General features: G+C 41.5%; 1 protein-coding gene across 3 annotated transcripts; it reads left to right on the top strand.

Moving 5' to 3' along the window:
- Positions 1-11,880: 11,880 nt before the first annotated feature.
- RASSF9 (Ras association domain family member 9) lies at positions 11,881-47,497 on the top strand. Of its 3 annotated transcripts, none has more exons than XM_034772327.1 (3): positions 11,881-12,484; positions 13,004-13,201; positions 42,075-47,497. In XM_034772327.1, exon 3 carries the CDS (start codon positions 42,091-42,093, stop codon positions 43,348-43,350), a length of 1,260 nt encoding a protein of 419 aa, XP_034628218.1. In that variant the 5' UTR covers positions 11,881-12,484; positions 13,004-13,201; positions 42,075-42,090; the 3' UTR covers positions 43,351-47,497. The 3 variants fall into 3 exon arrangements, with proteins under 3 accessions (XP_034628218.1, XP_034628225.1, XP_034628207.1); XM_034772334.1 differs by having other exon boundaries at positions 12,984-13,201; XM_034772316.1 differs by lacking the exon at positions 13,004-13,201.
- Positions 47,498-59,148: the final 11,651 nt, after the last annotated feature.

Raw genomic sequence — 59,148 nt, 5'->3', positions numbered from 1 at the left:
CATATATTACAGTGCAGCATATTTTGATCTGGGGATTTATTTAAGGACTGGTACACGAAGTCCACATGCCAGCAACACACTCATTGAATGATTGCTTCTCAAACGATGATTGCGCAGCACTGAAGAGGAAATAGTTTCCTTTAAAAGCAAAAGCAATGACAGTGATCAATTATATCCTTCTCTCACGTGCTACACACTTTTACATACTGTTGAAATGTATTCCTTGTAGTTAAAAAATACACCATATTTAAAACATCCTGCCACCCAAGGCAGCCTTAGGTCAGACTTCTTGTGTATGGATTCCCGTTTTGCACCAGTGTAAAGTTTTTTGTACTGTTGTCTCACATGGATAAATATGAAGAAACATACCCCAAGTTAGTTCTTGGATTATTGTTGGCACTTTAACCCAAACCTATTATTGAAAGCTTTTTCTTTCCTGTAATTCTGGCTTACTAAGCAAGGATGGTTTTTTGAAATAAAGCTTTCCTATTTTCTCATTCATATTATGGTTACTGAGGATCACAACTACACACAGTATAAAGACCAATCGTTAACTAATTTTACTCCCTGGGTGTGCTGTTTCTTTTCAGAAAGTTCTGTGAATAGGAATCATATCTAGTGTCTACTCTCTGCATGGGTTTCTCCAACAGTGTAATTTCCATATTCTTACATAACTGAAATGTACAGTGATGGGGGGGGGGAAGGGCGGGGTTCCCCCAGTGAGTCAGTGAGTATCAGTTTTACTGCCACTAAAAGATGTGATCATCTAGTTTTTATCCTGGTTCTCTCTGGATTGTAAATCTGCAGGGAATAATTTAGGGTTCTGTTATGCTATAACCTTTTTGAGTCCTGCCTCTGTTTTTATCCCACTACTAGCAAATAATCAGGCATAAAGTAGTTCAAAATCTCTTTTGCTTCTACATTCCCTCTTCAGTACTCATCTGTACCTTCTAGACATATCATTTTCAAATGTACTGGGGTCAGGAACCATTGATCCAGCACCCTGGAGTAGTTTTCTTTTGTTCTAAATGAGATTGAACAGTCTGTTCTTTTCCCGTTGCTCCTTTGTTTCCTTTCCTCCAGCTTCTTGCTATGTCTGCAGCTTTCCCCTACTGTTGCATTAAAATGTGGTATAGTGGGAATAGTAAGCATTTTAATAACTGAATCTCAAAATCAGTTATTTTCATTCCTAGGTCTTTCCTGTTTGGAAGCGTTTCTTTCATTTGCAGAAGAAATTGCCCTGGGAAGGCTTTCTAGGAGGTAATTGTTTCTCTTTCTGTAAGGTTCACTTCATTTGTGGAGGTCTCTTTTAAAAAAAATATCTCTGACCCACATAACCTAGGGAAAATACGTACAGCCCCTCAAACATGTCAGCTAGGGTGGGGATGTTGTCATATCAGACAACATTCAGACTGTGGTCTGCACAGCACTCTCGGGCCCACACACCACCTTCTCTCACAGTGGCAAAAAGCAGCTGCAGGTAATCAAACAGTGGTGCTTCCTATTAGATGTAGTCCAATAAAAGAACAAACAAACTAACCTCTATGCACCCTGTGTATCTGCTTTGTCTTTTGTATCTGTAAATACAGCTGCAATCAGTTCTGAGGATGACACCAAATATGAAGGAGTTAGTAGCTATAGAGAAGAGAACCAAACTGCTAAATGTGCTGGAGTGAGAGGAGCAGAAGCTGCAGGTAAATGAGAGGAGAATAAGTATCAAATAATTGGTAAAGTCTTCCACCCAGGGAGCAGAAATAATTAGACAGATGCAAAATGGGGAGAAATGCACCCAGCTGCACTCATCTCATTAAAGCAGGTTTATTTTCATATTATCTGTTTGACAGTGTCCTATGACATTGTTTGGAACCAAGCTCTGCAGGTGCTACAAGGAAAGTGTGGAATCCTGAATTTCATAGAGGAATTACCCCTCCCCCTGCAGAAGCGGGAGCAAGGCCTCCCCTCAAACTTGGGGGCATTGTGACTTCAATGGAATCACATCTGTGTAACCTTCTCTGGTTATGGTCCATGGGTCTGAACAGAAGATGATGGCTGTTCCCTTCCAACCAGCCCCTTCCATGCCACGGCTCTGCTCAGTGTCCTGCCCCCAGGGCCGGCTCCAGCATTTCTGCCGCCCCAAGCAAAAAAAAAAGCTGCGATCGCGATCGGCGGTGGCAATTGGAAAAAAAAAAAAAAAAAAAAGCCGCGATCAGCGGTGGCAGTTCAGCAGCAGGTCCTTCGCTCCTAGAGGGAGTGAGGGACCTGCCACCCCTGAATTGCCGCAGGTGCCGCCCCTCTCCCTTGGCCGCCCCAAGCACCTGCTTGTTAAGTTGGTGCCTGGAGCCGGCCATGCCTGCCCCTCTCCCATTGTGGACCCTGGTCTGTACTGAGAAAGCTCCACCAGGTCTAGAGGAAGAGAGAATGGTCTCACTGAGGCAGCAGAGCCCCTTTCTGGATAGAAGGGGTGAGATCTCCACATGGAGGTGTCCTTCACTCAGAGATCAAATGAACATTGTAAAATTTGAGTTCAGAGTGCCAGTAAAGGACAATTAAATGTTTTCAAGGGTTTTGGGGTGATCTTTTTTTGGAGGGGGGATAGTGATGGAGGGGAAGGTTGGCATCCTTGATTCACTGGTTGGAAAAATTCACCTATTTTCTTTAGCTTCCATCTCAGAGTTTCCTAGAGAACTGTCCATTCAGGACTGTATTTCTTCCACCCCCATAATTACATATTTTCCAAAATAACCTCAGTGAATTTACCTTTCAATTGACTCCAGTATCCATGATATAGCCACTAAAACATGCACTGTTTTTTTTATTTAAATGTAATTAGATGATATCAGTACAGAATATATGTATATATGTGTGTGTGGAGGAGTGGATAATATCTTTGCCGTATACCACCGTATATACATACATTCCCCTGTCCTCCCCAACCCCAGCCGGTCATGCTTTGATATTGTTTGGTAAACTGAAACAGTTTCAGAGTGAAAAACTGTTACTTTAACAGAACTCTTAAATTGTTGTTGGATTGAACAGATGAGAATGATCATCTACAGTTCTTGAGAAGGAGAAATTAAATCTGCCTGAATTCAGTCATGTGAATTCCACTCTTTCCCAGGGTATTCAGACATGCATGTAGATATGCCTCAGTTTCCCCTCACATATGATAATCGTAGGTAACATGCGCTGTCTAATATGGCATTGGTTAAATTGTATCACTTCAGGAGGAACTGGAGGGCACATTGCGAAAGTTTTGAATACACTATACTTTGTCTCTCCTGCTACCTTCATAAGTATCTCAGATAATTGTGCTGTTATTTTCTTTGTATCTGAGAGACAATTTCACTTCAGCTAGTTATTTAAACATCAGAGAGCTGTGGAAAGATTTTTGAGCTAAAAATACTAAGGAATATTTCATCTGTGCACAATAGAAATGCAGCATGTCTTTATTGCTGGAAAGAAATGTTCTCAGACCAGTAAGATTATGCTGAGATCTTCAGCTTGGACAGACCAATATGTTCTCAACCAGGGATAGCCATCATGTTTCAGGGGCCTCAATCATGCCCCTTTCTTTATGCTAGCTATATAGAGAGTCCCAAAACTTATGGAAGGGGGCTCCCAAATTTTTTTATTATAACTATGGGTCACAGTATGGATAAAATTGGGAACCACTGATTTGATTTAGTTAAGCTTTTTCCTTTACTTAATTTAATAGCTCTTTTTTTCATGCCCATTCTTCTTTCTACTCCTTTGCCATAGCAGGCAGAAGTACTAACACCCATGGATTCAGCACCTATGCATGAATGAATGTATAGCATTCAAGAAAATCTTTAGGGATTAAAAAGCAAACATTACAGTACAGACAATTTTCTAATAAGAAAATGTCACAACATAAAATATGAGAAAACAAATCATTTGCAACATAGATAACTTAAGTAGAAACCCAATGGATACAGAAATGAAAGCATCACTCTTGAAAATAGAATATTGCTTTGCATAATAATAATCATCATATTTTGCATTTACATAGAACCTTTCAATGAAAGAGTTCAATGCTTTACATACATCCATTAATCAAGGCCACATCTACTTGAGGAGCACTTTACCAGCATAGGAATACCAGTATACTATACTGGCAATGCAGTCCTAGTGTGGACAGAGCTTATATCAACAAACCTTTTACCTGGATAGTTTATTCCACCCCTATCCACCTGAGTGAAACAAGCTATACCGGTAAAAGAAATTGATTGACCATGGTGGGTGCAGGATCAGACCGCAAGTGAATTGCCCAAAGTAATGTGGCAAGTCAGTGGCAGAGTTTGAAATAGAGTGAAGGAGTGCTCCTGACTCCCACATTCCCGTGTTCTAATCACTGCACAATATTGCCCCAGTCCTGAAAACATTTGCACACAGTCTTAATTCTAAACACAGGCGTAGTCCTGTGCATTTCAATAGCAGTACTCAAGTGCTTAAAATGAAGAGTAGATATATGTGTTTGCAGAACTAGAGCAAACTTTAAAATAGGAAATGACAGTATTCAAATAAATGACACTTATGAGTGTGATGATGATGATGATATTGTCCAGATAAGCATTGGCTGAATTATTTATTATGAGCACTTTCTATGAAGAATTCTGGCCTTTCTTCTGTTTGTGAACCATTTGCAAATTGATCTGGATTTCTCTGAATTTGTTATTCATATATACAGTGTTGTAGCCATGTGGCCCCAGGATATTAGAACAACAAGGTGCGTGAGGTAATAGCTTTTATTGGACCAACTTCTGTTGGTGAGTGAGAAGAAAAAGAGCTCTCTGTAAGCTCGAAAGCTTGTCTTTCTCATCAAAAGAAACCGGTCCAATAAAAGATTACATCACTCACCCTGTCTCTTTGTTATTTATAAGTATTCACTAAATAGCTTCTGTGAACAAGTGTTCACACACTATTAACTTTCAGTATTCATGGTAGGTGACTAGTCACCTAATTTATATAGCATTTTCTACTCCTGACTAAGATAAAAGTTTTCTTTTTTGTTAAGTATCAGAGGGGTAGCTGTGTTAGTCTGAATCTGTAAAAAGCAACAGAGGGTCCTGTGGCACCTTTAAGACAAACAGAAGTATTGGGAGCAAAAGCTTTCGTGGGTAAGAACCTCACTTCTTCAGATGCAAGTAATGGAAATCTCCAGAGGCAGGTATAAATCAGTATGGAGATAACGAGATTAGTTCAATCAGGGAGGGTGAGGTGCTCTGCTAGCAGTTGAGGTGTGAACACCAAGGGAGGAGAAACTGCTTCTGTAGTTGGATAGCCATTCACAATCTTTGTTTAATCCTGATCTGATGGTGTCAAATTTGCAAATGAACTGGAGCTCAGCAGTTTCTCTTTGGAGTCTGGTCCTGAAGTTTTTTTGCTGTAAGATGGCTACCTTTACATCTGCTATTGTGTGGCCAGGGAGGTTGAAGTGTTCTCCTACAGGTTTTTGTATATTGCCATTCCTGATATCTGATTTGTGTCCATTTATCCTCTTGCATAGTGACTGTCCAGTTTGGCCAATGTACATAGCAGAGGGGCATTGCTGGCATATATAACATTGGTGGATGTGCAGGTGAATGAGCCGGTGATGTTGTAGCTGATCTGGTTAGGTCCTGTGATGGTGTTGCTGGTGTAGATATGTGGGCAGAGTTGGCATCAAGGGTTGTTGCATGGGTTGGTTCCTGAGTTAGAGTTGTTATGGTGCGGTGCGTGGTTGCTGGTAAGAATATGCTTAAGGTTGGCAGGTTGTTTGTGGGCGAGGACTGGCCTGCCTCCCAAGGTCTGTGAAAGTGAGGGATCACTGTCCAGGATGGGTTGTAGATCACTGATGATGCGTTGGAGAGGTTTAAGCTGAGGACTGTAGGTGATGGCCAGTTCTGTTGGTTTCTTTTTTGGGCCTGTCTTGTAGCAGGAGGCTTCTGGGTACATGTCTGGCTCTGTTGATTTGTTTCTTTATTTCCTTGTGTGGGTATCGTAGTTTTGAGAATGCTTGGTGAAGATCTTGTAGATGTTGGTCTCTGTCTGAGGGGTTGGAGCAGATGCGATTGTACCTCAGTGCTTGGCTGTAGATGATGGATCGTGTGGTGTGACCGGTGTGGAAGCTGGAGGCATGAAGATAGGCATAGCAGTCGGTGGGTTTTCGGTATAGGGTGGTGTTAATGTGGCCATCGCTTATTTGTACGGTGGTGTCTAGGAAGTGGACCTCCCGTGTAGATTGGTCCAGGCTGAGGTTGATGGTGGGGTGGAAGCTGTTGAAAGCATGGTGGAATTCTTCCAGGGTCTCCTTCCCATGGGTCCAGATGATGAAGATGTCATCAATATAGCGTAGGTAGAGAAGGGGCATGAGTGGATGAGAGCTGAGGAAGTGTTGTTCCAGGTCAGCCATAAAAATGTTGGCATATTGTGGGGCCATGCGGGTGCCCATCACAGGACCTAACCAGATCAGCTACAACATCACTGGCTCATTCACCTGCACATCCACCAATGTTATATATGCCATCATATGCCAGCAATGCCCCTCTGCTATGTACATTGGCCAAACTGGACAGTCACTATGCAAGAGGATAAATGGACACAAGTCAGATATCAGGAATGGCAATATACAAAAACCTGTAGGAGAACACTTCAACCTCCCTGACCACACAATAGCAGATGTAAAGGTAGCCATCTTACAGAAAAAAAACTTCAGGACCAGACTCCAAAGAGAAACTGCTGAGCTCCAGTTCATTTGCAAATTTGACACCATCAGATCAGGATTGAACAAAGACTGTGAATGGCTATCCAACTACAGAAGCAGTTTCTCCTTCCTTGGTGTTCACACCTCAACTGCTAGCAGAGCACCTCACCCTCCCTGATTGAACTAACCTCGTTATCTCCATACTGATTTATACCTACCTCTGGAGATTTCCATTACTTGCATCTGAAGAAGTGAGGTTCTTACCCATGAAAGCTTATGCTCCCAATACTTCTGTTAGTCTTAAAGGTGCCACAGGACCCTCTGTTGCTTTCTTTTTTGTTATATTTTAAATTCACCTTTGGTACCAATTTTTAGACAATACATTATTCTTGCCAAATCTGTGAAGATGATGTGATTTTTAAACATTTTCCTAAATAAACTGGTGGCTGTCCACATGCTTTCTAATGATTTGATGAATAATTGCTGCTGCCAGTACATTTTTTTTAGCTGAAAGAGAAAATAACAACTTTTTAAAATCTTTTCAACCAGTTCTATTGAATGAATAATATGTCCCAATGAATAACAGCAAATTGGATTATATCCAGTCCTATATAGGTTCTTTTACCACACTAATCACTGTAATATCTGAGCTCCTTCTAATCCTGTACTAAGCAGAATGATTGACATTCATCTTACTGTGAAACTATTTACATGGTTTTGTCCTATTAGATCAGCTATAGACCAGATGAAAGTTGCATAAGATTTTCGATACATCTTGAGGAAATGGACAATTACGTCAACAAATTAGAAAAGCTTTATAAAGTGAACTGTTGAATTAAACAATTAGGGCTGAGTTGTAGCTGTTGATTGCATCAAGACACTTTTGTAGTAAGATGACGCCTGAACTGACAATGCATTAAAATTCAGTGTAGTGAAGTGCACCTAAAAGTATCTCAGGCAGAGGCTCATATTTCCGTTGTCAAGTATCAGAGGGGTAGCCGTGTTAGTCTGAATCTGTAAAAAGCAACAGAGGGTCCTGTGGCACCTTTGAGACTAACAGAAGTATTGGGAGCATAAGCTTTCGTGGGTAAGAACCTCACTTCTTCAGATGCAAGTCTTACCCACGAAAGCTTATGCTCCCAATACTTCTGTTAGTCTCAAAGGTGCCACAGGACCCTCTGTTGCATATTTCCGTTGTGTTATAATTGTAACTATTCAATTTAAATTCCATATGACTCTACTGATTTCAGGTTGTGCATAGCCTTCCACTTGATCAGTACCATCTCACAAACAGAATTTCTTTATAAACAGGAAATTAATGCATCATAAAATACATTAAATCCTTAGCCTCTTTATATGCACAAAGCAAGACAATCCTACATTGAAACAGTTACTATATCCTTCTTTCACTTCACTTTACATAAAATTAAAGGAGATTCCTCAACAGGAATCTCCATATGATATAATACCTGGACAGAAATAAATTCATATGCAGAGTGTATTCATGCATCCTTTTCATTGAAGCTAATAGGGGTGTTGCCTGAGCAAGGAGTGAAGGATCAGGGCCTTAAAATACAAGTGAATGACTGTAAATAATTTAGAAAATCTGACCTCCAATGCAGTGAAACAGACAGAAGTGTTTTGACTCTACTGTTCTAAAAGTTTCGAGGTCAGTTGATAACAGCACAGCCAAGGGCATTTCTGTCTCTCATAATACCCGGCAAGTGGATTTCTCAAATGGAACAGCTGGCCCTAAGAAGAGCATAAAGCAAATTATGTAGCACCACATACAACTCAGACACAGAAATTAGAGATTGACAAGACTGAATAGGTCATATTTAGTTCATCTTCTTGTCAGTGAAGGATTGATCCCTGCAGCATATTTTCTAGTGATTTGTCTAGTCTAGTTAGGCTCTGGTAACTTAGACACTTTTGAAAATATACCCTAAAACTAAGGGCAGGTCTGTACTTAAAACACTGCAGTGGTGCAGCTGTGCTGCTATAGTGCTTCAATGAAGACACCACTAAACCAACAGGGGAGCTTCTTCCATAGGTGTAATTTAATCCACGTCTGCTAGAGTTGGTAGCTATGTCAAAGGGAGAAGCTCTTCCATTGGCATAGCACTGTCTACACTGAGGGTTAGGTTGGTATAACTCCGTTGCACACGGGTGTGGATTTTTCACACTCTGAGCAACATAGTTATACCGATGTATGTTTGTAATGTAGAGCAGGCCTAAGTTCCATTAATGTTCCATGAGAGGCTCCTAAGTGATGTGGGTGCTTTTGAATTTTTTTTTTCTTTAATGTCCTAAGCCAGTGATGGCAGGGTAATCCACTGACGGGCTGTGAGACAGTTTGTTTACACTGACCATCTTCAGGCACAGCCGCCCGCAGCTCCCAGTGGCCGCGATTCGCCATTCCCAGCCAATGGGAGCTCCGGGAAGCGCTGGCCAGCACGTCCCTGGCCCACTGGGAGCAGGGCTTCAGACTCCAGCCCCAGGATCACCTCTCCCCATGCTGCTCCTGGCCCCTGCTGCCTCCTCCAGCCCCCATCTGTACAGCCGGACCCCAGGCTCCAGTTCCTCACTCCCACATTCCCCCATCATCCGACCACCACTGCCTCCTCCAGTCCCTTTTAAGCCCTGGGTCTCCTGCCTCCTAACCCACCTCCCCATCCAGAGTTTTATTTGTCCCCCAGCTTGCCGGGGATGAGTAACTCTGCTGTGAAAAGTAATATGTACAAATATCACTTTTCATAGCAGCTACCAAGTCTAAAAAAAAATAACAACAACAAAAAAAGTAAAACATACAAAGTACCTTATTTGTGTTTCTATTCTGTTTAGGTCCAGTAAAGAATAGAGACACCAGAACATTATTTTTATTACTAAGTCTGCAAAAAACCCTACATAAATAAATTACAATGATTTGGACATGTATATGTGCATATTTATTTGTTTTTCCTAAAGTTAATTAAGTATTTTAAGAAAAACTGTCAGAGTGGCCACCAGCAAGAGTTGGTGGCTGTACTCTGAGGCCACCAAAAAATTCCTTGTGAGAACCCCTGATAGACCTTTATATCAACAAAATAATACCTATATATATATATATAAATAAAATAAAATCCTGCTAAGTTTTTTGTCTTCAGTGATATCTTGTGACAATGAGTTCCATGGGTTAATTGTACATTGTGTGAAAAAACTATTTCTTTTTATCACTTTGAAATTTGTGTCCTTTCAGTTTCATTGTATTTTTCCTCTTCTTGCATTTTAGAAAGAGTCTATTGAAACTCCCATCTCATTTAGTACTTTGTATACCTATCATGACCCCTCTTACTTGCCTCCTCTCTAAAGTAAACTATACGGATATTTTCAGTCTCATTTCAGAAAGAGTGCAAAGGGTAAGTATGCTATTTCAACCTTGGATAGAAATGTACAGTTGTTATTGCAGGAGTCTTTCCTAAAATTCATGCCATTAAAATGAAAATGGAAACTTTAGAGGTTTGCACAATGAAGTGTGTGTATATAAAATTTACCCTGAAGATTTATTTTTAAATCTGCTTTGTGTTTCCTGAGGCCCATCCATATGATTAAGTTTATCTGGCAATTGCAGGTGAATAAAGGAACAAGTAGGCCACTACATCACACCGTACTTTAATAGTTACAATCAATTAATACTGTGAGATGATAGCTGATTAATTTGGAAGTGTAAGAACAGCTGTAGATGTTGTCCAATTCCCATTTATCTTTGTAATGAGGAGAAAAGTAAGTGAGCAATATTAGAATGCTTCACATTGTAATATGCAGCAGATAAATCTATTTAATGTTACCTTTGCCAACAAGGGAGAGGGAAGGAAAAATCCCTTTATTTTAATACCTATTTTACTCTGAGAAATTCTCAGCAGCTAAATAGCAATTCTGTACCAAGACTGTCTTGCAAACATCTCAGGGGGTTTGGAAAATATTTGCCACCATTTAAAGGTGAGGAAATCCCCACCTACAGCATATAAACCCTGACCCAAAAGGATTCCCATTGATTTCAGCGGGTTTTGGATCAGGCATATAATACCCAAAGCAGATCCTGCTTCATGAAACCTCCCTTGGCAGCAGCCTCAGGAATCTGAGAGATTTGTGTGTGTGTGTGTTAATTTAACCCACCCAAACAAGCTGGGACTCCAGTTCCTCTCTTTGTAGTCACAGCTCAGGGAGTTTACAGACATGGGATTGAACTGAAAGTATGTGGGGCTGCCAGTAATAAGTAACCCATGGAATGGGCTCTAGCTTTGTTTATTGCAGGCTGATGTGACCATCTCTGCTTACGGAAAGGGGGTATTTTATTCCAATGTCAAAAACGACAAAGCTCCTTCTAGATAAACCCATCACTCTACCTGATTACTCCTCTTGTTTAATACAAACACCAGCAGAGGTGGGACAAGGCTAAATTCAGGATGCCTGATTAACTATTACACCTACAGCTTGGTATAGCCATTTGCAGCAGTATAAAGTGAGTGTAAAATGCAATGAACTCAGAATGGAAACATTTTACACCTACTCTGTAAAGGTGCAAATAACTGTACAAGCTACAGGGCAAAGGTTCATTCTCCCCTGCCCCCAGTACCCTCCACCATCAGTTCCCTATTTATACGCCTTTCCGCTTTAATGGGTCTGCCTTTCTGCACTGTAATTCCCAGCCAAAGCCCATTGAAGTTAATGGGATCCATGTTTTCCCTTTCAAAAGCTTTATTACTAATCCTCTTTATGCATTAGTGCCCGGGATTTTGGAGCAAACAACAACTTTAGCACATGCTCACTTCTTTAACAAAGCCGGCCAAAAAATACACCATGTTGGAGTGTGCAATGAGGTATTGCATTGTCCCTTTCTGTTCTTCTAGCCACTCTCCCTTCCTAAAAGCCCCATTTTATGGCCCGATTTTCAAAGGTGCTGAGGACCTACAGTTCTCACTGGTTTCAGCTAGAATTGGGGGTTCTCAGCACTTTTGCAAATCAGGCCCTCTTGGGAAGTGTTATGAAGCCACACGTGGCTGCTGAGTGAGGTTTGCAGACTAAAGTCTCTAAAGGTTTATATGCACCTAGCAAAGTATCAAATGTTTACCTAAAAGTACAGAGGGGCCAGAGAGGTAGTAGCTGTGACCTACTTTGTCACTTCATCTCCCGACTGTTGCTACACCCTGTAATGAGAAGCAGCTACAGATTGATCTGTAAGGAAAGTTATTGTTATGCACTGGAACTGGTGGAACAACTGTTGTCTGCCCTTCATTAAGGCTTGTGTTTAGCTGCTCGACTTGACTTTAAGTGGCTGGAACTTGGCGGAGAAAGTTTGAATCCTTCTGTTGTGTGTTCTTGCCTAGTTCCCTCCTGGAGTCAAATCCCCTTTTTCCTTTTGTTGATCCGTGCCTTGGCGGCTGGCAAGGCTGAAAGTTTAGCAAGTTCTGCAAATAACTTCACATCACAATAGAAAGTGTTTTTTTTTTTTTTTTTTTCCTTTTTCCTGCTCATAAACGCCTCCTTGAAGATTGCAGCTGGGCAGGACTCCAAAGGTGCAGCAGCAACAACAAACCAGTAGTTCAGAGTTAGCAAATTGCACAACTTCCAGCTCATCGCTACGCTGGGTGACTACTAACAAGCTGAAGGAGGTGAGGGGAAAGAGGGGGAGGAAAGAACACCCCAGCCTTGGGTTTGGACGCGTTGATGTGGTGGTTCGGCCGCTGGAGTGGCTATGGCTCCCTTTGGAAGGAATCTCTTAAAGACCCGGCACAAAAGCAGGTAAAGTGTGCGTGTGCGCGCGGGGGGGCACTTGATGTGTTGTTTTGCAATTAGGTGACTTCTGGGGGGAGGGGGAGGAATGTTGCTGGGAAAAGTTGAACCCCTCTGAAACTGACTTAGAAACTTACCTACCGGCTCGTGAGTCAGTTTAGCGTGTTGGAGGGATATTGATCCGCGTGTGCAAGTGATGCGTCTCCTTACTCCAATCTGTGCATATTTCGCCCCTTAAAATCCCGGGCAACACTTTTAGTAGGAAGGGCAAGCTCTAATTTAACAGATTCCCTAGCCTTGAGTGCCCTCCGTGCTCCCAGCCCAGCCAGGTTGTTTAAAGTCTCGGGCACCTCGTTTGTAGCAGGCTGCAGATTAATAGGAGTGCAAAGGAATGATTGAAATCCGGATGTTAATGCTGCCATGCGTGGTGGTAACTAATTGCAGCCAAGGTTATAGCGCCCCTTATCAAGGCTGGAAAAAAAAGTATCCGGACCCTCTCTCACACCAGGGCGTTCTTCTTGCTACTAGAACTTCAGAACCAGTGGGAACTGAGTTGGTTAACTGAAAACGGTGTGTTGCTGCATCGACTTTGAGACTCTACTCTGGGGAGATCTGTCTCCCTTCTCTCCCCCCGCACCAACTTTTTCCGAAGTTTGTCTGGATGTAGGAACTGGGTCCTGAAAACTTCCAAGAATCCCTCCCGTTTCTTACCACATCCCTTTAATTGTAAGTTTGGGGTGAGGACGGGGGGAAGGGGGAGAGGGTAGCATGGTGAATCGAATGTGTTATGTATGGAATTGAGAGGCTTTTAGTGTCCCTATCCCGCGCTCGGAATTTGGGAGTCTCTTTTTGCTAAGAAAACTGTTGCCGATAAACTGTGATAGCCCAGGTTCGCTGCTGCGAGTTCTAATCCTACAGGTTGATTTTGGCGGCTCCCCCTAATCAGACTTGCTTCTACATGCCAGCTGCATAGACTGGAAAGGGAACTAAATTTCCGCGGTATGAGATTATGTAATTATTTTGAAGTGCTAATATGGCACTAAAGTTTTAAGTGCAAGTTTTCATGGAGAGAACATGCTATTTCAGTCTCAAGTTTCTAATGACTCAACAAGTCTAGCTCATGCTATGCATAACTCGGTCACTAAAAAGCTGGCTGTAAAAGCCTCTGTTGTTATCTTTATTTCATGTTATCCTGCATTTGGAATTTCGTTCATAGTGATCCCGATCCCCTTCCTAGTGGGCAGGATTGGGCATAAATTTGAGGGTATTTGTAGTTCCATAAACTTACTTCAGAGAAAGTTAGGATTGTTTTTCTTTTTTGTTCATTGTTTCCATGCTCAGTTATGCCAAAGATTTATACTGAGATTGTGCATACATTTTAGTGAATTATTAATTCAACAAATTAATGAAAGCAAATCACTCCATCAGTTAGGGCCTTCATGAACAATATTATGTTATTTTAGAATCACTAATAGCATGGGATACTGCCCACAAAAGTGCATGGGAACAGGACTGTAATTAATATTTTTCATAAAGGCATTCCACCTTTCAACCTTTTGGAAAGGTTGATATACTATTTAAGACCAAACCAAATATATATAAAAATTTCCTGTATTTTCCTGATACTTTTTTAAAAAGTATTGTATTATATTGACATCAGTTAGCTGAATAAATACATACATACACCCAGAAATATTCATCCCGTTCATTCAGCTGTGAATCTCTTTCTGATTTAAAATACACCCCTCATGGTAATTATGCAGAATGAAGGTCAATTTACAAAGCTTTTTTAGTGTGAATTACAGTGAAAAGCTGAGGGGAATCTCCAAAAAGTTGAGACAAACTTCTTCTTCTTCTTCCAGTTTCTCTCTGAAAATGGCATATCTATTCTGACTGGCACAGAAGTGGTGTTTTAATGGGCAATTCGGGGGCAGGGGAGAGGGGATGTAGAAGTCCTGTGCATGTATAATAAGGATGGTGGGAAGGGGAAAGTGATTCTTTCCAAAAATTTCCTAACTACATTTTCAAACAGTGGAACCTAAGTGTATATGTCTAAACTTCTCTCTTAGAACAGATTTGTATTTGAGAATTCAGGGTTTGCTTGCAGGGATGGTAAATGTTTTTTTTTTTTTTTTTTTTAACCCCAATATGATGTAATGACCTAGAAAGAGTTACTCTCTTGCTACAGTTGCCATCTTTGCCAGCTTATTTCAAACCTTGCACTGAACGGAAAGTGCCATTCAAGCTTGACATTGGGAGGCAGTGTCATCCGGTGGTTAGAACAACAGACGGCATCAAGAATTTTGGGTTGTGATCCAGCTGTGCCCAGTTTGCCTATCTATTAAAAGGCTGTATTGTATTTTCCTTCCTCACAGCAGTGTTTCTGAGGCTTAATGTTTGTATGGCTCTTGGAGAAACTCAGATCAAAGGTGTTATATGTGCAAATAATTAATAAAAATTAGCATTTTCCCCATGTTGTATGCAGTGTGGTTGTAGTTGTGTCAGCCCCAAAGGTATTGGAGAGACAAAGTGGGTGAGATAATATCTTTTATTGGACCAACTTCTGTTGCTAACAGAGTGGCTCGAAAGCTTCTCTCTCTCACCAGTAGAAATTGGTCCAACAAAACATATCACCTCACCCACTTTTCCCGTCCATTTTTCCATTTAGCTTTTTTTATCTTCAAAGTATTTCATGATCATTAACTTAACTTTCATATATTCCCCAGAGATGAGCAATTGTGGAGTATTATCCATATTTTCCAGATGGAGTAAGTGAAGCAGAGATGTAAATGACTTAGCCAAGGCCAGGAAGGCAGTCAGGACAAACACCAGAATTAGAATGAATGAGTTATAGCTGTGTGCTCAGACACAGGACTACATGTCTGTGGTTATTATCGTTGTTACTTTTATTTCGTATTCCTCTTCAGATATTAGCAGCTTCTTCAAAGAGTAGGATATACAGTGCATATGGGCAGAGCTAGTGTAGGCTACAATTTCCAAAAGGATCTACATGACTTAGAAATCTTAGCCCAATTGACTTTCAAGTGCCTATGGGCCACATTTTAAAAGATGAAAATAGGTACGTAGGAGGATTTTCAACAGCATCTAGATGTTTGTCACCTTGAATTCATTAGGCACCTAAATACCTTTTAAAATCTGGCCTTAAAAGACTTTTGAAAATGAGTCTTAGGCTTGTAAGTCACGTAAGTACTTTTCAAAATTGCTGTCTCTGTCACTACCACATTCATCATTCCAAAATTCCTTGCTCACCTTATGCCAAGAAAGATTCAATCACATTTTCTCATTCATTGAGGCCGGTCCCCTTGATTTTTCAGAACAAACCTCAACTACCACATTGATCTAGCATTCTATCTAATTTCACAAATTGTTTATTTTTAGGCCAGGCATGGAGGTGAAGGGAGATGGTGCTCAGGGGTCCCTCTCCCTCATGCAGATCTCCTGCAAGTGCCAATCTATATTGCCAGGCGCAAACAGCCAGAGCAATATCTTTGGAGTTGTCAGCATAACTCGGCCATAATGACCTTAAGTTTGGTACAACCATCTGTGTGTTCTATTTACATACACACAATGTTGTTTGCTGATTGGGCATTACTATTACAAATCTGTTATTTATATTTATTGCTTTTGCTCTTGCTTCATGAACATTTCCACTTCTATCTCTCATTTCTTAGTCCTGCACCGGTAGCCACTGAGTTCATGCAGGCAAAGGAAGCCCGCTGATTAGACTTAACCTGTTCTCTTTGCCCTGAGTGATGATTGACTGTTCGGCATTGGGCTCTGATGTGGGAATGGAGGGAAGGCAAGCATGTGGACCCTATAGAGTGGCCCTTCCCAATTAATACCCATCTAGCCCTGAGGACTCACTAGGGGGCAGGATAGCCAGTTAGGTCAAACCCTTGGTTTAAGCAATACCCATTTGGCACTGACTCTAGATCCCCACCACCTCTTGCTCTACTGGCTGCCCACTGAACCTGTTCAGATCCTGATAGCAATTGCTTATATTTTCCCCAGGTCTACAAGTCAGTGTAATGCAGTACATATTAAGCCTTGGTGAAGGGACACTCGAAATGCTCAGCATTTGGGTTTGGATTGGCTAGGAACTCAGTTTCAATACTTATCTGAATTATCATAACCTCATATAAAGTGGGCTGGAAGTCTCATGAGAACATATACACAATGTCTGACACTTCCCTTCTTGGATGCGGGTTACCATGAGAGCAGACTATCTTGTGCCATTTTGGCACTTCTTGTTCCAATCCCATCTGGAGTGTGTGCTCGGTGGGTTGGGGAAGACTTATTCAGAGCCTAAGATTGAATTCAGGTTCAGTTTTAGAAATGGGAAGATATTCAGGTTGGTGACATTATATATTTTCCAAATTATTGCTGTCCATGCCTACATGCAAGTACTTTGAGTTAGGGGTCTTTTTGTTTTGTGTTTGTACAGTGTCTAGCACAACAGGGTCCTGTTCCATGACACGGGCTCATAGGCATTATGGTAATACAAATTAATATTAATGATGTTGCTCCGCCATCAGAGAAAGGATCTTCTTTTTGGCCCCAAGCTCATATATTATAATTTATTTTCTGGTCCAACTTGTCTGCTTTGTTGCAAGAACCAATCTGCTTGCTTCACTTTCAGGAAGAGCTATATGTCTGGCAAAACATTAGCTTTATTTCTAAAGAGTTAATTATCTAGGAAAGTAGACTGCAATTTCATTGCAGTGGAGTAAATGGAATGACTAATAGACTTGTGTGTAATACTACACCATCTGGAGAAAGAACAATACTTAAGCAAAGTTGAAGTGAATATGAAACACCAATATAATGTTCAGTGGGGCTGAGAAAATACTGCAGATGAAGAAAAATGTTTTCAATGGAACAAAAGACAAATCTTATTGATAAATGACTTCTTATTGCAGTGGTGAGAAATTAATATTTCATGTATATGAATGGGAAAAGGGGATCAACTGTGCTGCTGAACATGGAATGACTTCAGGATAGAGAAGTAGATTTTCAGTGGCAGGATAGATTTTAACTCTGTATCCTCCATAAAAGTCACATTAGTGACAGGGCTAAATCTCATAGGATGGTCTGAAAACGTGTCCTCAGACCCTTTTTCTCTAGCTCAGACATTCTTAGTTTGTTTTCTTTGGATTTATATGTTGAATAATAATAAAATATACAAAACAGATGGAAGTACTTTACAAACATTATTATTTTAAAACAATCTGCAAACATTAAAATAATCCTGTACAAACATTTATTTATACACAGCAAGTTAGTATCAATATTGGAGTGTAGGACTTTCTGGTTCCCAGTCACATGTTCAAATGGCTGGACTGTTGTCACTACTGTTGTTGTTGTTAATTCCTAGGAATTAATCAATGAATGAATGATCAGGGCCCCATAGTGCTAGATACTGAATAGACACATAATAAAGAAGACCATCCTTGCCACAGAAATTTTACAGTCTAGGGGCCTTTGTTGAAGTCAATCACTATCAGAATGCAACAGGTGGACAAAACAGACAAGTCTTTTGTATTGGAGTACATATAGTTTAAAAAAAAAACATGTAAGTCTTAAGTGGGTAAGCAGCCGCAATACAGACAAATGCTGTACAGCATTCTTGTGAATCCATGTCAGCCCACCTCCTTCCTGACCTTGTTTGTCCCTGCTATTCTAGTCCTAGGTCTCTGATGAGCAAAGACTATCACAGGTTGGGCAAAATACTTGCCTCAAAAATGCTGCTGATGACATCTGCCTTTCATCTTCTGGAAAGCTGCAGAATTCCTGCACTTGTAAAGCACTGGGGAATTTTCACTCAATACTTTCTACTTTTGTGTTCATGAGATGTAGAAGTTAAGGCCAAGAAATATTCAGAAATGGCTAGTGACTTTGGCAGCTCAACTTTTTGGGCACCCAATCTGAGACTGTTTAAAGGGGACTGATTTTCAGAAAATGCTGCACAACTTTTGAAAACTAACCCCCATTAGAGTGTCTCCAGTTGGGTGCCCACAATCACCAGTCACTTTTGAATATCTTTGGCTTGACTTGCCTACTGGGCATTGCTACCTAGACAATGGGACATGGAATCAGGAGACTGGAGTTGTACTCCTGGTAATGTCACTGACTTGCTTTGTGACCTTCAGCAGCTGATAATCTCCCTGAGCTTCACGGTCCCTCCCTGTAAATTGGTGGTGGTGCCATGTGTCTGCCTCAGAGGGACATAACTAAACCATGTGTCGCCTATAGAAGTGCAAAGAGTAAAAGCCACCCAGGAGGAGAGAGGGAATGTAGCATTAAATCGCACCAAATGAGGGTCAATCCATCCTCATCATCATATCCACTCATTATACTCCACACCCGAACACAACCTCTCTATGAACTTCATACCCTCATATCTCAATGTCTGTACTTTGACCCATCAACCTTTTACCCCCAATTGGGGATATTGCAGATTATGTATTCCTCATGCCACCTGATCTTAAACCAAACTTTGCACCCTTGATAATCTGTATGTTATTCCCTGATAACCAGAAACTTCTATGCTCAAACTCTGTTCACTATTTTTTTTAACATCATCTTAATAAAATGTTTAAATCTCAGCGTTCCTTGTACTGAATCATGTGCTCAGTGTACCATGCTGCCCAGAGAACATCCCAAAACACACACGTGAGAATTCGCAGCTGGCTGTTTTGATTTTTCATCTTCTTCACTGAGAAGTTTTCAGCCTTCTGAAGTTCCACAAAGCATTAAAACTGGGGGTGGGGAAAAAGCTGTGAAATCGCTCAAAAGGAAATCATAAAAATTACCACATGGCTCGAATAGATTGGATGGCAGTTGTCTGAGGTGAATGTACAGAGGAAAGATGAGCTCAGGGCCAGCTGTGTTCAAATAAACATGTAAGGCCTTAATTTTCAATCACAAATCTCTGCATTAATGACTTCCTGAGATAAAAAAACTAAAACCCTTATATCCTGGGGGCACAGAGAAAGCACCCCAGCTGTTGGACTGAAAGGTGCTTTTTCCACTACACTCTTTGATATACCTCTCAAATGCCCCTCATTTCCAGAGATTACTTACATTTTCTTTCTAGTTACTTATGCACTACACAAATTCAGGGTCAACTCATTTTGTTGAAAGCCAGAAGTCAAGAATCATTTAACTGGGATTACAGACAGTATTACTTGCACTCAGGGGATAAACCCTACTGCATTTGAATGTGGCTGCATGGATACATTTTTTATGCCCCTCATTTGGAGTCTTGGGGTAAGTCTACGTGGCAGCTGGAAGTGTAAATCACAGCTCAAGGTGACATACATGTGCTAGCTGTGATTGAGTTAACATGCTAAAAATAGCCCACACCACCACCTGCACTGCTATCTACTAGAGCTACTTACAGAAAGTGTCAGACTGTACTGTACTCAGGGGCTAGCCCAAGGTGCCATCTGTGCCACCATAGCTGCACTGCTGCTGTTAGCAGGCTAGTTCAATCAAAGCTACATCTACCTGAGCTGGAAATTGCACCTCCAGCTGTCGTGTAGACATACTCTTTGTCACACATGTGGGCTTTGGATTGATGGGAGGCATTATCTTTGGAGCTTACTTATCTTGGGTAGGAAGGTGAGACTACCAACATATGTTTGTTCTTGTAACCTTAGGAAGGATTGATATCCATACCATCATGGTCTGTCACACTTGCAGTAGTCAGCTACATTATTAAGAATAGAGAAATGTTAGAAGCAAGATGAATTTTTACAGATATGGGAAATTGCCATGAGTGGGTAGCTATGTAATATACTCATTTGCTTCAGATCTGTTTTGGGGTTCAGAGTCTGGAATGTGCTTTTGCTTGAGGTCCCTATTCTCTACACCCATACACCCTCACTCACTCATGCTTAAAATAATTGAGTTATGGACGTCCCAGTCATAGAAAAATGTAATTGAAAAGGTATATTATAAATGAAAGGTATATTATATTTGTTTTGCTTCTTTTTAAGAAAATAAAATTGGCATAAGGGTTGCATTAAATAAGGAAAAATGTACCATATCTCTTGGTCAGGCATAAAATCAAGGTTTGAAAAATGGAATAATCAGTTAGCTATGAGATAACGTGAAAACTTGGTCTGTCAATATGTCTACTCTCTTTTAATCTTTACGGGTTCAATGACCTCAGTGGAATTGTGCATATGAGTCAGGCTTACTCATGTGAGCGAAGTTTTGCAGGATCTGCTCTTAGGCCCTGAACCTCTGCAGAAAGATCCCTTCATCCATGTGGAACAAGTTGTAGGACTGAGGCCTTAATTTGCTTTTTGCCAGCCTCATCCAAGTCCAACATACGAATATTTTGGTTTAATGGTAGTTTCCACGTATGTAAGCACTTTGAAGTTCAAATGTATTCAAAACTATGTGTGAGACACTGATTTGACAGTTAATTTCATGCCTCATTTACCAAAGGAAGTGATCAGATTCTGTTTACTGATTAGAGAGTGGCTTAGTATAATAATTTGTAAGTAAGGTCATGGCATACTGGTTTTTGGTTGTTCTTGTTTCTGTTGGCTTTATTATCGGTAGGCTGATGTGCTGAAAGTTGCTTTGTTGTTTTGAAGATGTAGAATCCACTACTTGGACAATATGTGTCAACAGGCTTTCTGCACACTGACAACTAAGGTACTTGCAGCATAAGGTCCTCTCCTGCAGCTGTCGGGGCAGTTTCACAATTAGAATCTTGTCATACCAAACTGCTCACTAAAATGGTCAACCTCAGACTCCTAACAGAAATTTGAGACCTGCTGACTTTGGTGTGGTTTCCAGGCTTTGGTACTGGGAGACTTCAATCTCCTTATACAGCAGAGGTCATCTTCATTTACTTGTGAGTTCACAGATGTTAAAGTTACCATGTATGTTTCTTAAGTTATTACGAGGAACAGGCAAAGAGTAGTTGTATGTTTGACCTTGCTTTGGGACTGAACTAGAATTCTGCTCCTCCCTCCCCACATCACAGTCAGACCATCATCTTACACAGCTGAATACTGAAGCAGCAAAATACTTTTCAAAGGGGGAAAGTTCGATGGTCCAGCCTCAGTGCTGACTGGTCACAGAAGAAGATTGGCAAAGTTTTTGTACTCACTGTCACAGTCCAGGGCAACTGCACATGTATTTCCCCTCTACAATCCAGCCAAAGGCTCACACTTTCCGGTTCCCAGCTGTCATTTCTTGGACAGAGACACATGTCGCTCTCCCTCTGACTGGTGTATTTCCAGGTTGCATGGTATTTAAGAACATAAGAATGGCCATACTGGGTCAGACCAAAGGTCCATCCAGCCCAGTATCCTGTCTACCGACAGTGGCCAATGCCAGGTGCCCCAGAAGGAGTGAACCTAACAGGTAATGATCAAGTGATCTCTCTCCTGCCATCCATCTCCACCCTCGGACAAACCGAGGCTAGGGACACCATTCCTTACCCATCCTGGCTAATAGCCATTAATGGACTTAATCTCCATGAATTTATCTAGTTCTCTTTTAAACCCTGTTGTAGTCCTTGCCTTCACAACCTCCTCAGGCAAGGAGTTCTACAGGTTGACTGTGCGCTGTGTGAAGAAGAACTTTTATTTGTTTTAAACCTGCTGCCCATTAATTTCATTTGGTGGCCCCTAGTTCTTGTATTATGGGAACAAGTCAATAACTTTTCCTTATTCATTTCTCCACACCACTCATAATTTTATATACCTCTATCATATCCCTCCTTAGTCTCCTTTTTTCCAACCTGAAAAGTCCTAGCCTCTTTAATCTCTCTTCATATGGGACCTGTTCCAAACCCTTAATCATTTTAGTTGCCCTTTTCTGAACTTTTTCTAATGCCAATATTTCCAGGTTCCCTGCTGCCTACACTGTGAATTTCCAAGGAAGGCAGATTGCCTCAGTGGGCCTGCTTTAGCTTCCTTCCTCAGAGGCTGTAAACAGCACAATTGCCGCAGTTAATTTACCACACAGCTCTTTCTAAGCAAGCATACATTCTTAAAGTGAAAGCATACAGAGAGAATATATTGCAAACAATAAGCTTATTAGCATACATATTCTTTTATCTCTACAATGGCTCTTGTTGGTGTCAGTTCTTCTAACCCTTCCTTAAGGATTGGGACCTTCCATGCTGGATCAGAATGAAGGCTCCCGGTCAGTTTAAACTCAGGCTATTCATCCAAAAGTCCTTTCTATGTCTATTGGTCTCTAAAGAATCCAGATTGAACACAAGCATAATCATGAGGTGGTACCTCTCGGGAGGTGTTATAACCTGAATGAATTTGCCTAATCATCTTCCACTCTTCTTAGTTCCTGGAGGGGCAGTGGATACCCTCTCCAAGGAATTGCATACAATCCTTGGCCCAAAATGACACAAAACTTAATACAGTAAGTTCTCCCAAAGATATTGTAGGATATTGTCATACCTGTCACACTTGCTATGTTGTCAGTCTTTTATGATTTTTATATCTCTATCTCTATCTATATAGAGAGAGATATAGCCTTACAATATATATTTATTTTTGTTCGACCACTATTAATGAGATGGTAGATCAGTGACCTTCTTATAGAACTTATTGGTTTACTGGTAATCTTACATGAAGCGTTTAGGCAGGAAACTGCCATTGGTGAAGGAAAATTAGCTTCTAGGCCTGCTGTTTAGAATCCATTTATACCCAGTGTCTTCTCTGGCCTCCTTTATCCTGAGGGGAAAGAGCTAACCAAAGGAAATTGTCTCAAGCTGTCCATGATCTGGTTAATATTGATGAGAATAGTTGCACTCTAACACATTTTAGCAATCTTGGTGTGCATTCTTCGTAGGTAAGCAGATGGTTGACTATACTGTTATAAAATGTCAAAGAATGAGGCAAACTCCTAGCTACTCTTAGGTAAATTTCAAGTTGTTACTCTTTCCGAGTTCCAGGAGATCGTAGCTGAGCTCAGCTCCATTTGGGTTTCACCCATATAATTCCTGATTGGTGGACACCTGTAGTGAGGTCCCAAGTCAACTCTTGATGGAGATAGCAAATATCTTACTTTGGGAGGGCAGGACACTCCCAACTTTTATATACACAGAGCCTCTATAACTTGTCGGGGTGTGGACATACTGGATAGTTCCTCACCAGTGTCACTTTTAGAGGGAGTTCTTGAACAAGAATTGGATTTATTGTACAACTTTTAGTCAGGCATTAGACATTCTTGTGGCACTGAAACAGGCTGTTTCCCTATGAAGTTGCTGAAGAACCATAATGTGGGTTATCCTCAAAATACTGAAGATAGTCAGTGCTGCTTCCTTTCCCATCAATCCATCATGAACTATTTCTTGGCTGTTTGAGTGTTAAGACAACACTTCTCTTTGGATGACAGTTGGTTAATACTCTGCAAGATTGAAGTGATGTTCATGTTGCTAGAGAAGTGTCTTGAGAGGCTTGTTGGCAGTTTGTGCATGCCCACTATGCAGGGAATATGTCTGTTTGAGGGACTATTGTGGAATTTGGTTGTCATCTCAGAATAGAGGCTTAACTCCAAATAATGCAAAAATTATGCCTAATTTTATCAGAAGCTGATTTCACTACAGTAATTCATGTCTCTGGCTCATCTAGAGTAGACTACTGCCATGCCCTTGTAAATAGACTTTCTTTGAAACTGAACTACTTAGAGAGCACAGCTACTTGCGTGTTTCTTAAGGGGTTGATTTTCAGGGCCTTATTCAAAGCCTGTAGAAGTCAATGTAAAATTCTCAGAGACTTCAATGGACTTTGAATCAGGGCTTACTATAGAAGAGAAGGAATTTGTCATAATACCTGCACTAGTTACTAGTACCCCAAAGTATACAATTCAGAGTCACATCTGTACTATAACATTTGGTTCTGGTATGTGCTTCATTAAGCTGGCTGATCTTTACTTTCCTTTATGCTCAATCGGTGCCTTATAAATGTGTTCAATATGAAAAATTAAACACCTGAATTTGGTTAGCAAATAGAAGATGAAATGTTCAATGATCAGGTATTGAAATGTTTTATCTATGTTGCTATCTTTAATGCAATAGTTATGTGGTCCTGTATCTAAATCTTTTATTATGGATTCTGCTGTTCTACTTGGAGCTGATATTTATGTAAAGGGTTACCATCAATATTTGGAGGCCAAAAGTGTAACTTAATAATAATCACAGCCTAAATATTTTTTTAATCACTAAATCAATGGCAAGAAATTGGGGGGCTACCTCTGGTACAGTGGTCCCTAAATTGTGGGGTGCCCCTCTCTATGAGCAATATTCAGAGGGGTGTGGTGGGGCCTGGGAGGGAGGGAGAGATCTCCACCCAGTCTCGCTCTGCCCCAGCTCTGCTCCTGGCCCCAGCCAGGCTACAGATCTGCTCCCAGTCCCAGCTCCAGCCCTGCCCCCAGCCTCGGCCCATGGCTGGCCCTGGTTCCACTCCAGGCCCAAGCTGCAGCCCCAGTCTTGGCCCCTGGTTCCTGGCCCAGCCATGGCCCCAGCCCTGACCATGGCCCTGCTCCCGTCTCCTGACCACAGCTTCCGGGGTGGGAGGGGAACAGACAGGGGCAAGGAGGGACATGAGGTAAAAAGTTTGGGGACCGCTAATATGATGCTGCTATAGACACACCAGAACATTATTACTAGAGCTGGTCTGATATCTTCATAATAATAGTTGTATGAAGATCATGTGCAGCAATGCCCCTCTGCCATGTACATTGCCCAAACCGGACAGTCTCTACACAAAAGAATAAATGGACACAAATCTGACATCAGGAATCATAACCTTCAAAAACCAGTAGGAGAACACTTCAACCTCTCTGGTCACTCAGTAACAGACTTAAAGGTGGCAATTTTGTAACAGAAAAGCTTCAAAAACAGACTCCAAAGAGAAACCGCTGAACTTGAATTAATATGCAAACTAGATACCATAAATTTAGGTTTGAATAGAGACTGGGAATGGCTGAGACATTACAGACATTGAATCTATTTCCCCATGTTAAGTATCCTCACACCTTCTTGTCAAACTGTCTGAAATGGGCTATCTTGATTATCACTACAAAAGTTTTTTCTCTTAATTAATTAATTAGCCTCTTAGAGTTGGTAGGGCAACTCCCACCTTTTCATGTTCTCTCTCTGTGTGTGTGTGTGTGTGTGTGTGTGTGTGTGTGTGTATAGCTCCTTAGTATATGTTCCACTCTATGCATCCGATGAAGTGGGCTGTAGCCCATGAAAGCTTATGCTCAAATAAATTTGTTAGTCTCTAAGGTGCCACAAGTACTCCTGTTCTGGAAACCTATCTAAATAACAGTTATCAGTAAACCAAAACAGCCATGTTAATTTCAACTCTTCTCAGAACCACTGGGAAAATGGAAAATATCAACATTACTTGGTGCCTGAGGGAGTTTTTAAAAGGGTATTTCATATATTGGTGTGTGTAATACAAACTGCCAACACAGGTGCTTGTGTATGTATCTTGGGTCAGATTCCTCAGCTACACACACGAGCCATGTCTTCAGCAATGAAGCTCTGATTTACACTTGTGGAGGATATCTCTATATATGAGAACTAAATGTACGTATGTGTGTTCATGTATTCATTGTAGATGGGGCTGGTGCATTTCAGTTGTTTATAACTTTGCCAAGCTTTCATCATTTTGGATTGAAATTTTCCATGTTGAGTACCTGCCTCAGGCAGGTACTCTTTTAATAAATAAGACAACCCAACGTAGTTCAGCCATTTCTGAGAACAAGGCTAGGAAAAAATACATTGTTTTGTCCATGTTAAAATTTTCTGATGACCTTTTTTTCTGTATAGCTCTAGTTTCCCCCATGCTTTGAAGTAGGGACTTAAATTTGGCCCAGGATGGTGTTTGTGTCAGGGATGGGCCTTTTGCCATCCTCTTGACAGTCTACCCAAATCTGGCCAAGTTATAAGACTTTTGAAAAATTGTAGTTTACACATGCTCTGTAGAGACTTCATTGATTTTTAGCAACTAAAATCTCTGAATATTCTGTCCTCATTGAGCATGCTCCATGTCCTTACAGCTCCTAGTGCTGACGAGGTTGTGCATGTTCCATCCTCACAGAATGACAGCATATGCTCCATCCCATCACAGCTCCTACGTTCTACTGGACTACATATGTGTCATCCTCACAAAGCAACTGAGTAGGCTCCCTCCAGCCCATTATTACAAGAGCAAAGCCAGACTTTCCCAGTATGCTTCCAGCTTCTTTGGGCCAGTGTGAGGCCAGGCACTAGAACTGGGACCCTGTCTCTACTGCACGCCAGGCAGTTCAGCGAAGGAAGCTGTTCGATTCAAATGTAGAAGGAATAAAAGCTGGGAAAGGGAAGAGATTGGGACGAGGAGTCACTGAGACTGGGATTGGGAATGGATTGAATCTGGGACTGGCTGGGCAGGAAGAATGAGGCTGGGAGCAAGGAGGAGGTGGGGGGGGCGGGAGACGACACACTGGGATTGTTTGTATGGAGAGTCTGGGACTGAAAGCTGGGGTAGGGGGGAATAGAAGGGAAGGCTGGGACTAGTTGGGCAAATAGACTTGTCAGTGACTGAAAGCCAGGAACACTCAGAGGTCTGCATGGTGGATCTGAAAGGTTCCAACCCTGCTGATGATCCACATATATGTCAATTTCTGTTTTTTGTTTTGTTTTGTTTTTTCCAGTTTGCAACCTTAATCAAATTCTTTTAATGTAGATTGTGTCATTTCCTGTTGTTTTTTTTAAAAAGCAAAGTCAAGCAAACTGTGCAAACTTAATTAATTCCCCCCAGTGCATATGCAGTATAATTTAGGTTTTAATTATATGATCACATTATACTTTTTCCCCAGGACCCCTGCTTCATTCAGTGCAGAGAATGGATCTCTGGAGGCCTTCTGCATTCTCCCTCAGTATTGTATATCAAAGGAGGTTGTTGTCTGTAGGACTCTTGCCTCATTTATTGCAGAAGTTAGATGAGGCAGAAGATTGCAGGAAGAGAGAGGATGGTCTTATGTTTAAGGCAGTTGGATGTGATTGTGCCATCGGGGATTGGATTCTATCTCTACCTCTATCACCTATATGATGCTGGGCAAGTCACTTAAACCAGAATTTTCAGAGGCACCACTAAGAGCGTGTTTCTCATTTTCTGTGTGCCTGACTTGTAACCCTGGGGTCTGATTTGCAGAAATACTTAGCAATCACAGCTACAATTGACATCAATGGTTGCATCAAACACATTTAAATGCTATATAATGCTAAGTACTCTGAAAAATCAAGTCCTAGATGTCTCAACTTTGGCTCCAGAAATTAGTGGATGCTTTTTACCTTAACTTGTCTGTGCCTCAGTTCCTGATCTGTAAAAGGGATATAATACCACTCCTTCACCTCACACGGGTGTGGTAAAGCTAAATTCATTAATGTGTGTGAAGCACTCAGATTCTATGAGCGCCACAGAAAAGTCCGTGAGGAAATTAATGATTCTGTCTTCAGAGCAGGGTATTAATAACGTCTGGTATATAAGGCGTAAGGCCATACATAGATCAGTAATTATTGAATAGTTTGCTGTGATGGGTTTGGTCATAGAGAGCCCCTTGGGACTGTCACCTGATGTGTTGGAATTACCTCTGAGCCTGTTTTCCATTGCCAGCTTGGTACTCCAGAACCCTGCCTTGTTGACTCAGACACGCTAATCTTCTGCAACACAGACCCAGGGCTGGTCCATGCCCCCAAAGCTGCAGACTTTAACCAAAAACCGCTCAGCAGGTCACCTATCTCCAGCACCCAGACACCCAGCTCCCAATTGGATCCAAACCCCAAATACTCTGTATAAAGCTTATACAGGGTAAACTTATAAATTATTCACCCTCTATAACACTGATAGAGAGATATGCACAGCTGTTGTTCCCCAAGGTACTAATCACTTACTCTGAATTAATTAATAAACAAAACCGATTTTATTAAGTATAAAAAGTAGGATTTAAGTGGTTTCAAATAATAACAGAACAAAGTAAGTTACCAATCAAAATAAAGCAAAAACACGGAAGTCAAAGCCTAATACATTTAAGAAACTGAATACAGGTAAATCTCACCCTCAGAGATGTTCCAATAAGCTTCTTTTACAGACTAGACTCCTTCTTAGTCTGCGTCCAATCCTTTCCCCTGGTACAGTCCTTGTTCCAGCACAGGTGGTAACTAGGGGATTTCTCATGACTGGCAGCCCCCTTTGTTCTGTTCCACCCCCTTTTATAGCTTTGGCACAAGGTGGGACTCTTGTGTCTCTGGGTCCCCACCCCTCCTTCTAAATAGAAAAGCACAAGGTTTAAGATGAATTCCAGTACCAGGTGACATGATCACATGTCACTGGAAGACCTCATTCTCCATTCTTTCAGAGCTGGCCTGCACCTACCCAGGAAGGTTTGTGAGTAAACAGAGCCATTCACAACCAACTGTCCTAGTTAATGGGAGCTATCAAGATTCCAAGCCACCATTAATGTTCCACACTTTGCATAGTTACAATAGGACTTTAGAGTAATATTTCATATTTCTAGCTTCAGATACAAGAATGATACATTCATACAAATAGGATGATCACACTCAGTAGATTATAAGCTTTGTAATGATACCTTACAAGAGACCTTTTGCACAAAGCATATTCCAGTTACATAATATTTACACTCATAAGCATATTTCCATAAACATATGGAGTGCAACATCACAGTTGCTCATTAAGTGAAATGATGTCAAATCTGACATCAGGAATCATAATACTCAAAAACCAGTGGGAGAACACTTTAACCTGTCTGGTCATTCAATGACAGACCTGCGGGTGGCTATATTACAACAGAAAAACTTCAAAAACAGACTCCAACGAGAGACTGCTGAGCTGGAATTGATATGCAAACTAGACACAATCAACAAAGGATTGAATAAGGACTGGGAATGGCTGAGCCATTACAAACATTGAATCTATCTCCCCTTGTAAGTATTCTCACACTTCTTATCAAACTGTCTGTACTGGGCTATCTTGATTATCACTTCAAAAGTTTTTTTTCTCTAACTTAATTGGTCTCTCAGAAATGGTAAGACAACTCCCACCTGTTTATGCTCTCTGTATGTGTGTGTATATATATATCTCCTCAATATTTATTCCACTCTGTATGCATCCGAAGAAGTGGGCTGTAGTCCACGAAAGCTTATGCTCTAATAAATTTGTTAGTCTCTAAGGTGCCACAAGTACTCCTGTTCTTTTTGCGGATACAGACTAACACGGCTGCTACTCTGAAATAAGTGAGCACTGCTTGTCAAGTGCCCGGAATGAAGTAGGGTTCCTGTGGGGGATAAATACCATGTGATCATGTAATTAAAGTCTGTATCATAATGCATATTCAATAAGGGGATGAATTATGGTTGCCTCAAGGCAGCCTTAATTCTGGCACTTACTACCTTTTGAGTGCTGGACTTTGCGGAGTTAATGTTCTTTTAACATTGTTTTTGTGTGTGATAGCATATATGACAATGGAGAGTCTAAAATATGCACATGTGTGTGTATTTTATGCTTTTCATTGTCTATTGTCTATAAAGCTGGGTATAGATAATTGTAATTTTTAAAGTCATAGGTCAGAGCTATGGTAGTGACCACTAGAATGAGAACATATTTCACAAAAGGATTCTAAATATGTGTATTCCTGCAAATATTACAGAGAGAGAGAGAGGAGGGAAATGTGCTCGTTTAGCTGCCGCTACTGTACTCATTCAACTGATAGTGTCTTGCTAAAGTAAACTTTCTTTTTCTTCTCCCTTTGTGCATTTGACACTTGAATTATACAGGCACCTAACTGCCTGAGTTAAAAGGATCCTTAACTGCTCTGGTGCAAAGACATTTGTATATTCCAAAATGTTGAGACATCAAATATGTGTTTTAAATGTTAATTCGACCCGACTTACTGTGAACTAAATATATCACAATAATTAGTTTTCAGTCTGCTTAAGGTGTTGTAAAGAATTAGCTGTAATTTACAAAATACATACCAAGCAAATGCCTTTCAGATCTGACAGATTGGTAGTGTTTCTTGCAACTGTCAGTGATATGTCTCTCTTAATTAACTACTAAACACTTAATTTCTCATTATAATGAAGTGATACGCACTGTTCATATAGTATCAAAGTTAACCCAAATGTGTATTTTTTTTTCACTAGCCATTCTTTCCTAGGATGAATAGGGGAAATAGAAGGGATTAAGGTGGTAGTTAGAACTTGGGAGATATGAGTTCAAATACCTGCTATGCCACAGACTTCCCGTATGACCTGGGGCAATTCATTTAGTCTCCTTGCATCTCAGTTCCCCATCTGTAAAATCCAGATAATAGCACTTCCTTAGCTCATAAGGGTGTTGTGAGAAGAAAGCATTAATGATTGTGAGGTGCTCAGACACTATGCTAATGGATGCCATATAATGACCTAAGGGCACAGCTACACTGCAACGGCACAGTGCTGGGTGAGGGCTCTCCCAGAGCTCTAAAAAACACACCTCCACAAGGGGAATAGCTCCCAGCACTGGAGGACTGTCTATACTGGCACAAAGAAGAACAGGAGTACTTGTGGCACCTTAGAGACTAACAAATTTATTAGAGCATAAGCTTTCGTGGACTACAGCCCACTTCTTCGGATGCATATAGAATGGAACATATATTGAGGAGATATATATACACACATACAGAGAGCATAAACAGGTGGGAGTTGTCTTACCAACTCTGAGAGGCCAATTAATTAAGAGGAAAAAAAAAAAAAAAAAACTTTTGAAGTGATAATCAAGCTAGGCCAGTACAGACAGTTTGATAATAGGTGTGCGGATACAGACTAACACGGCTGTAACTCTGTATACTGGCACATTACAGCGCTGAAACTTGAAGCGCTCAGGGGTGTCTTTTTTTTCTCACACCCCATAGTGAGAAAGTTACAGCGCTGTAAAGTGCCAGTGTAGACAAGCCCGAAGATAAATAGGAAGATTTTCTACTCAAAATTAATGTCAAAGATTTAAAATTTGTGACCTAATTATTTTATTACCATGGCTTTTCATTTCAATACTCAGCCTCTCTGAAGCTACAAAGCAGTTAACCACAAGTTGCTACAGACCCACTATTATTACACAGCTGGAGTAGACATGCTAGCATTACAATGGCTCCATTTTGGTAGTTTTGTATATATACTTGTGCATCCTATTCAAAGTATCTGATATAAATTGGTTCAGATTTCTTTTGTGTATTTAATACTCAGCATGGGTATTAACTCCATCTTGGGTTTCTTTTTTCCCCTTCTGGCTCGTCAAATACTAGTTGTAGGTAATGGAACCCATTTCATTCAGAAAGGTCCAAAGAGAGATGAAATAGATTTGAAAAGGAAAAAAGAATTTGCTTGCAAATGAGGTCTTGACAAGAATTCCTTTTGGAGATCACATTTTCAATGCACTTTAATGAAAACAAGAGAGACAGAGGAGATTATATGGTGTAATTTCAAAACTGGGTGGTTCACTGGCTGTTAAAATAACGAAATATATAGACAAAGTGAAACTCATAGAAGACTTGCTCTGATGTTCTTACTCCACCAATGCTCTTAAGTACTGCATGATTTAGCTATCTATTACATACAACAGACCTGGGTCAAAAGAACATTAAAGATGCAAAATCAATAATTTGAAGGTTAGGAAACCCCAGCTTTATGGTTACTAATACAATCATAATCCAGTTGTCTTGTGGTAGGGTCCCTATGGAAAAAATAGCATTTAACTAAAGACATATAACACACATTCATTGGGGCAGATTTAGGACTATGAAGGCAACTGTCAGGAAAAGTTTCCCAACTTTTCAGTGCTTGACTTTGCAAACTAAATAATGTTCTGTTAATGTAGTGCATAGGTAATCAGTTGCTGGGGTCATGTGCTTGGAGTAGGGAGTGTTCACTGGGGTGGGAAGAGCCCAGCTCAGCTACTGCCCCATGTGTTATCTGCAGAGGGGGGCCCGTATCGGACATGAGTTTTAAACTCTTCTCCTTCCTCTGTTTATAAGGAAGAGGTCTGGGGAGAAATAATTTTCAGGCTCATCCTGTAAATAAGCCATATCAGCACAAGACTTAAGTTTTGCGTAGGTTTTGTGCTGGTCCTTTACATGGGTAAATTTCTGCATTGGTACTTTGGCGGCAGAAAAATTGGGCAGCACAGTTTCATTTGATGATGAGTGGAAACAGCCTACCAAACATACCTGCTGCCATGCTGAAAGGAACAGTCTGCAAAGTTGTGTGTTGTGCACCAACACCGAACAATTTGAAAATGTCTCTCTTCCCACACCTATCATACTGCTGCAAATTACAGTGTCCGTTTCAACTAGGGAGCTCCTGCCTCAGCTGCTGCCAATACTGGTTCTCCAACAGCAGTCACATTATTCACATCAAAGATTTTTTTTTTCCAGTGGATCAAGTTGCTAATGTTACTTTTTGCTCTTTTTGGAAAGCACTTCTACAAACCATGATCTTGGCTCCCTCTTTGTTCTCAAAATCTCCACTCTGCCAGCCCGCCATAGTATAGCACTGATGCAGCTTATCTGCCTTGGCTTTGTGCCTTCTCAGCAAAGTTGCTCATGGTTACTCACAGAAGTTTCCTTCCAGACATTTTTGGACTGGTAGCCAGAAGCCCTTAAATATATAATGGAGAATGATGCTTTGTCTGTCAAGATAGTTGTTGCTGTGTAGGTCTGAAGAAGAGCTCTGTGCAGTTTGAATACTTGTTTCTCTCACCAACAGTAGTTGGTGCAATAAAAGATATAATCTCACCCACCTTGTTGTTTTGTCTGACAGGCAGACAGATTTAAGGTGTGGATACAAGTTATAGAGAGTGTGTACCCTGAGGGTGGTGGAAAGCATACTGTAAATCATTTCACAGTCAAGGCAGATAAAGAGGTGAAGAATTAGCAATGGAGATTTGTAAAGTAATAGCCACCATTGAAAGGCTGACAACCATGCAATTGCTGTGTCATCATTATACCTTCATTCTCAATCTTCAGGAGAGTCTTCCAAAAGTATTTATAGGGTGGAGAGTTCCTCTTATCAGAGGCGGATTTACCATGAAGCAAACAGTGCGGTGGCACAGGGCCCCCAAAATGCAGGACAAATCTCATCTGACAATCTGCCCCTGAGTAGGGTTACCATACGTCCGGATTTTCCCGGACATGTCCGGCTTTTGGGGGCTCAAATCCCCGTCCGGGGGGAAATCCCCAAAAGCCGGGCATGTCCGGGAAAATCGGGAGGCTCGGCCGGGGCCTCTTTGTCCGGGGCCGGGGGCATGGTGCCGGGCCGGGTCGGACCCGCGGGGCCGGGAGCCTGGGTCAGGGAGTGAGCCGGGGGGTGCGCCGGGCCGGGAGCCGGGGTGTGAGCCGGGGTCGGGGAGTGAGCCGGGGGGTGCGCCGGGCCGGGAGCCGGGGAGTGAGCCGGGGCCGGGAGCCGGGGTCGGCAGCCGGGTCGGGGAGTGAGCCGGGGTCGGGAGCCGGGGTCGGGGAGTGAGCCGGGGGGTGCGCCGGGCCGGGAGCCGGGGTGGGGGAGTGAGCCGGGGGGGGGTGCCGGGGGCGGGGGGGGGCGCGGGGCCGGGGGCCGGGGGGGGGGGGGGGGGCGGGGGGGGGGGGGGGGGGGGGGGGGGNAGCCGGGCCCGTGGGGCTGGGAGCCGGGCCCGCGGGGGGTGGTCGGTCGGGGCCGGCACCCCAGGGCCCGAGGCGACCCAGGCTGGAGCCGCCGGGGGGCCAGCCTGGGCCGCACCTCCTCCCCCCCCCCTTACCTGCTTCAGGCTTCCCGCGAATTAAATGTTCGGGGGAAGCAGGGGAGGGGGCGGAGACTTTGGGAGGGGGCGGAGTTGGGGCGGGGGCGTGGGCGGGGCTGGGGGCGGGGCCGGGGCCCCAGGGAGTGTCCTCCATTTGGAGGCACAAAATATGGTAACCCTACCCCTGAGTCCCAGCTGGTGGCACAGCAGGACTCAGGCAGGCTGCCTGCCTGCATTCCGTGGCCGGTGGCCCCACGCTGCTCCTAGAAGTGGCTGGCTACTGGCACGTCCCTGCATGCCCCTGGCAGAGGGGAGGTGGCTCTGCGCACTGCCCCCACCCCAGGCAGTGCATAGAGACCCGCTGTCCCCCTCCTTCCAAGAGGCGTGCAGAGATGTGCCAGCAGCAGGGCTAAGGTGGCTCCCTGCCTACGCTGCCTCCCTCCCTCCATGCTGTGCCACTCCCGGAAGCAGCCGGCATGTCCCTGCAGCCCCGGGGTGTGTGTGTGTGTGTGTGTGTGTGTGTCCCCGCACGTTGTCCCCGCCCCAAGCGCCAACTCGGTAGATCCCATTGGCTGGGAACTGCGGCCAATGGGAGCTGCGGAAGCGGCGCGCAGAGACCCTCCCCCTCCCGTCCCCTCCCCCAGCCTAGAAGCCGCTGCCCGAGGGGTGTGCCAGTCACTTTGGGATCTGCGCCATCCAAGGTAAGCGCCACCCCCCGAGCCCTACCGCACCCCAACCTCTGCCCCAGCCCAGAGCCCGCAACCAAACTTCCTCCCACTGCCTGCACCCCTTACCCCATCCCACACCCCTACCCCCTGCCACAGCCCGCACCCAAATTTCCTCCCAGAGCCTGCACCCCTCACCTCTTCCCACCTCCAACCCGCAGCCCAGAGCCCGCACCGAGCACCCAAACTTCCTCCCAGAACCTGACCCCTGCACCCTTTCCTGCACCCCAACCCTCTGCCCCAATCAAGGTACCTCACTTTATTTTCATTTACTTCCTATTACTTATAATACAGGAGGAGGATGAAGAAAAAAAGAACAAAAAACTTGGGAGAGCGGTGGGGAGATGAGAGAATGTTCTTTTTCTTGGCTGGGTCCCGAGGGTGGGGAGAAATGAAGCTGTGCACAAGGCCCCACTAACTCTAAATTTGCCACTGCTTCTTACAGTAACTATTACCTGTTTGTTCTTATCAGTCTGATGCCTCCAAATATGCATACCTTTTAGCCTTACAATTTCTGTGGTTTGTATTTTCCCTAGTGTAAACTCTGCCACCCATCTACCTAGCAAACATCACCTGCACTTATCAAGGATCCCATTTTTAGTTCCATCTGACTGTGGGTTTTTCTTTTCTTTTTCTTTTCTCATAGTTTGTTTTCGTAAGCAACTTCTGTTTCCTTTTCTGTTTCACTGAAAATATGGAACCTGATTCAGCCACCCTTATCCATACTGTGCAGGGGTAGGCGAGAAAAGGAGGATATAAGAATCAGTCCATGGTTTGCCACTGTTATCTTTATTAGTGCTGGGCACCCAGTCAGGTACAATTCTGTGCTGGACATGTTTACAATATGCATTTCCCCCCCGCTAGAACACATTTATCGATCAGCCATACTTTTGTGGTCTTAATGTATTTTGTGATGTAATGTTTTATCTGTCCCTTAACAATATATTTTACTTACAATGGCCTCAGCATGGGAATGTATTTTACAGTTACATTGGTGATAGGGTGACCAGATATTTGGGAAGAATATTAATAGACAAGACTTGTAATGTATCATTGTTGCATTAAAGCTGTTTGCTACCATTTCAGATCATTATTGTATGTTACATAGAGCTAGCTAAAATAGGCTCTCTTGTAATTCATTATTATAATGTTCCTGAAATATTTAAATTTAAAAAGCGTTCTCCTAATAAAAAAAAATATTACAGAGCTTGCCTGGTACCTAATGCTTTCTTTTGTTTTCAATAACCTATCTTAAACTTAAGCAAGGGTGGCACTATACTTATATAACAATATCAATTGAAGATAAAACCAAATGGTTAGGGTAAGTCTGTGTTATGTATTTTGAACTAATTTATTAATGTTTCTCATTTGCTTTCAAACTGGCTTGAGGTCTGTCATGTCCAGGAGAGAAAGGATGGTTCCCGTGGTTAGAGCACTAGTCTTGGGTTTGGTGCTCTGCAGACTTTCTGGGTGAACTTTGTCAAGTCACTTAGCCTCTCTGTGCATCAGTTTGCCATCTGTGAAATGAGGATAATGAGGCTGACCTCCTTTGTAAAGCGCCCTGAGAGCTACTTTTGAAAAGTACCTGGGTATTCTTCCTTCTTCTTCGGAGACTTATTGCATTATAAGGATTACTCTGATCAGGATGAGCCTGACAGTCCTTCCGCAGTGGTGTTCGTAAATGATAATGGTAAAATCCTGCTCCACTCCCTCTCTGTGGCCATTAAGTGCCCTGACTGCAGTGTGATGCAGGAGGGAAGAAGGGTCAGGATTCTGGGACCCCATGTGCAGAGTCTACCCGCGTTGCGCCCCACAGAGGTGAAATGTGCCCTGGTGCACATAAGTTGGCTGGAGAAGAGCAGGGGTGAGGCCAGTGGTTCTGGGGTTATGTAGAGTCAGCAACCCTTTCCCTATGGAGTTGGGCAGTGAGGTGAGTAGGGTCTCCTGCAGCCTGAGGAGTAACAGAGTAACTCCAGTTATTGCTTCACAGCCTAGATGTGGCGGACAGAACTTTTCTCTCTTATGCCCTAAAGACATCCCCTAGCACATAATCCAGGCAGGCTGCACCCTGGGTACAAGATTTGGCTCAAAGTGCTTTAGAGCAAATGTCCAAGAGCTGGTTTTAAACTTGAATATATAGCCAGATTGACTGAGGATGATTTGAAAAAAGCAAAAGGGACCGTTAAGAAATTCATTCTGTGTTAGGTTTACTATCTGGACAGTCACTGCAGGAATTTCTGCCGTTTGCTCTTTGAGATTCAAATAAGACTTAACCAGGAAGATACAGAAGTTCAAGCAAACCAACCTCAGGACAAAACACATACAAAGGAATTATTCAGTAGTAAAGTTGTAGAAAAACAAGTCTAACAATAATAGTAACCCATACATTGCAGTATCGGGGGCACCGGAACAGGGGGGCTATGCCCTCCCACTTTTTACCAGCAGCAAGTGCGAGCAATGAGGGAGGGAGTGGAGAGGAGCGAGCGGGAGGCGGGGTTTTGAGGGAAGAGGCGGCATGGGGGTGGAGACTTGGGGAGAAGGGGCAGCATGAAGGTGGGGCCTCAGGGGGAATGGGTAGTGAAAGGGCAGGGCCTCAGGTGAGGGGGAAGGGCTGTCACAAAGGAGTGGGGCCACAGTTCAGCTGCCCATCTCCCTCACTTTAAGGACCTTCGGTCACCCCTGTGCCGTGTACAGTGAAAGAAGTTACTAAGCCAAAACCGGAAACTTTTTCTCTTTGAGATAGCATTAAGCTGAAAAATTCAGATTCAGATCAGACCCTTCCAGAGCTTTAGAAATATTCATATTCAGAGATCTGATTCAGAGCTGTGAACTTCAGATGTGAACTTCCCCAAAGAACCAGAAATCCAATTGGTCCCCAACATATGGGAGATTTTGACCTGGGTTTCCATAAGAGGACCATCCCTTATAGTCATATCATTTAATTCTTATGTCGGCAAAAATCCCATTGAGTTCAGTGGGAATTTCACCTGAATGAGGACTTCAGCATAGGGCACCATAAGCTTGGCTCTTTGCAAATTCCTGAAGCTCAAATTAAAGCAGAATCAATGTTAAAATGTTTGTTGATCTGCTTTGCCTAGTGGTCTTGTAGCTCCATACGTATTTTTCTAGTGCTGGCCAACAAATGGAATTTCCATTCTACAAAAATAATTGAGATTTTGAAATTTGTTTTCATTCCAAATTGGAACATTTTCTCCTCTGCACGGGCAATTGCACGGTAGCTGACGTTGGTGCGAGGGCTATCTGCAGTGGGTAGTTTCCCTCCATCAGGGGAATTTTCTGATGACCAGCTATTGCCAGATTCTGGCCCCCTTGAGATTCCTGAGTGGCACAAAGAGGCTGGAAAAATTTTCTACATTGCCTCTTGGAGTTCTATTGGGATTTTCTAACGTCAGCAGTATTTTTCCATCAGTCTGCTTGTTGAACTTCTGGTGAAGCCAGTAAGAGTTCTGTGTAAAAACTGATGGCAGGGTATAGTTTTAAGTGTCTACTGGTACATTGTACCTACAGACATTTTAAGGTTACTTGAAGTTTTGCTAACCTCATGGGTTCATACCTGCCAAGACTTGCTAGGTAGCCTTTAAAGTAGTTGGGGAAGGGGGGAGGGGGAGAGGAGAGAAGAGAAGAATGAGAACATTTGCATAGTTTATATAATCTGGCACATACTTCCAGTGTACCGGAGAGCACAAAGATAACATTTTACTGTAACAAAAAATTAAGAATGAAAAGAATACCTGTCCCAAAGAGTTTGTATAAAAGTCTAAGGAGAATGGGGAAGGAAGCAAGAACTATTATAACAAACTGGGGAATAACAGGTGAGGCAGTAGTATTGCAGAAAGTATTCCCAGAAGTACTGGGAGTTACAGTGGATCACAAACTGAATATGAGCCAACAACGTGACACAGTTGCAAAAAGGCTAATATTCTGCTGGGATGTATTCACAGGAGCATTGCATGTCTCTACTCAGCACTGGGGAGGCCTCAGCTAGAGTATTAAGTCCAGTTTTCGGAGCTACACTTTAAAAGAAAAAATGGGGGAGAGGGGCCAACTGGAGAGAGTCCAGAGGAGAACAAGCGAAAGGATAAAATGTTTAGAAAACCTGACCTCTAAGGAAAGGTTGAAAGAAGTGGGCATGTTTTGTCTTGAGAAAAGAAGACTGAGGGGGAACCTGATAAGTCTCCAGGTATATTATTGGACGTTACAAAGATGATTGTGATTAAATGTTCTCCATGTCCACTGGAGGTGGGACAAGGAAATGTAGGTTAGATATTAGGAAAAACTTTCTAGCTCTAAGGATAGTTAAGCTCTGGAATAGGCTTCCAAGGGAGATTGTAAATCACCATCACTGGATGTGTTTAAGAACAGATTAGACAAACATCTGTAAGACATGGTTTAGGTTTACTTGTCCTGCCTCAGAGCAGTTGGATGAACTACATCACCTCTTGAGGTCCCTTCCAGCCCTACATTTCTATAATTCTATAAGTGCAACTAAATGAAGAGGGTGATGATCTACTGTGCATGCCTGATACCCGATGTGTTGTTATAAAGAAACAGAGGGGTAGATCCTATAAAGCAATTACCTCAGCCGAGATACCAGTATATTGTTTCTTACACCTATACGTGTTTGCACCTATTTCATTTTTGTTTGTCTATCAGCTTTTTTCCACTTTGAAAATCATAGACTGATAAATTACATTTGATTTCTCTTTCACTTATTTCTTTATCAGCAGCTGGTGTAATTATTTGAGCAACTATCAGGTACATTTGATAACGATTATATTAATTTGTGTAATCTTTACTTGACACCTAGCTCCTACAGTAACTTGATATTCCATTCTGGATTTTTCTTTGTGCATACTTTAGCTTAAAGCAAACATTGTTTGTTGACCATTGTAGCTGAACTCTGTTGCAATAGTCTATTCCTGTTAGTTTCATTTAACTACTAATCTATCAACAAGTAAAAACATTTTTATGATATCCTGTGCTGTGTAAACTTACTAAAAGGTGACAGATATTGACTTTGTGGCCTGTGACACATTCAACAGTAATGTCAACTGATCTAATGTTTTCTCATTGTGTTGTGTTTTGGGTTTTTAGTACAGACCCATGCCTTAATGATTTCTTGATCTTTGTTATCTGGGATTTTTAATGCCCACTGTATGCTTCAGTAATCTGTTGGAAACTCTGATTTGCTTAAATTAATTACAGTAAATCACTGATCTTTTAAATGGGACCTGTTGAAATAAGAACCTGTGATTTTTACCACACAGACTTATTTAGCAAAGTATGAATTTTACACAAGAATGCTCCAGTAGAAGAGTAACACTGCGTTTGAACAGAGTTCTCTTGTACTATATAACAGTAATAAGATATTTACTATATGTTACATTTGTACTCCGTTACTAACCCCAGTCTCTTGAGGCATCTTGCCTCCCTACAGAGCTGAGTCAATCACAATTCAAGTTTTTGGATTACATTTAATCTCCCAAACAGGGTAATAATTTAAAAAACGAAACTAGCAGAAATGTTTTAATAAGCAGGATGTAACACTAATGAATCCAGATTAGGCTCTAATCCTGCTATGGCACATGAGCCTAGAAAAATACTGTGACTCAGTCTGAAATGCTAACTATTGTAGAATCAAATACTTTCTATGTCGACCACGTTTCCATTATCCCTGCATTTTTCAAGCTTTCTACATGGAAATGGATTAAAGCTTGTTCATTTGAATCTACAGAGAATACAAGAGAAGATTCACAATAATGTATTGTGCTCAGAGGATGTATCTAGAGCTAAACAATGGGCCAGATCCTTGGGTGTGGCCAAGCTACATGGGGACTCTTTTCTGACTCTGGGGCCACTGTCAGATATAAACTGAAGCAGTTTAATGGAATTAATCCTGGACATCTGCTCAATGTAGTGGTGTACTGGCCATTCCTCTTCACCACATTGCCTGCACTGGCAGCAGGGAGGAGTGGAGCTATAGATGCCTCTATGACAGCTCTGCATCAATAGGTGTAATCCTTCGGAGATGCCACATCTCTGCTGGTGATGTACAGTATTACCAACCTCAAGCATTTGGAAATCATTAGTCACCCCCTCAAAAATCACAAAATGGGTGTAAAAATGATGAGTGGGGTTTTTTGGGGGGGGTTTGGGGGGCGGGGTAGAGTTGGGTTTTTCCGTTTTCAATAAGCTTGGGGTTCTTTTTATTTGCGTTTTGGTTTTGGACCCTTTAACATTCACTCAGGTCACATTTTGATGATTTTCTCCACAACCACAAGAGCTAGATTTTTTTTTTTTAATTTATTTTTTTTCACGAAAGCTGAGATTTTCCCATAATCATTTGAATACATGATCTGGGGCTTTAAGAAAAACACTGTATATCACCGAGACTTTCAATAAAATACATGAGAGTTGGCAACGCTACGATGATGTGGAGCAAAGACACTGCAGATTTGTCTCAGCATCACAATATTTCTTCTTCTTTTATCTCCTATAGGGTTCACATGATTCGTGGTGGTTTAGTGATTCATTCAAAAAAATCTGGATGTTTATCCCAAGCTTCTGAACCTGTATTATCTACAAATTATACTGTTATCTTGTGAGAAAAGACTTTCTTCTGAGATTCCCAGTATTCCTTGATCCAGCTGAGAGCATAATATAATTAGAATAACACTTTATATTAATCTATACTTCTGCTCTTTAAGTGAATTGCACTCAGGCATTTAGAGAAAAGGGTGGGACAGGGTTTTAAAATTAATATATAAGAATCTGAAAAAGAGGTTTGGATTTGTAGTTGACTAAAATTCAGGTAGGTTGGTATTTCTTTCCCTTTGGTCCAGTGACAGAGAGGCAGGCAGGCCGGTGTTCTCTACATTTACATTTTAGGATTTTTAATTTTTTTTTTAAGAGTATGGGACGTTTGCCCACCATTTGGCAGTTTATATCAAGGATAAATGGATTGTCATTTTGATTCACACACTGCATGCCACTGACGTAACTCATATTGATGTTTCCTTATTCTAGATCTCCAGACAAGAACATGGCTTCTGATGAAAGGGAGATAGTGGTTTGGGTATGCCAGGAGGAGAAAATTGTGTGCGGACTGACAAAGCGCACAACCTGTGCTGATGTGATCCAAGCTCTACTAGAGGAACATCAAGCTACATTTGGAGAAAAAAGGTTTCTTTTTGGACAACCTAGTGATTATTGTATCATAGAAAAATGGAGAGGCTCTGAGCGGGTCCTTCCCCCGCTGACAAAAATGCTGAGACTTTGGAAGGCCTGGGGAGAGGAGCAGCCCAATTTGCACTTTGTTCTGGTGAAGTCAGATGCTTTCCTCTCATTTCCGTTGTGGAGGACAGCTGAAGCAAAGATAGTACAAAACATAGGAAGACAATGGGAGCTCAGCCCAGCGAATTACATGAAGTTGTTGCCAGTGGATAAGCAAAAGAGGATTGTTAGAAAGACTTTCAGGAAACTGGCCAAACTTAAACAGGACCATACTCTGCAAGAGCGAGACAATATGGAGACATTGATTCATCTGATCATTTCCCAAGATCATACCATTCATCAGCAAGTCAACAGAATGAAGGAATTGGATACGGAAATTGAAAAATGTGAAGCCAAATTCCACCTCGTTCAGGTAGAAAATGATGGAGAAAATTATGTGCAGGATTCTTATTTAATGGCCACTCCAAATGATGCTGAGCAACAAACAAATGTTCCACATGGTCAACATCAGATGCATGAATACTTGAGCAAAAGTGATGGAATTTTACAGATGGAAGAAGGACTGAAACATCACAAACTACTAATTGAAAAGCTCTGTGCTGAAATTGAAAAAGAGGTCAAAGGTGTATGCACTGAAACAAATGGAGATGGTAAATGCATGGCAGAGGCCTTAAATGGCCAACTAGAATCCTCAAATTTAGAAAGTGTCAAACATGAGTTGGAAAAAAGTACGAAAGATGGCTTGAGAATCCACTCTCACTTGAGCTGCATTCAGAAAGAGCTTACCTACAGGGACTTGCTGCTGCAAAAGAAGGAAAAAGAATATGAACTCCTTGCGGAAGAATTTAATTCACTGCATATCAAAGACAAAATTGAATCCAGATGTCCAGCTAATGAAGAGCAGACAAAAGGCAGCGAGGTTTCCAGCAAGTGTGTCGCAGTGCCAGACTTTGTTCGTAAAGTGACTAATGTAGACATAAATGATACGGACTCTGACACTGGAATCAGCTCGACTCATAGTCAGGACTCTGAAACAGCTTTAGGAGACATGATACTGTTGTCAACATAGCTGGAGACCGTTGTGCACATGACAAAGAGTAATATAAAAACAACCATCTTTGGGGGGATATTTATCCTTTTAATACTCTTGCTATCATAGGGTATGTCTACACTGCAGCTGTAAGTGAGCCTCCCAGCCTGGGTAGACAGACTTGTACTAGCAGGGCTTGAGCTAGCTCGCCAAAAACAGCAGTATGGATGTTGTGGCTAGGGCTGCAGCCGAGGCTCTGAAGCTGGCCCGATCCCATAGGCTTGAGAGCCCGAACTGCAGCCCAAACAACAACATCCACTGTTTTTAGTGGGTTAGCTTGAGCCCCACTAGTGCAAATCTGTCTACTCAGGCTGGGAGGATATGGTATAGACATGCCCATATCATCTCGGACCTGAAGGTGTTGACCACTCTGGCCCCAATCCAACAAAGCACTTTAGCATGTGTGTAACTGTGAACACAAGGGACTACACATGTGCTCAAACTGACCCACATACTTTAGCATGTAAGTAATCCCACGTGTTTACAGTTACACACGTGCTAAAGTACTTTGCTGGATTGGGGCCAGAGTGCTCAGAGTTTTGTAAGACTGAGCTTCATTGAGACAAAAGTATTCTGATGGGAGATGGCCTGAACCAAAATTCCAGAGCTGAAACACCCTAATCTTTGGGTCCATCTCTACATCTGACTAATCTTTTAGGAATGTGGACATAAGGGATAGACCAACTTAGACAACTTGATTCTCTGCTCCGTTACACTAGCTTTCTTCCACTGGAGTAACAGGGTGTAGGATAAGGCACACAATTGGTTAAAATGTAGTTTTCATGATACTGTAGAGCTGATAAAAAGCATATACTTTTTTATGTTGTATATTTAAATGTCATTGTAATCTGTAGTAAAGCGTAAAATTTTCAAAAGCACTTAAGTGCCATTTTCATAAGTGACTTAAGCACATAGATTTATAAATCTACACTGCAATTAAAACCCAATGGCTGGCCAATATCAGCTAAGGGGCTGTTCAATTGTAATGTAGACATTCAGGTTTGGGCTCGGGCTGGAGCCCGAACATCTACACCACAATTAAACAGCCCTTTAGCCCAAGCCCCTTGAGCCCAAATCAGCTGGCATGGGCCAGCTGTGGGTGTTTAATTGCAGTGTAGACATACTCTAGCAGTCTCAGTCCCATTGACTTTCAGCAAGATTTAGGGTTGAAAGTTAATCTGGAATAGGGTAAATGAGAATTTAAAGTGAATTGTTCCTGATTTAACACCATGTTTGGAATTTCTTATTCCAGAATGAGATCTTCCATACATGGAGTTAATCAGGAATAATTAATTAGGAATAGCTGTATTGGAATAACTCCCTGTGGTAGACAAGCCCTTAGGCTCCTAAAGACCAGATCTTCAGAGGTATTTAGGACCTAACTACCATTGAAATTGGTGGGAGTTAGATGCCTAATACTTTTTGAGGATCTGGACCCTAAGTCACTTAAGAATGTTTGTTTGAAAATTTACCCTGAAATCTGACTAAATGTATTTAATGGGAACTATGTACTAGCTAAGCAACACAAAGTTCAGTCATATCCTGGACTTAAGTCTTAAACGATGAATGAAAAGATGACATATAGATGGCATAAATCTAAAATAATTTCAACTACATTATTTTCCTTTCCTATATTTTGGCATTCATTAGAGTCCTCTCACTACCCTCAAGTGTCTGCCAGTCATCTGGTTTTCAAAATAACCAGGACACTGTGGATTTAAGATTGTAAATATGACTTTGGAGAGCAACATTTCCTGAACACCACAAACTGTTTGTTTTTAAAGACTTGTGAACTCTGGACTTTATGAAGAGAGTTTGTGTTTGCAGGTATCTATCTTGGCTGCCTTAATATATTTTATCACTCAACATTATATAAAATGATTGGAATGCTTCAAGTGTAACACCTGGAGCTCAGCTACGTGAATTCTTGATGAAAACTCAGATCTATAGCAAACAAGACATCTTAACTTTGTAATAATTTATTAACACAACTCAGCATCTTTTGTACTCTGCGTGTCATGTACTGATATTAGGCATTGCATGCACTTCTCAGTTCAGAGCTTTGAATGTTGAGAGCAGGCTAATGTATTTCATGAGTTCTTGTGCAGTTAGAGATTTCGTTTAATGTGTCAGCAGTTTTTATAAATACATTTTCTAGCCTGTCTTTTCCTATTGAAATTCTTTCCTGTGCAGAAGGCCAGCACTATGTCTTTGGGCCACTTCATTCCCACATATGCTCTCCATCAAAACAGGGATTTTTGCAGAGCTGGGTGAGTAATTGATTTTTCAGTTAGGTGGCAATTCCAAAAATAATAATACAAAGAATTAGGTTTGGATTGAACCAAATCTGAAAATTTCCAGAATTTTCAGTGAATCAGAAGAGTCCATTTCAGCTCTGCTCTGGAGTGGGAATTCAAAACTGGGTTTCCCACATCCCAGGTGAATGCCCTCCTAGAAAATTAAGATGAAGGAAAGGGACAGCAGCACCTTAACTGCCTTTGGTCCCACCAACACCAGTGCTACTGCTGGTTGCTTTGTTGCTCATACCATACATGTCAAATCTGCAGATTGACCAAAACTGCATTTTCCATTGAACAGACAATTAATCTGAAAACAAGTTTGCCTAGTTCTCTTTATGTGATCCACAGACATTGTGCTGGCCCTCCACAAAGGGGTGAATTTCACCCACACTGCATGCTTGGTTGTGCACCCATCCCTTGTAATGTGTAGATTTGAAGGATATTGCTTTCTATTGAGAGAGGAAAAAAAGCAAGAAAACCAAGGCAGGATACAATATTTCTTTTTAAAAAAAAAAATCCACAATGATTTGAAGCTCAGCCTCACTGTCTGCATCAAACCTGAATTCCTTAGATGGGCTTAAATAAGCAATACAGTACATGCTCAGTGCTGTTTTAGCTCCCTCCTATTGCTAAATCCCTTATTAATTCAAGCTTGGCACACCATCAAGGTAACTTGGGGGAAAAAGCATTTCCCAATATTATCCTTTTGCCTTCTTTTCCTACTGAGTTCACAGAACATAAGAATGGCCATATTGGGTCAGACAAATGGTTCATCTAGTGCAGAATCCTGTCTTCCAACTGTGGCCAATGCCAGATGCTTCAGAGGGAGTCATCAAAACAGGGCAATTATCAAGTGATCCAGCCCCAGTTGTCCAGTCCAAGTTTCTGGCTGCCAGAGACCTAGAGACACTCAGAGCATGGGGTTACATCCATGACCATCTTGACTAAGAGCTATTGATGGACCTATCCTCTATGAACTTATCTAAATCTTTTTTGAATCCAGTTATAGTTTTGGCCTTTACAACATTCCCTGGCCATGAGTTCCACAGGAAATTGTCTTTCTTTCTCCTAGATTAGCTAAGATTTTTGCCTTCCCTTGGGAACTGCAAAATATTAACCCCTTATGTTCATTTCCTGTCTCTCTTAAGTCCTGTTTCTCTGGCACCCTTGAACTCTGATTTTATGACTCATGCAATTCCATTGGGTGAGCAATGCTTACTGATTAAGGGAAGCACAAAGAATTGCTGCATGATGGTGTAACAGCTCAGACTGGGGGGAGGAGGGGGAAGGGAAATCAACTCACCAAAGAATAAAAGGGTATGAATTAGAGTAGAATATAGGGGAAGTCAGGACATTGGATTGAGGTGGAGGAAGGGAGAAGTGTTATTTTGATGGCAAATAGTTATCTGTTGAGGATGGGGAAGAATAGCCAGGTGAGTGGGTCTGCACCACTGCTATTTTGAGTTGGGATAATTTGGATCCAGATATGAATCCAGGACAAGAACCTCAGCTGTTATAAAATGGTGTAGCTGAAGTCAGTGAAGAGGCACTGATTTACACCGGATGAAAATGTGGTCCGTAAACTGGCAAGGACTTTACTGAAGAATTCATTCTTGCACATATAAAATAACCAATATAACCGCTGTTGTTTTCCCAGTGCATACTGGATATAATTTCATGTTTCTGCATGATTAATGTGTAATTTAACAAATTTGATGGAACCAGATAAGTAAAAATGTAATTTCCTGATTCAGGCTCTTGACGACTCTTTCATTTAGAAGACAAATAAAAGAACATAATTATCACTTGATTATGTAGACGTGTACAGTATTTGCTATTCATTTAAATGGTCAATAATTACAGTATAATTGCAGAATTATTGCATGATTGTCTTCTGCAATACCCAAGAAATTTTATCATTTCAAAACTAAGGGCCAAATTTGATCCTCCAATCTTGAGTGCATGAAGTGGACGGATTGGGGAAATGTCTTCTGTCTGAAATATGTGCTTGTATTTATGGGCCCTAATGCAGTGCATTCGAGTCTAGCAAATAGGTGGAAGTTCAGAGTTGAACCTTCATTCTAAGGCTTTAGGCTGACAACACATATAAGCTACCACTTTTCCCAAAGGCATGACTGTTGAATTTTTTACCTTTCCACTCTTGAATGAAGCAGACTACTGGAGCATCCAGGGTGGCATTGTTGATGATTGAAATTCAAATAGTGTGTTGTATGGCAAAAAGTGTATGTGACGGGTTTGATCACAGAGATCCCCTTGGGACTGTCACCTGATCTGCTGAAATTACCCCTGAACCCGTTTTCCCTGCCATCTTAGGACTTCCAGAACCCTGCCTTGTTGAGCCAGACGTACTAGCCTGCTGCAACACAGACCCGGAGTCTGGCCCATGCCCCCAAAGCTGCAAACTTAGGTCACCTGCTGAGCTGTTTTCAGTTATCTCCAGCACCCAGACACCCAGTTCCCAATGGGATCCAAACCCCAAATAAATCTGTTTTACTCTGTATAAATCATATACAGGGTAAACTCATAAATTGTCCGCCCTCTATAACACTGATAGAAAGAGATGCACAGCTGTTTGCTCCCCCAGGTATTAATCACATTCTGGGTTTATTAATAAACAAAAGTGATTTTTATTAAGTATAAAAAGTAGGATTTAAGTGGTTTCAAGTAATAACAGACAGAATAAAGTAAGTTACCAGGCAAAATAAAGCAAAAACACGCAAGTCTAAGCCTAATACGTTAAGAAACTGATTACAGCTTATATCTCACCCTCAAAGATGTTCCAATAAGTTGCTTTCACAGACTAGACTCCTTCCTAGTCTGGGCCCAATCCTTTCCCCTGGTACAGTCCTTGTTAGTTCCAGCAGACATCTCAGGTGGTAAGTAGTGGTTTTCTCATGACTGGCAGCCACTTTTGTCCTGCTCCATCCCCTTTTATAACTTGGGCACAATGCGGGAATCTTTTGTCTATGCTTGTACCCACCCCCACCTCATCAATGGAAAAGTACAAGGATTAAGATGGATTCCAGTATCATGTGACATGGTCCCATGTTCTGTGAGACCCCAGCCTCCATTCTTCTTGGGCTGGCCTACACATACACAGGAAGGTTTGCAAGTAAACAGAGCTATTTACAGTTCATTGATTCTGAATCACTCTTAATGGCTTCCACTTAATATGTTTACATCAGTAATACCAGTTTATATCTTATTCTGCTAACTCCAGACATATAAATAATACATGCAAACAAATAGGATGAACACACTCAGTAGATTATAAGCATTGTAATGATACCTTAAAAGAGACCTTTTGCATAAAGCATATTCCTGTTACATCATATTTACATTCATAAGCATATTTTCATAAAGCATATGGAGTGAAATGTCACATCATAGTTAATATTCTTTACTCAGTAATATTTCATTAACTTTACTCAGCATAAACTATCTTATCTCCAATGTATGTCATGTTGTACATATTGGACCATCATCTTAACATAAAAAGTAGAGGGCTGGAAAATGGAAACCCCTGACTTCCCTCCCTCTTTCTCTCCCCCGCCCCCCACCAAAAAAAAAAAACCAACAAAAACCACGTTTTGGAAAATAATTTCATCCCGAACCAGGACAAAATGTCAAAAGCATGACATATTTTGCAGGAAGGGTCTTCAAGATAAATGTCAGTTGCAGGCAAATCGAAAGAGATTTTTTTGGCTTCCTAATTGCCTGCAGGGAAGGTCTTGTCAAATTCACAAGTGACATTGACAAGAGCCTGCAGCCTGGCTGCTCTGACTCCCAGCCTCCCCACCTAAGCTCCAGGGCAAAGAAGCATAGACAGGCAATTCTGAGACTTTGTCTTCCTTCCAACTCTGCCAACTTGCTGCCTCTGCATTCTCACATCTTGTGGGGAGGTCAGGAACAGCCCACTAGGAAAGCTTTCGTCAATTTCATTGACAGAAAGTAAAATTGACAAGAGCCTTCAAGGCAGGCAGCCAGGGACCTTGCTGGGAAGTGGGGGTGAGGGTGTTTGGTTTGTCAAAACTGAGATCTTTTCACTGAAAATTTCAGTTTTGTGAAAAGGGCGTTGTTTGTCAAAAAATTGTTTTGAATTAACAAAATGTTGACCAGCTCCAGTCGAGAGGAAGAAATATTGTTCTAACTAATGCCCTGATTTAGCAAGTAGTCCCAATGATGTCACCTCCTGATTTAGGAAGCTTCTCCTATTTTGCTTAGCAGCTGCGCTAGGATGAAGGCATTCTGTGAGTAAATAGATAATTTTGAGGAATGAGAGAACGCCTCTGAATATTAGAACTCTCCTGAAAACAAAGAGCAAGAATTCTCTTTTCTCTTCCCATATCCCCATCCAATATACTTAATAAAAATACACTTATCAAATGAAAGCCTTTTTATTTTTCCATTCATTAAATAAAGCACATGTTTACATATTTTCTTTTTCGAATAAGTTAAATGATGTTTACACGTAAAAAGTATTTCCACTGACGTTGCTTAGAAACTGAGCAGAATTCTAATTGGAATTCCAAAGCTTTCCTTTTAAAGTTACATTAGGCCAGCAGTTCTCAAACTATGGGGAGGGCCTCCCAAGGGAAGTAAGGGAATGTATCAAGCTGTGTGCCTTTTTTTTTTTTAATTTCTTTCTTTTTCCCTAAGAGCTCTGGCTATCAGCTCGTGGTGGCTGGAGCTTATGCAGAAGGGCTGTGCATACCCAGGAGGTGGGGGGAATGGGATAAAAGGGACAGCCAGAGCCTCACTGCCCCAAGGCTGACAGCTGGAGTCCTGCTGTCCAGGCTCTCCTTCACCTACCCTCAATCTCTCACGGGGAGGCGGCAGCAGGACTCCAGATGTCAGACTCAGGGTGGCAGCAGCAGTGCAGAAGTAAGGGTGGCAATGGGGTGCTAAATCTACTGTGACTTTTCACATTGCCACCCGTACTTCTTCGCTGCTGTTGGCACGGTTCTGGCTTCAGAGCTGGGTGCCTGACCAGCAGCCGCTGCTCTCTGCTCCACCTTCAGAGCTGGGCGGTGGTATATGTACTTTGGAGGGGGAGCATAAACGACTACAGACATAAAGAGCATGGTGGGGGGGCCACAATCAATTGAATTTGAGAACCATGGCATTAGGCCGTCCCTTTCTTGCTGACTTGTGGCTAAGTAACAATGGCTATGATTTCTTCAAGTTACAGCATTTGCATAATAATTATATGTATATTTCCTTTTTTTTCACCTGTGTTGTTTATCCTTCTGGGTATCTTAGTGGTGGATTTAAAAGCCAACTAGATTATTTGGCATTTTATCAGATTCCAAAATAACAGACTACCCAATAGAGTCCTCAAGGCTCAATATGAAAATATAGGACTAATCAGATTAAATTAGCAGGGTCTTTATTGTACAACCAAATTTTCCCATAGAGTCAATGGAGGAAAAAACAACTTTTCCCTATAATGCATATTTAAATGTTTTAAGAGACTTTTTTTTTTCAATTTAAATGATTGCTTTCATAACAGAGTGGGATTCTGGCCTGTGCAATGTGACCATACCCGGGAGTATTTGTAAGTTTTCCAGTGCTAACAAATTCAAAATTATACACTACAATGGACTAAATCTTTAAGTCCTTACTCTAGCAAAATTTACCTTGACTTCAGCTACTTTTGCCAGAGTAAGGTACAGCCATAAACAGATCAATATGTTACTAACACTTGACTTTCACATAGGACATGACTAAGCTCCCACATGCTGACTGTCTTCAACTTGAGTTGTTGGGTGCACAATATCTCTGAAAAATCAGCCTCATATGACGCAGTCCTGCCCCATTGAAGTCAGCAGGAGATTGGCTATTAACTTCAATGGGAGCTAGATCAGGTCCATAATGCTATACAGACTTTAAGGTCTGATGCAGGAAACTATTCCAATTAAGGAAATAAAAAGCACATGCTTAAGTTTAAGCAGATGCTTAAGTATTTTGGTGAGTTGAAAGTTATGTACTTAAATCTTTCATACATATTTGCTAAATAGATGTAGTGTAAGTTAGTATTTTACAGAAGGGAAAGCTAATGTATCAGAATAAAAATAGTCTCTAGAAAACCTAACTAGAATTCAGATTTTTAAACCTTCAAATTTAGTTGGATTTTTTTATATTAACAGAAGCACTTAAAACGGAGTCCAAATCCATTTTCCAAAGGCTTCTGCAGTTGACAAGCTTCACAAAATGCAGAATGTATGTGCTAGATCTGTAGAATCCCACGTATGGGTATGAAAAATCTAGTTGTTGTGCATGTAAATGCAAGCTTCTGCTTGTGTAACCCGTACATATACATTTGGCCTGACTCACCTGTTCCTTGGGCATTTGAAAATTTGGCTTATAATGTTTATCCCCTCCACTGACTTTCATTTCTGGAGACTTATTCTTTAACAATCCCTTAGTAAAAATAATAATAATTATCCTGATGTTCACTTGCTTATATCTAGTAAAATAATTAAATCCTCTAGGACAAAATAGCCTTGCATCACTACCTAGGTAAAAGTCCAGAGTCATTTTGACTCTGATTGTTTTCATTCAGAAGGATCCGATGCAAAGACATCCTGGATCAGAAGTTCACTTTTTGTTTTCTAGCTGCAAAATTTTGTGAAAACAAAATTGAAATGCCCCACAGTGCAGAATATTAGAAGGTGTACATTTAAGCCCACGCAATGTCTGCAGCTCAATTCTAGACCATAGGTGTCAGAAGACAGCTACCTGCCTGAAGAAATGGCTGGCCCTTCCTCCCTATCCAGTAGGACTTCAGAGTTACGAACACCAGAGTTACGAACTGACCAATCAACCACACATCTCATTTTAGTACTGGAAGTACACAATCAGGCAGCAGGAGGGGAAAATATAGTACAGCATGGTTAAACTAAAACTACTACAAAAATAAAGGGAAAGCAGCATTTTCCTTCTGCATAGCAAATCTTCAAAGTCAATGTTCAGTTGTAAACTTTTTGAAAGAATAATAATGTTTTGTTCAGAGTTACGAACATTTCAGACTTACAAACAACCTCCACTCCTGAGGTTCATAACTCTGAGGTTCTACTGTATTTGGAGCTCTAGACAGACATCTTCTTAGTCATTTTTTTCTCATGAAGCCAGCATTATATTGTCATCCAAGCACAGGAGAAGCATGGCCTCTTCTGAGCTGGTCTTATATTGTGTTGACAGACCAATTCTTCTGAATAGAATCTACAATGTTCAATCCTTTCAACTGGTTTGAATATGTCTAGATCATGTGAACATGAATTTTATCTGAGTGTTCACCCACCTCTAATTTAATCCCAATTCTCCTTTCTTTACTTCAGATATCTATCTGATATCCCAATTCTCCTTTCTTTACTTCAGATATCTATCTGATATCATGTGTCTGGGGCTCCATGCAACTTCCATTGATTTCAATGTCTTCCCAGCCCTGAAAGGACTAACACCTGACCACACCCAAACATCTTTCAGTCCCTTCCTTCAGGGAATAGTTTATTAATTAAAACAAAAAATTTAGCAAAGTTACACAAACCAAAGCTGTTCCACTGACCAACACAGGACATAGGGCCCAGAGGACTGTGTGTGTGTGTCTGTATCTCTCTTCTACCTGGCCAGTCACAGGAGTCAACCTTCAGTTGAACTCATAAACCTTTATAAGAACTACCTGACCCATCCCAGCTGGGTCTCAAATAGGGCTAACTAGTCACAGACCTCCTGGCCCTTAAGTGTATGTCTACACAGTTCCTGGAAGTGAGCCTTCCAGCCCTAGCTGACAGACTCAGGCTAGCGGAACTCACACCAAGGCTCTAAAAATAGCCTTTAAGGTGCCACTGGACTCCTTGTTGTTTTCATGGATACAGACTAACACGGCTACCCCCCGATACTTAAAAATAGTTGTGTGGACAGTGCTTTGAAGTTGCTGCTTGGGCTAAAGCTCAGGCTCTGCAGCCCACCCCGCTCCCTAGACGTCATTCCAGGAAAGGAAGAGAGAGAGTAGGAGCCTAACTGTGGGGTGAGTAAAAGAATGGAATGAATTAAAAGAAGGAAGGATAAAAGGAAAGCAAAACCAAACAAAATCATCAATTATACTCATAAAACATGGTTAGAAAAGGAAAGCAAAACAAAGGAATACACACACACGGAATGGAGAATTCTTGAAAATTTGACTCATTTCCTGGGCATAAGTGCATTCAGGTTTTTGGGTCACATCCATCAGCACTGTATTTCCAGATTTGTTTTGAATCAAATTGGGAATCAGGTACAACTATTTAACAGTGAAGTTAATTTTCTATTGGATCAGGTTGGCAAGGGAAAGTGATAATATCATCTTCGCTTGGAGTCCTTCAATTGACACTGGTTGTCTTTATGATCCAATTCAATCACAAGCTAGTGTTCTTGACAGCGGTCATTTACACAGTAGGGAAGAATGATGTGCTTCACTGCAGAAATTATTCGTGAAATTCTATAGCTATGTTACACAGGTCAGACCAAATTATATTAAGTTGCATTCTGGCCAACTAGGAATGATTCTGGGGATGATCAGGACTAGTGTATACTAATGAAGGACTCTACACTCATGCTGTAGATTGCATGAAGCGGATGACAGGGAATGGCAGAGCGCTTATGCCAAAAGCCCTCCCGCCTTCATGAGCAAGCACAAGGGTTATTGCAGCCTTAGGCCACAGTAACCCCTAGTGAGCTTCTGAAGGACGTTTGGGAGAAAGATGGATCAGACTAAAATTGTCTGAATGGGAAAACACCTTAAAGTTTGCTGTGGGAGGGCATTCCCTTACCCCTTCTTCAATCATCATGTAGGTCAACCAATCCCACCTTTGCTGGGATGACAGCTTTGTTTCAGAGTGCGCAGCCAAGAGTGGTTTCAGTCAGGTGGAAGAGCAAAGCTCTGTTGTACTAGGTGCTGTAAAAATAAATACATTTCCTGCCCTAAGGAGCTTACCATCTAAATTCGCAAAGAAAATATTATCATCCCTATTTTACAGGTGGGAAGAAAGCTAATGTTGGGCCAATTTTTAAAAAGGGTAAACAGGATGACCCGGGTAATTATAGGCCTGTCAGCCTGTTACCAATCCTGGGTAAGATAATGGAGCAGTTGATACAGGACTTGATTAATAAAGAATTAAAGGAGGGTAATGTAATTAATGCAAATCAACGTGGGTCTATGGAAAATAAATCTTGCCAAACTAGCTTGCTAGCTTTTTTTTTATGAGATTACAAGTGGGATTGATAAAAGTAATAGTGTTGATGTAATATACTTGGACTGCGGTAAGGTGTTTGACTTGGTACCACATGATATTTTGATTAAATAATTAGAACAATATAATGGTACACATTATATGGCTAACTGGCTAATAGATAAGTGTCAGAATATAACTGCAAACAGCGAATCTTCATCAACTGGGTGTATTCCGAGGTGGGGGGTGTCCCTCTGCACTTAGCCCTATGCTTTTTAGCATTTTTATCAATGATCTGGAAGAAAACAAAATCATCACTGATTAAGTTTGCAGATGACCTAAAATTTGGGGGAGTGGTAAAATAATGAAGAGGCCAAGTCACCGATTCAGCGCTATCTGGATCAATGGTAAACTTGGTGTAAGCACACAATGTACATTTTAATATGGCACAATGTAAATGTGTACATCTGGGAAAAAAAGAATGTGAGCCATACTTACAGGATGGTGGACTCTGGCCTGGGAAGCTGTGTCTCTGAGAAATATTTGGGGGTCAGAGTAAATAATCAGCTGAATGTGAGCTCCCCATCTGACGTGTGGCCAAAAGAACTAGTGAGATCCTGGGATACATAAACAGGGGAATCTCAAGTAGGAGTAGAAGGATTATTTTACCTCTCTATTTGGCACTGATGAGACCTCTGCCAGAATACTGTCGCCAGTGCCCACAACTCAAGAACGATGTTGATAAATTAGTGATGGTTCAGAGAAGATCCTTTTTATTTTAAATACTCTCTCTGATCACAAGGCACATGGGTCAAGGTCACAGTCTGTTTAGGCCATTTGATCTTTCTGCCCATGTAACCAGTGCTCAGCTCTCTTTAATGGTTACTGCCATAAGATTGCAGCAACAATGCGGACTTCTAAAAGCCATTTCCTAAGAATGTCTTCATCTTATATCCTTAAACACACACACGAACCCCACAATGATGTTAGGAGGAAGCTGCATGTTATATAGTTTAGTGGAGGGTCAGAAAAGTTGTTTATATGATACCAGTGCAAGAAGTCCATTAAATGTACTTAGAACAAATGTCAAAAGCATCAGAAAACAATGCTGTGGGGCTTGATATTGACACTTACCCTTTTAAATTGCAGGCTATTGATTTGCTGTCTGGTGCACACATCAGGGAAGCAGTCATTTAATCCTTTTTAGTTAATGTTCCACAAGGCCACACATAAGGGGGTCTGAAATGCTCCCCACCCCACAAAGCTGCAGGCAATAAAAGTTTACTTCTTCCCCTCTCCCATCCTGTTTTGTTTTTTTTCTCTTTTGATTTAAACTTATGTGCTTCTGGCTGCCTCTCAGCGTCAAGAGCTTGTGTGGTGGTGTAAAAATTGGCCTTAAAAATTACTTTAATTGCAGACTTATCTGTAAAATATCTGTGAAAGTTCCTACAATGTTACAAAAATCTATCATAGAAAAAGTTGGTAGAAAATAGGTTGTTTTTAATAATGAATGTTATAAGCCGGTGCAAAGAAACCAGAGACTAAATTAGTTCAGGCAACTCAGGCCTGCTGATTTGGTTCAAGGACAATGTTGCAAATGTGCTTGGTAAAAATAGAAGATGTAAAACCAAAAATTAATGACTCAAAATTGGCATGTCAAACAGGCCTAATATGTGGACAAAAATAATGAGGGGGATAAACTATGCCACCCATTTTTTTGCCCTTTTTGGGGTTCTTAAAAAGAGATTTTGAAAATCTTGGCAGCTCTTGCCCCATCCCATCTCATCTCAATTTCCCTGACTCCGAAGACAGAGGGAGAAGCCCAGACCAAAGAATGTTCTTCCTGAGCAGCAAGCCAGCAGGCCTTGTTCTTGGTTACGGAACTCTGTTTTTCCTATGTGGGTCCTGAAAGTCATCATGACATCCATGCCTCAGCCCATCAGTGGGGATAGCTAATTCCCCAAACCACAGAGATACATAAGATCCAGTTCTGTCTCCCTTTCCTTTTGTGTTGTTATCTGCCCCTGCCCTATCCTACCCTATCCCTCACTCTCTCCGTTTTTCATTGAATCCTGAAATCAACTGGACTGTATCAGCACAGCAAGATGAGATAGCCAGAACTTTGCCCTGCCTAAGAAGGAAGGACACAACCAGATAATGTCTCTGATTGGAATGTGAACCAGGGACCAGGCAACAGGTGTTGTGTCGACCTGCCAACCAAAGCCATCCAGGATTCCAAAAACATCAACAAAAGCCTTTGCTCCATCTTCCCCGACCATTTCTATCCTCTCTCTCCTCCACCTCTCTGTCTGTCTGTCTATATCTATCTGGCTGTAAAAAACAGGAGAAGTGAATATCCTTCACACATCAGGACTGAGAGTAAAATTAACCCTTTCCTTTTTATCAAAAAAAAAATTGTTAGTGAAAATAAGAGACTCTAATATTTTGCCTTTAAAAGAAAAGAGAATTTCATAAGTTTTAATTGTTTGTTTTGCGTCATTACTCAATTTCAGTTTCAGTATAAATACTTGGGTTTGGTTTCTTGTTCTTTCTGTTTCATGAATAAACTTTCACCTATAGAATGAGTGAATGAGTGCTTTTAAGTGTTTGCCAAAAAAACTGAATAAACCCACACCTCTGTTTTTTGTTTAAAAGCTTTGAAATACTGTTTCAGTGTTGAAAAGTGAAAGGTTAATAACACCTTTAAGTCATTTAGCCCTTGAAATCAATACAACAGTGGTTGGAAAGAATCTAAAAAGATGAATCTCTAAAATAATCCCCCACAAAAGGGGCTAAGGTGCAGAGCAGGACACTTTATACAGAGGATCCCAGGTGTGATGGTTACAGCTGGTCAAAAAATTGTGAACAGGGGGAGGGGCAGAGGATTGGGGGCATGTGATGTGTTTTCACTGAAATTTGAATGTTGACAAAAATAATAAAATTTTGAAAAAATTGGATTGGCTTTACTGATGCTGCAGATCCGGCCTTGATGAGAGACTCTGGAAGGGTCCCAGCTCCTGTTAATGTTTTTAATAAAGACATCTATGCCCTTAGATGGTGCCTTTCATCTGTGGGTCACTAAGTATTTTGTTATTTATATATTTATTTATTATTAGTATTACTGTAGTGCCTAGGAGCTAAGCGCTGTACACACACAGGACGAAAAGACAGTCCCTCCCCCAAGGGTCTTGCAAGCTAAGTATAAGACAAGAGACAACACATGGATGCAGACAGACTGGAAAAAATGGGATGATATTGGTCAGCATGATAGTCAGTGGTCTCAGCACAACAGCTGCCTGACCAGTGTGAAGATTTTTTTTCCACAGGCATCATGGCAAAGGAGATTTTAAAGAAGGATTTGAAGGTGGATAATGAGGTAGCTTTGTGGATGTTTATGGGGAGCATTTCCCTTGCTGCCCGAGCTACTTGGGAGGAAGTACAAAAGGTACTGTTTGAAAAATCTAACAGGTGGGCAATGAAAGCCGGCATCACGGGCTGATCGAAGGTGAGCAGCAAGTGTTTGATGCTGTACAAATATTGGTTAGCTAAGCCTCAGTGCCATTATTTCTACTTAACTGAAATCAATTTAAAATAAATTAGTCTCTTTCACTTATCTGCCTGCCTCAATCTACTCCATTGCTACTTCAGAAATCTAGACTTAAATTTGGAGTCTATCAGAAACAAAACAAAAACAAACCGTTCCCCATCCCAATATCATTTCCTTCAATTGAAGTAACAGGCATAGGCACCCATCACCCTTCCTTAAATTATAGGAAGAATTGCAGTGGGACAACAGTGTCTAAATATACGGTATCTTATGCATGCCTTGTGTTAGGCCTGTGGATCAAATCCTAATATCTACACTGTAGCTGGGAGTAAGCGTCACAGCCAAGGTAAACAGATTCATGCTAGCTCGTCAATAGTGCACTAAAAATATCTGTGTGGATGTTGTGGCACCAATGGAGCCACCTGAGTTCAAACCCACCTTAACCCCTGCATCCAAGGGTATGTCTACACTACAAAATTAGGTCAAATTTATAGAAGTTGGTTGTTTAGAAATCGTTTTTATAAAGTTGATTGTGTGTGTCCCCACAAAAAATGCTCTAAGAGCATTAAGTCGGTGGACTGCGTCCACAGTACCGAGGCTAGTGTCGACTTCCAGAGCGTTGCACTGTAGGAAGCTGTGGGTAGCTATCCCACAGTTCCTGCAGTCTCCACCGCCCATTGGAATTCTGGGTTGAGATCCC

Source organism: Trachemys scripta, chromosome 1, assembly GCF_013100865.1.
Source record: "Trachemys scripta elegans isolate TJP31775 chromosome 1, CAS_Tse_1.0, whole genome shotgun sequence".
NCBI lineage: Eukaryota > Metazoa > Chordata > Testudines > Emydidae > Trachemys > Trachemys scripta.
The sequence above is the reverse complement of the archived record's forward strand: the minus strand, read 5'-3'. Positions and strand labels throughout refer to the sequence as shown.

What these genes read in the sequence shown, in the direction of transcription:
- RASSF9 (XM_034772316.1), top strand. Translation starts at nt 12,438, where the DNA reads ATGGCTCCCTTTGGAAGGAATCTCTTAAAGACCCGGCACAAAAGCAG. An exon ending in AAGACCCGGCACAAAAGCAG is followed by an intron (nt 12,485 to 42,074) that starts GTAAAGTGTGCG and finishes TCCTTATTCTAG; the next exon opens with ATCTCCAGACAAGAACATGG.